Source organism: Gossypium raimondii, chromosome 6, assembly GCF_025698545.1.
Source record: "Gossypium raimondii isolate GPD5lz chromosome 6, ASM2569854v1, whole genome shotgun sequence".
In the NCBI taxonomy this organism is placed as follows: domain Eukaryota; kingdom Viridiplantae; phylum Streptophyta; class Magnoliopsida; order Malvales; family Malvaceae; genus Gossypium; species Gossypium raimondii.
The window spans coordinates 22182344-22254432 of NC_068570.1; the positions used below are offsets into that span (position 1 = coordinate 22182344).

The following is a 72089-nucleotide window of genomic DNA, read 5'->3' on the forward strand; positions in this document are numbered from 1 at the left end:
AGCTATACATTGAGGACAATGTATTTTCTAAAGTGTGGGGTGGTAACATAGAAAACTTATTTTCGATTTGTTTTAAATTTTTCTTTGATTTTTGTTGTATGCTTGAGCTTGTAGAAATACAAGTGATTGGTTAAGAGTATGTACATAGGTTGATTGTATTCATGGTAAATTTGGCATGAGGATAGGTAATCTTAATTTTTTTATAATTAGACTATTAATTTCTATATATTACACTGTAAATAGGTATCAAGCAATCGAATGTATCGAATGATATAGTGAATACAAGGAAAACGAGCATGCTGGTATGAATGATAAATTGTTGAATCTGTGATTGTTTGATTGACTAGAGTTGTGAATATTGAGATACCTAGGGATGACTTATGACATTGTTTGGTATACACCCAGAGCCAAAAAGCTAACCTTGTTATTTATCTTTAGTACCTATTTTGAGCCAGAAAAAAATTCTTGATGAACCTTCATACAAAACCCGAGCCAAAAATATTAATTTGTACTTACCCTTTTTCTTTGGTCCTGAACTGCATGACTATAGACATCTGGCCATACGTATTGAGGGTTAAGTTGATACACTATGGCGGATTTTGTAAAAATAAAGTGAAATAGGAATGATTAGTGTGATATAGTGATTATAGTTTAGCCAATATGTGCAACAAAAGAAAAAATTCAAAAAGAAAATCAAAACAAGTAGAAAAAGTACTTGAAAAGTAAAAGTATTTGTGAGTGAGATGTGTTGAAAAAATAAAAAAAATGTGACAAATTCACAAAAATAGAAAAGCTCATTCATTAGTACACAAAAATTCATGAGCTAACCGTAATTGTTATATTATGATGTGACTTTCTATGTGGAGAAATAAAGAAGGTGACAGAAGGAGAAATAAGGTGGTGAGCGGGAAAAGGTTATTTTTTTGAAAGAAAGATCGAAAAAGGTCCACTCGATTAATAGAATCATTTATCACCAATGCATGGATATTCTCGGGATAATCCATCACAAAGGTCTGATTACAAGAATCTTTAATGGCATCTTTACAAATAAAATTTGCTACCTTATTACAATTGTGACTAGTCCAACAAATAGAAACAGAACCAAACATATCCATGGAATTAAAAATTTCCTTGATGCGAGTACCCATGATGATGATGTCCGAATCACATTTATTAACTCTATTAGCTAGATAGGTGCAGTCGGTCTCCAATAATGCTTTTGAAATGTTCATAGTCCTTGCCAGCTTCACACTTTCCACAAAAGCATATATTTCCGCCCATTGCCTAATCAACTCTTCATTTTTGAAACCCCCGCCTCCTCCTATTACAAAGCCATCTCCATCCCTAATTACCATCCTATAACCAGTCCTATTTTGAGCAACAACAACGTTAAAGTTAACTTTAACGAAACCTCTAGGGGGCTTTTTCCATTTCTGACAAGCAGGGGCACTCGAAATTAGCGAGTTGTTCACCAAATTATGAATGCGAAACTCGTTGCTAAAAGTTTTGGCTCTTTCCAAAACCACCCTAGCGTCGTCCTCTTTGCCCCAGAAGATGAAGTTATTGCAGTTGTTCCAGCTGTTCCAAAGGGTAGTGAAGAAGTCAGCAACAACTTTTTTATCCAGCACATGCAACACATCCTCGAGCCAGTTTATGCAGCAAGCATACTCTTTTATCAGTAACTTGTTATCCAATCCACCAGTCGTAAGGATGGACCTGGCATTCGGGCACTCCTTAAGAGTATAGATCAACGTTTCATCACTCGTACCTCATCTTGGACAGACTTTTTGGAAGCCATGGCGGATAGAAGGGATTTTGTCGTTGGTGGGGAAGATCTTATGTCCAACACGCCATGCAAAGAAATGTATTTTCGGGAGCATTTTTAGGTTCCATATAACTTTCCAGTAAGCTCTGTGAGGGCCAAAACCAATTTATCGAAGGAGGAGTCAAGAGTACGGCATTTTTGAAGTGAAATAGACATAAGGGTTTTGAAACCAGACCATCCTGTCATTTGACCCATTTCTATTGAGTGGCAAATTGCAAATTTGATCCCCCATATAACTTTCATAAAGCTCCTTCACCCTCTCTTTATTCCAACTTTGTTGGTCAACGCTCCATAAGTCACTCACCTTACTTTCATGCACATTGGGAATAGTAGGGTTTAACGTGTCGCCATTTAGACCTTCAAGACCCCAGTTGTCCCTTCTAATATTGATATTCTGCCCATTTCCCACTTGCCACTCGAAGCCGTATTTAAGAGTTTTGGTAGTAGCACTTATACTGGACCAGATGTATGATGGTTTATCCACAGCTTTTGGATGAAACAAATCACCATTTGGAAAATACTTGGAGCTCATGACTTGATAGCACAGCGTGTCCCTATGGTTAAGAAGCCTCCAAACTTGCCGACCTAGGAGAGCTATGTTGAAAAGATGGAGGTCATGGAAACCGAGCCTGTAATACCCCTTACCCGAGACCATTTCCGGAGTCGAGCATGAGGCATTACTTGACTTAACTTAAAAGTTCGGGGCATAAAAATTTACTTTTAAAAGTTATTTCACTGTTCATAATAAGGCTGTCCACCTGCGCAGCAGTCACTAAATCAATTATAACTCGAGCTACAAAACTCAAAATTTAGATCTGTAAATTTTCTCTAAAACTAGACTCATATATACTTTTACCATAAAATTTTTAAAATTTTTGGTTTAGCCGATTAGTACAGTTTATTAGTTAAATTCTCCCTTGTTTCACTGATTGACTGTTCTGACCTCTCGTCACTAAAATTCAATTATCTCATTGTACAGACTTCATATGGTATTCTCACTTGTTTCTAAAGAAAATAGACTCAATAAGGAATCTATACATATAAATTACAACTCATAAATATTTTTTTAAAATTTTAATGATTTTTCAAAATTAGAACAGGGGATTCTAAAAACCACTTTGACCTTGTCTAACTAAAATAAAAATATCTCAGAATACATAATTCCTTTGTCTACATCGTTATTTTTATATGAAAATAGACTCAATAAGATTTAATTCTATATCTCATCCACCCTCTAATTCATTTTCTACTATCCTTGGCGATTTTTCAAAATCACATCACTACTGCTGTCTGAAAACTGATTCACAACCAATTTTTACTTTTTCATGATTTCTATGCATAATTTATCACCTAGACATTTATGACAACAAACACCTTCATACTTAGCCATTTTAATAATTATTCATCATCAAATATTTACATATCATCTTTTGATCATATCTTAAGAATATACAATCGAAATGACCAAGTCCCTATACATGCCAAAGCTCAAAACATTTATCGTCTTAAAATACCGAGTTGTGGTGGTTGATAGTGTGAACACTCTCCGACGTCTTCAAGATCCCAACTATGCTTGATAATACTATATGAAAGAAAAAGAAATAAAAGAAGTAAGCATAAAGCTTAGTAAGTTTACAAGTAAATAAATAACAACATTTATCATAAACAATTATATTCATAAATTTTCATTAAGCATTAAGATCTTTACTTTCTTTTTTACTTACTCTCTTGCTCGTTTACTTTCTTGCTTGCTTAACTTACTCCTTCATTGCTGAAATTTCTCTTCTCAACTGATAACTGAGATACTCTTAATCTTATTAACTCACCTGAACTTGTCTACTAGGCTTTTACCTGAACTTTCATGTAACATCGTCTATTTATTAGCCCGTTGAATCACTTGGAATACTAAGGATACTCGGTCTCCTGTCTGAATATAACATACGAAAGCTATGTCCCAGACATAGTCTTACATGAGATGTTTCTTGTACTGCCAATGCCATATCCCAGATATGGCCTTACATGAGAGTTCTCATATAGGTGTCCATGCCATGTCCCAGACATGGTCTTACGGGGGACCTCTCATCTTGGTGCCAACGCCGTGTCCCAGACATGGTCTTACATGGGACCTCTCATCTCGGTGCCAACGCCGTGTCCCAGACATGGTCTTACATGGGACCTCTCATCTCGGTGCCAATGCCATGTCCCAGACATGGTCTTACATGGGACCTCTCGTAATCTCAATGATGCCAATGCCATGTCCCAGACATGGTCTTACATGGAAGCTCTCATAATCTCAATGATGCCAATGCCATGTCCCAGACATATTCTTACATGGGATCTCTTTACCCAAATTTCATGACATTTGTATCCAATACATTCCTAATGTTTCAACGGGGCCTTTTAATATTGATTCTCTGTCATCTCAGACTTGAGTTAACATTAGATATTTTCATAAAATAAATACATAATTGCTGAAAAATAATAGCATTAATAATAATTATCAAAATATTGCACTTATTTACTGTAAACTTACCTCAGTACAAAAATGTGATCAAATCTAACACTTTAGTCCTCAATCTTTTTCTTTCCCCAATCTAGCTCCGGATTTCGTTCTTCGTGATCTATAATTGCAAATTTAGCTTATTTAATACCCACATTCATGAAAACAGTCCTCAACTCTAACTTTGACAAAATTATGATTTTGCCCCTAAACTTTTACATATTTATACTTTTGTTCCAAAGCTCAGAAATTAAACTTCATCCCTTATTCTTATGTTTTATGACATGCTGAACATTTTTCCCTTCTATGGCAACATCAAATTCCCACTCTAACACTTACTTATGAACATTAGGTATTTTTACCGATTATGTCGTTTTACTCGTTTTCACTTAAAATCACTTAGCAAAAGTTGTTTAACATAATTTAAAGCTTCATATTCTACCATAAAACATCAAAATAAACACATTTCACCTATGGGTATTTTTCCAAATATGAACCCTAGGTTAAATTATTGCTAGAATAAGCTAAATTAAGTTACCGGGACTCCAAAAACGTAAAGAACATTAAAAACGAGACTAGAACAGACTTACAATCGAGCTTGGAAGCTTGAAAAACCCTAGCCATGGTTTCCCCTTGTGAAATTCGGCCATGGGGTTGAAGATGGACAAAAATTGGCTTTTAATTTTGTATTCAATCCATTTTAATAACTAAATGACCAAAATGCCCTTAATGAAAAACTTTGGAAACATGCCTAACCATGTCCATTTTTGTCTACCAACTTAGCCAATGGTCTAATTCCATATAAGGACCTCCAATTTAAAATTGCATAACAATTGGACACCTCTAACATGTAGAACTCCACTTTTGCACTTTTTACAATTTAGTCCTTTTGACTAAATTGAGTGCCCAAACGTCGAAATTTTCGAACGAAATTTTCATGAAATAATATTTTGAAATCGTAGACCGTAAAAATGTAATAAAATAATTTTTTTCCTCATCAGATTTGTGGTCTCGAAACCACTGTTCCGACTAGGCCCAAAATCAGGATCTTACAGAGCCCTCCCATTCTTTTGGGGTGGCAACCTCTTTCCCATGTGATCATCGACCAAACCCTCTCCTTTTCCTTGCTCATCCACCACATCTGGCTACTCTTGTATTGCAAATCTTCCAAAACGCACCTAGGAGCAAGAAAAACCGAAAGGTCATAAGTAGGAAGTGATTGTAAAACTGTTTGGATGAAAATCTCTTTACCACCATATGAGAGGAACCTTTTGACCAACTTTTGACCCTGCATGAGAATCGGTTAGTAATGTCTTTAAAATCTAGAGACTTATTTTACCTATAGGAATAGGGAGACCAAGATAGTTATAAAGTTTATCAACAACTCTCATCATACGAATATTACCATACATTTGGCACTGGTCATTAGGGGTATTCAGACTAAATAAGATCATCAATTTATCCTGATTAATTTGTTGACCCGATACTTTTTCAAAATCCCTAATGATATTTAAAAAACAATCGACCTCGCTTGTTTTATTTCTTACAAAGAGCAATGCGTCATTGACAAAAAATAAGTGATTAATACGAGGACCATATTGGCTCTCCCTAATACCCCTAATAATATTATTTCTTTGGGCTTGTAAGAGCATTCTAGATAGAGCTTCCATGCAAAATAAAAAAAGGTAAGGGGATAAGAGGTCTCCTTGTCTAAGACCCCTCTCCGGAATAATAACGTCTGAAAGACTCATACTGCATTTAACGACATATCTTACCGACTAGACACATCGCATGATTTTATCAACCCAAGCATTTTCAAAACCAAACTTCTTCATAACTTTCTCGAGAAAATTCCATATAACACCTCAATAGAGGTTTAGTGTGTAAGATAATAGCTCGGCTATGGAAACCAGTGCAGTTTGTTGGGACAATAAACATGAGGTAGTCCACCGAGATAATAAACATGAGGATTATGAAAGGTAAGAACATAGCTCGGCTATGGCAACCAATAGAGTCCGTCAGGACATTAAACCTGGAACCGAACAAGTAAGACCATAGCTCGACTATGATAGCTAGTGGAATCTATCAAGACAATAAACACGGGGTAGTTAGCCAGGAAAATAAACACTAGTGGTCAATCCGGAAAATAATTGTGGGAAATTTTACAAACAAGGGAAATGGGTTAGAAGGAAAATGAAAGTATGGACATACAATAGTTAGCCAACGTGTCAAAAGAATCTGCCGATGAATGGGAAACATAGTGGAAGTGGGAAAGGACTACTAAAATAGTAGTCGTGAAAGCCAGTAAGGTATATGGGTGGTCACTCAGCAAGAAATAGTCATGGGAGATAACGCACCAATAGTGTAGGTGTACAACTGAACGAAAGATAGTTTAATCAAAGATCATAGATAATGATCTGCCTTTAAGAATCTAGCAAAGGGTGCTCAAAGAAACCTTGTAAGCTAGGGATATAACATATAGTACGTTGGTTAGTCAACAAGGAAAAGAGGGGTTAGTTAAAACTCATTGATAGACAAGGTTACAAAGAAGGATCTACCGAATGACAAATATGTTTGTCAAGACTATTCCTCTTCAAGGGAAAAAACTGTTGAGAAAGTACCAAACAAATGGCTGGTTCGATAAGGAACCAGCATGTAAGAGAAATCATGAACCGAAATGGTCATTCAGATGATAGTCTACTGAGTACAGTAGGCCAAAGATGTTTATACAAAAATGGGTATGTTACGTTTAAAAGTAAGGTAACACGAACAAGGCAGGTTACAATGATGTAATCTGATCAGTACTTAACCAAAGAAGGACATATTCTGCCAAAGAGATGTATGTCCTTGTTACATGGGTAATCGTTATATAACCCAGCGGATGAAATGTCAACAAGTCCTTCAGGACTAAGGTAAGAAAGAGGACTCTACCAAGGGTTAACTAGATGTGGAATGTTCATCAAGATGGATATAAGTAGAGGGGACATCAAGAGGGTAGGATGGATGACTACCTTATCAGTATATGGTGGAAATGAGAATCCACACTGGGATAGGGATGAAAGAAAAAAAACCCAAGTAAATGAAGGGCAGAGTCCACAAAATTTTAGGATTCATCCGAGAAACCAATGAATTAGTAAAAAGAAGGTGATAGAATGGCTTAGGGAAAGATCGCTTAATGATATATCCATCAATGGATAAATTTGAAATAAATTAGAAACTGTCGGGTCAGATTGAGAGAAATTTCCTCAAATGAGCAAGGAGTTAATTGCATTTAGCTTTTTTTTTAAACCACTGCAATATGGGTTCTATTTTAGCATAACTTAAATACTGATATCACTAGAAAGAACATAAGTTTTCCCCCTACTTATTGATTAAATTGTTCCCATTTAGTTACCCTTAGCATACATTTTAGCATTTTCAATTTAATAAATTTCATTTTATAACTCAGTCAATCCTAGCCTATTTTATCCTTAATTTTGCTATCTTATTCCATTAATGTCGCTGCATGAGTTAATTCCAGATTGCATCCAAAATTGTCAACGCAACTGACAGATGTCTGCATGTAACTGCATGGGTTAATTCTAGATTGTGTTCGAAATTATTGTCGCACCTAATAGCTGTCCGGATAAGAACCAGAATTACGTGAGCTGTCCAGTCTGGTATAACCAACCTGTACGAACAAGAACAGAATAATTTTAGGGAAAGGACACCTATACTGTGGGGGAGGACATAAAAGGTGGACACGAGAAGAAAAATAGGCCTTCTTGAGTGGTTTTTGTCCATCATCATCTTTATCATCCGAACTTGAAGCTTGCGGCCATGGCAGCTTAAACCTCTCACAGGTGAGCCAACGTGAAAACTAGATGCAAACTAGCTCCTAACGAGGAGACCTAAGTGTGCGACTAGAGGGAATAGAGAGATTGAGTCGAGTTGTCTAGGGATAATATTCTCCATTCGAGTCTTTCTTATTTCTTTCTAAATGCTGGTGATTACTCTTTAATTTCTGGTTGTATGGAAGTACTAATGAATTCTTGGTGAAATGTTATCTTATTTAATCTTGCTTTTATTATTTAACCTTGGGGTTTGAATTTTTTTTTGCACAAAAGTGTTATTGCAGTCACTAACACTGGAAAGTGCGGTGACATTTTGAGCCAACAAGCATTACAACAGAAGTTGAGTTAAGATTAGAGGAATTTAGTCCACTTGTTCTTAATAGTGCCATTCTGCCATCATCAGAAGATGAGGTAAATATGCATAGTTAATTCTGAGATTAAATGGAGGAGTAACACTGAGTAAGATATACATTGAATTTTATTGCATCGACAATCACACTTTTATACCTTGTAAGGTCTTAGTATTCTGCTGAAGATTCATGTTAGAGATCCCAGTTTATCATCATATTTTATTTTTGGATAACACTGAACTAGAGAAGATTAGGAGAAATGCTTATGAAAATTTTGTAGTTTACAAGTAAAAGACCAAACGATGGCATGACAAGATTATTTTACAGCAACAATTTATCGCGGGTCAACAAGTTTTATTATTCAATTCTCGACTCAAATATCACCCAGGTAAATTGCGTTCCCGTTAGTCTGGACCTTTTGAAGTTATCGCCATATTTCCTCATGGTGCAATCACAATTCGAGATTTACGTGATGGACACCAGTTCAAAGTAAATGGACAGAGGCTGAAACACAATTTTGGCAACAATGATCAAAAGCAAGCAGAGACCACTAAATTGGTCGAAAATTTTTAATTTTTTTTCATCAGTACTCTATGATTTTAGTTTATTTTATTATATTTATGTTTTTGCTAAAAAAATTCCTTCTTTTTTTATAGAAACTTAGGTACCATTGTCGACGCATTAAAATCTTATTGTCAGCGCATTCCATACATCTGAACTACCATTTATAGCTCCTCAAAATTCAGGGAAAGTCAGATTCCACCGTTGGATCAAAACTCACTTAGTCGTTTAATCCTTATAAGCAGGCACAATTTCTATTGGACACAACTCTTCCCGACAACCTTATATCTTGCCAAAACAAACACGCATCTCTATCTTCCTCTTTCACTCATTATAAATTATCCCTCACTGTACCGAATGTAACACATTTAAGCAACCATTTTTATTTCTTTTCTTTTCTAAAAATCCTATCATTTTACCTTTAAAACATTTTCCCTCAACAAAAGATGGCAAAAACAAGAGGCTCGGTTAAGAAAGCCAACAAATATACTGGGGAACATGTATCCTCTACTCCCATAGTCCGTGAATCGGAATCCCCCAGGCCAGTTCAGACAAAGGAGCCAGTAGTCATTTTGAATAAGGCAGCAAAGGAACAATTACACAACAACATATTGAAGCACAACTTTCATCCCGAGTAGGGCATTTCTCTTTCGCCACAACAAGATTTGGGTAAACAAGTCTCCAAAACCATCTCGAAGTTATAGTGTGAAACTTTTTACAACCATCTTGGAAGCTACTCGCCTTCACTAGTACGTGAGTTCTATGCCAATCTCTACGATCATGAGTTAGAATTTAGTATTTTTCGAGAAGGTTTAATACCATGGGACGCTGCAAACATCAACGAGCTATACAACACCAAAGTCTATGTCGACAAACACTCTGAGTCCACTTGTTCTTAATAGTGCCATTCTGCTATGCATAGTTAATTCTGAGATTAAATGGAGGAGTAACACTGAGTAAGATATACATTGAATTTTATTGCATCGACAATCACACTTTTATACCTTGTGAGCTCTTAGTATTCTGCTGAAGATTCATGTTAGGGATCCCATTTTATCATCATATTTCTTTTAATGTTATTGCATCGACAACTATCCTTACAATTCATCTCATTTATATCCAGTTATTGTACCGACATTAATAGACAAAAGACACCCATCCTCGTGGGATCGATATCCTACAGATTCAAATCTGTTTACTATACTGGCATCGATAGTGTATGTTTACACATTATTACTGTGACGTTAAACAGCCGATCAAGTTTTTGGCGCCGTTGCTGGGGATGGAGTTTGTATGATGTTTATTTTTGTTTTTGTGTGTTTTTGCACTTTACTTTCCTTATATAATATTTAGTATTCACTATCTGTTTCTTTTTTTTTTTGTTATTTCTTTAACTTCATTTTAGGTGTTTTATGACCCGAAGAAATTCAAACTTACTTGTCGCTTTTGATCCAAAAATTGAAAGGACTATTCAGAATAGACTTTAAGAACAAAGAAATATGGCTCTTCCAGGGAACAATGCAACCATACCCCCAATGTAGCAACAAAATGTTAATAACCCATTGTTGCCGCAAGATGCTCGCATACAAAATAGTACTATACGAGATTTTGTAGTACCCGTCTTGGATTATTTGCAACCAGGAGTTGTTAGGCCAGCAATCCAAGCTGGGAAAAATGTTTCACACCATCCATTATGCTAGCAAAACTCTTACAGAGGCTCAAGTCAATTATACAACCACAGAGAAAGAATTGCTAGCTGTAGTCTTTGCTTTCAACAAGTTTCGTTCCTATTTTGTCGACGCAAAGGTTACTGTATTCACTGATCATTTAGCGTTGAGATATCTCTTTGCAAAAAAGGATGCCAAACCAAGACTTATATGCTAGATATTACTGTTGCAAGAATTTGACATCGAAATAAAAGACCATAAGGGTTCAGAAAATCAAGTTGTAGACCATCTATCTCGATTGGAAGTTGGCAGCAAAGATGCATTCCTAGGTGAGAAGTTATTTGCTATAGATGCAACCCCTTGATATGTAGATTTTGTTAATTATCTAGTTTGTGGAAAACTCATTAGGTGTCACAGGCCATAAAAAAGATTTCTTCGTGATGTAATGAAGTATCATTGGAATGAACCGTATTTATTCAAGGTATGCAATGACAACATTATTCAACGTTGTGTTTCGAAAGATGAGATGCTTTCTATCCTGAAGCATTGTCATGATGCTCCTTCTGGAGGTCATTTCGGTGGTATGAGAACTGTTGCTAAAGTTCTCCAATCAGGATTCTACTGGCCGGCATTTTTTAAAGGCACCCATACTTTTGTGAATCAATATGATAGGTGTCAGCGCACCGGTTCTATATCCCGACGCAATGAAATGTTACAACAACTAATTATGGAAGTTGAATTATTCGATGTTTGGGGTATCAATTTTGTGGGACCGTTTTCGAGTTCATTTTGAAATCTGTATGTATTAGTAGTTGTAGACTATGTCTCAAAAATGGTGGAAGCTGTTGCAGTCCCAAAGGATGATGCAAAGACAGTGCTAAAATTTTTTCACAAGTATATACTCACCCGATTCAGCACACCAAAGTCATTGATTAGTGATCAGGGTATACACTTTCATTGCAACCAGGTGGCAACCGCATTGAAGAGATATGGAGTTAGTCATAGAATGACTACTACTTATCATCTGTAAACCAATGGACAAGCTGAAGTATCGAATTGACAAATTAATAACATTCTTGAGAAGGTTGTAAACCCTTTAAGGAAATATTGGTCTTTTCGATTGGATGACGCTTTATGTCCATTGCGGACAACATACAAAAATCCTTTAGGGATGTCGCCATATCAATTGGTTTTTGGGAAAGCATGTCACTTGTCAGTTGAACTGGAACACAAAGCAATGTGGGCAATTAGCAAGTTAACATGGATTATGAAGCGACTGGAAGGAAAATATTGTTGGATAACACTGAACTAGAGAAGATTAAGAGAAATGCTTATGAAAATTTTGTAGTTTACAAGTAAGAGACCAAACGATGGCATGACAAGATTATTTTACAGCAACAATTTATCGCGGGTCAACAAGTTTTATTATTCAATTCTCGACTCAAATATCACCCAGGTAAATTGCGTTCCCGTTAGTCTGGACCTTTTGAAGTTATCGCCATATTTCCTCATGGTGCAGTCACAATTCGAGATTTACGTGATGGACACCAGTTCAAAGTAAATGGACAGAGGCTGAAACACTATTTTGGCAACAATGATCAAAAGCAAGCAGAGACCACTAAATTGGTCGAAAATTTTTAATTTTTTTTCATCAGTACTCTATGATTTTAGTTTATTTTATTATATTTATGTTTTTGCTAAAAAAAATTCCTTTTTTTTTTTGCAGAATACTTAGGTACCATTGTTGACGCATTAAAATCTTATTGTCAGCGCATTCCATACATCTGAACTACCATTTATAGCTCCTCAAAATTCAGGGAAAGTCAGATTCCACCGTTGGATCAAAACTCACTTAGTCGTTTAATCCTTATAAGCGGGCACAATTTCTATTGGGCACAACTCTTCCCGTCAACCTTATATCTCGCCAGAAAAAACACGCATCTCCATCTTCCTCTTTCACTCACTATAAATTATTCCTCACTGTACCGACTGTAACACATTTAAGCAACCATTTTTATTTCTTTCCTTTTCTAAAAATCCTATCACTTTACCTTTAAAACATTTTCCCTCAACAAAAGAAGGCAAAAACAAGAGGCTCGGTTAAGAAAGCCAGCAAATATACTGGGGAACATGTATCCTCTACTCCCATAGTCCGTGAATCGGAATCCCCCAGGCCAGTTCAGACAAAGGAGCCAGTAGTCATTTTGAATAAGGCAGCAAAGGAACAATTACACAACAACATATTGAAGCACAACTTTCATCCCGAGTAGGGCATTTCTCTTTCGCCACAACAAGATTTGGGTAAACAAGTCTCCAAAACCATCTCGAAGTTATAGTGTGAAACTTTTTGCAACCATCTTGGAAGCTACTCGCCTTCACTAGTACGTGAGTTCTATGCCAATCTCTATGATCATGAGTTAGAATTTAGTTTTTTTCGAGAAGGTTTAATACCATGGGATGCTGCAAACATCAACGAGCTATACAACACCAAAGTCGATGTCGACAAACACACTGAGTTCATGGATGACATCAAAGATGAAAAACGAGACCTGTTGGTGATAAAATTGTGTGTTGACGGAGTAGTTTGGATGAGTTCCCATCAAAAGAACTATACAATAAATCGTCGTTTCCTGACGTTGTAAGGTAAAATTTGGTTTCACTTTATCAAATGTAGACTAAAGCTCTCCACTCACAGTACAATAGTAACCCTAGACAGAATGTGTCTGATACATTTTATTGTCAAGGGTTCAAAAATTGATATAGGTGCAATACTACTCCACGAAATAACTGATTACGCCGCAAGACTGACTGGGATCTTAGTTTTCCCATCACTGGCGATGTTATTGTGCTAACAAAGAGGAATCGTGCCTCGTGCTGGTGAAAAAATCATGGAAAATAAGGTCTCAATCAATGAAGCCCCTGTAGAAAGAATGACTTGAGGTAAGGACACGCTGATACTGAAGGTGGTGGAGACCAGCAAGACAAGAAAGGGTAAAGCCAAATCTGACAGCAAAAGAACTAACATGAATGTAGAGACATCTTTATGGTGCAAACTGAAGGATGGCGAAAAAATGGTAAATTACATATCCTAGATTTTGTTTTACGCTCATACCAAAGGTTAGAACAATTCTATTGTAGCCACATTAGGTCAACTGAGCCCATCCCCACTACCAGAATTCCCTGTGTTTCCACCAATCATTCACAATTATGACCTCTCTTTCTCATATGACGACTTAGAAGACCGAGATAGATCGGTGGCATCCCTACCTATTGTGCAGGTCTCTGATAATGAGAAAGAAGAGGAATCTAAGGACATCAAAGAATGCTTGCGAAAGATTGATAGCTTGTTTGAGGATGGTATTTTTGTTGATCAAGAAGACACTGTTGTTGAAAAGGAAGTTGATGCTGTAAAAGAAAAAGTTGTTGCAGAAGAGGAAGTTGTTACTAAAGAAGAGGAAGTTGCTAAAAATGAAAATGGAAAAGAAGATTTTGTTGAGAAGGTTGTCATCGTGCTCGAGTCTGTGGGTGCAAATATTGATAATTTGGAGCGAATTGGAATGAGACTGGCAAAAGTTGTTGAAGTTGCTAGTAAGGAAAAATGTATTTCTTGGGAAATACTGGTCTACACTGGACCATTCCAAGTGGCCTCTCCTACACAAAGGACAATCAATGATGCTAGGGCTAAGACATGAACTAAGGAGCAATCCGACAATAACGCAAAGACCAAAGAATAGAAAATAAAGCACTCTAAGGATTAAAAACGAAAGAATGAGGAAGAGAAAGAAACATCAGCCAACCACATCAACGGCTGCGGATAACTGAGTTAGCTTGTTTTAGGCTTTAGTTATAGTATTCATGCATTGCATGTAGCTGTAGGTTTTATTTTGATAAGTATACATTGTCATTGCATTTTCATTGTCATTACCTTTTAGTGTTAGTGCATTGGGGACAATGCAAACTTTAAGTTTGGGGGAATGCATATGGGGCTTGGAAATGCACCCATATTTCAAAATTTTTATTTTTGGAAATGAAGCATGCAAGGTTTAATTATAGTTAATGAAAATTGTTAAAAATATTTTTTTGTTTAATTGTTGAATCATGTAAATTAGCAATGAATGAGTTGGATAAATTTGATTAAAGATTGTAGCTTCAATTCTTTGATGAATGGATTAGGTTGCATTAGTAATGGATGATTGCTATCATTCTTTAAATCTTAACTTTGTACAGCTGCTTATATGTATATATAGTTGTAAAGTAGAGGCACTCCAAAGTAGGTATAGTATGGAATGTTAAAAAGGGAACACTCCAATACAAGCGCTAGAAAAATCAATCTGGCCAAAGGCTGTTGCTGCATGAGTGTGTGTCGGCGCAATTACGTATTCCCTGGGGTTTGTTGCACCCCATCATTACTTCTCAGGAACAAGGGTACAATAATGCAACGATATCCCTTATTCTGAAAAAAAACTTAAGGTTTGAAGCATGATGCTAGCATTGATGAAGTTGTAACTTTATTCATTCATGCTTATGAATTGTCGACGCAATATTATTTCATCTGAATGTGATTCATCCATTGGGAATTTAGAGGGTTCAAGTTGCTAGAATGATCATTTTCCTCAGTAAATTTTTTTTGTAGCCTTGCTAGTTTCTATTTTACTTAAGGACAAGTCAAAACTCAAGCTTGGGGTGTGATAGCACTAGAAAGAACATAGGTTTTCCCCTATTTATTGGTTAAATTGTTCCCATTTAATTATCCTTAGCATACATTTTAGCATTTTAAGTTTAGTAAATTGCATTGTATAACTCAGTCAATCCTAGCTTATTTTACCCTTAATTTTGCTATTTTATTGCATTAATGTCGCTGCATGAGTTAATTCCAGACTGCATCTAAAATTATCACCGCACCTGGCAGATGTCCACTTGTCACTGCATAGGTTAATTCCAAATTGCGTTCAGAATTGTCATCGCACTTGACAACTGTCCAGATAAGAACCAGAATTACATGAGCTATCCATCGGTATAACCAACTGCATTTAACAAGGATGAAATAATTTTAGGAAATGACACTGTCTTGTGGGGATGACATAAAAGGTGGACATGAGAAGAAAAAGGGGACTTCTTGAGTGGTTTTTCTCCATTATCATCATCTTCATCATCCGAATTTGAAGCTTGCGACCATGGCAACTTAAACCTCTCACAGGTGAGCCAATGTGAAAACCAAATGCAGACTAGCTCCTGACGAGGAGACCTAAGTGCACGACAAGATGGAATAGAGAGATTCAGTCGATTTGTTTAGGGATAGTATTCTCCATTAGAATCTTTCTTATTTCTTTCTAAATGCTGGTGATTACTCTTTAATTTCTAGTTGTATGGAAGTACTCATGAATTCTTGGTAAAATGTTATCTTATTTAACCTTGCTTTTATTTTTTAACCTTGGGGTTTGAATTTTTTTACACGGAAGTGTTATTGCAGTCACTGACACTGGAAAGTGCAGTGGCAGTTTGAGCCAACAAGCAGTACAACGGAAGTTGAGTGAGGATTAGAGGAATTTAGTCCACTTGTTCTTAATAGTGCCATTCTGCCATCATCGAAAGGTGAGGTCAATATGCATAGCTAATTATGAGATTAAATGGAGGAGTAACGCTGAGTGAGATATACATTGAATTTTATTTCATTGACAATCACCTATACTTTTATACCTTGTGAGTACTTCGTATTCTGCTGAAGTTTCATGTTGGGGATCCCAGTTTATCATCAACATATTTTATTTTGTTGTTTTTAAATCTATTACACCAACAATTATTCTCACAATTCATCTCATTTATATCCAGATATTGTACCGACATTAATATACAAAAGACACCCATCCATGTGGGATCGATATCCAACAGGCTCACATCTGCCTACTATACTTGCATCGACAGTGTACACTTGCACATTATTACTGTGACATTAAACAGCCGATCAGAGACTTATTAAGTTCATTCAAACTTACAAGGGTTTTGACCTATGGTAGCAAGATCCGCTGGATAAGGAACTCGAGGAAGGACCAAGCAAGACCGTATTGGATCAAGGATCACTGTCTGTAAAGAGTTATGCACAAAGGAAGGGGGTACCTTTATAGAGTTCGCCAAGGGGTCGAATGTATTGTATTTAAATAGTTCCCCTAGAGTTCGGAGTTGAGACAATGAACTTTTATTTTAATTTAATGTCATTGTTGTAAAAGTTTTTAAATAAATAGGTAATATATTCTGATTTTAAAATAGTGAGATCTAAATGTGTAACACAACCCGATTCAGATGTGACGTTCCATACCTGGATTCGACGATCAGGTCGGGTAGGTGTGTTACAAATTTAGTGGTATCACAACCTGGTTTAGATGTGATGATCCGTACCCAGGTTCAACGATCAGATCAGGTAGGGGTGTTACACAACAATTCGATCCAACTATGTTGTCTCACATTCAACGCTTTTTTGGATAGGAGGTATGTAACACCCTTAACTTGAATCCTTCGCTAAAACAGGGTTACAGATTATTATTGAAGTTTACAATTTAAACAAACAAAAAATTCAAAAATTTCATAAAATATAGCATTCATGTTAGAAACCAATCAGAATCATGCATATTGTCCCTAATACGAGCCCTTGAGGCCCAAACTACACCTTAGAAACAAATCGGGCCTAAATCAGAAATTTAGAGAATTTTTCGGAAACTTATAAAATTTTCAAAACTATAGCGACACACGGCCAAGCCACACGCTTATGTGCCAGGTCGTGTGAGCATACTGACTTGCATTCTTTAAATGATACAGGGGATACACGACCGTGTCACCTAGCCGTGTGTTACACACGGTTGAGGTACACGCCCATGTCTCTGCCCGTGTGGATGAAAATAGGTCATTTTCCAAGCCACATTTCTCACCCAATTTGGTACCAACCTAAACACACAATTTTCATATAACCAAGTCATAAATAGGCATCCAAAACCAGCTAAAATAAAGCTTAAAACATGTAATATCATCACACACAACCAATATGCCCTTAGGCACCTTAAATGACAACTTATAATATGAATTTTCATGTATTCAATATATTCAAACGTATAACTCACTTATATGCATATTTGCATCCAAATTTTATCAAGTAAATTTACATCATTTCTTACCCAATTACTTACCTTTCAAAACATATCATTTGGTGCCAAAATGTATTTCACATACCAAGATATTTAACTTATATGCCCTACATATCAAGACACCAATTCATGATCAATTCTTCATATTCCAAAACACATATATGAAATGCACATTAGGCTACCTTTTTACCACTCTTCATTCAATCATAAACCAAACAAGTGGCTAATCTCAACAAAACACATATAAGCCAACATTGGCCATATTAACCTATACATGCCATTATAACCGAAATTAAACAACCGAATGTACCAAAAGAGCCGATGGATAGTGTGATATAGCTGCGACAAGCTTCCAACCTGAACGAGCTTCCAAATCACTAAAAACAAAAAAAATAACACAGGGTAAGCATTTAAGCTTAGTAAGTTCGTATAACATAGAATTTAACTTACCATTTAGTCACATTTAAGGTAAGCATACAAATAATATCCAAACTCAATTTGGCCAAAAGCCTAAACACATATCCTCATCAACCATGTTAGTCATGTAATTCATATAAATATCAAAAAACATGAATGAGCTCAACAATAATCAAACTTCCATGTACATATAATTTCCACATCATGTATCTATATATCATGTACAAATCATTTTCATATATCTCATGTAAATACCTGTAATAGTTCGTATTGAACTCATGTAACCTCATAACAGAACAGTGCCCATTGAACCATTTAGAATACTGTTGGATACACGGGTAGTACACACGAGGTGTACTGAACTGTAATTCGTCAATTCATGTACATGTATCCTCATACAAGTTGTAAACGGTAAGCTCCTCCGAGCTGAATAACGGTAAGCTCATACAACTTGAGTATCGGTAAGCTCAGAAGAATTGAAATTGGTAACCCTAATGACAAGTCATTTGTATTCTACGAATTCCTAAGGTTCAAGCGAGGCTCGGTCATCGTCGTACGTTGCCGGATATGTGATTGATATTCATATATGATCATAATGCAAATAACATACATCTAATTCAATCAAAGCATATAATTTCACAATTTAATTACACGAACTTACCTCAACGAGTGTACGTAGATACAAAGGCGACTAATCCGATATTTTTCCTTTGACCCGGTCTAACTCCGTACAAGGTCCAACCGGATCTATACGAATGAATTTAAATCAACTCAATATAATTCATATTCAATTCAGTCCAACACATTTTCTTACAAAATTACCATTTTACCCCTATACTTTTAATTCTTTGCAATGTAGTCCTTAGGCTCGAAAAATGAAATTCATTCAACTTTATCCTAACCCAAGCCTAGCCGAATTATAAACATATTTATAGCAGCCCATATATTTCACAAATTCACAATTTTACCACACAATTTATCACTTTTTTCAATTTAATCCCTAATTGATAATTTCCTCAAAAATTCCTTTACAAAAGTTGTTTATCTAACAACAACCATTTATTTTCTACAATTAAATTTCAAAACCCTAACATGTTCATCAATGGAAAAACACAAATACTTCAAAATTTTCACAAATTAGTCCCCGGGCTAGCTTGATTAAGCTACAACAATCCAGGAAACATAAAAATTATCAAAAACGGGACAAAACACATAACTAATTGATGGAAACAAGCTTGCAAAACCCTAAAGAGAAAAAATGGCCTCTTTTTCTTACCAAGCCATGACCTTCCACTAACACATTTACGATTATTTACCATATAAAGACCTCTGCTTTAAATTTCTATAGCGATTTAATACATTTTCATTGAATACTATCATGCTGTAGACCATAAAATAATAAAAAAATAAATTTTCTGACTTCAGATTTGTGATCCCAAAACCACTATTCTGATTTCATTGAAAATGGGCTGTTACAAGGTATATGAAACTTTTGTTATTCATATAAATATGATATTTCTCACCATACAAATAATGTATCTAGATCTTTGAAGCAGACACCACAACAGCTAGCTCTAAATCGTGCGTAAGGTAATTATGTTCATGCGTTTTCAACTGTCAGGATGCATTCGTAAATACTTTACCATCCTACATTAAGACACAGCCTAAGCCATTCAATAAAGCATCACTGAATATCACTAATTCTTTTCCTGATTCGGGTAAGGCCAAGGTTCGGATCGAACCATAGTGTCTTTTGTTCTACTTCTATTGACTCTAATTGTGCCTCAAATTCCTGACCATCAGCCTCTCGTAGAAGCAACAACAGGTCTTACATTTTTATTTCTATTCAAATCAGTTCAGTTCGGTTAGTTTTTCTTATAATGATCTAAAGATCCACAAACCAAATATGACTCATCTTTCAATCCACATATCACAGAACGATTCCATCCACAATGGCTACTTTCAAGTATATTTACATTTCTGAAGCTAATCGTAATGATTATTGAAGTCATCAGTGGTCTCACATTACTTTGTTCCATTCTATCATTGTCAGACAACCCTGATGGCACTGAAAATAACTACTCAATTCTTTCATTTTCTTCGATAGAGAAACATAAAACACTCTAGATGTATTTCACTTATTGAAGTCGTGAATTTTCATTTCATTTTGTTTTTTGTGGTTGTAAACTTCTTCCATTTTCTAAGCACAATCAAACAAAACTATGAACTCTCAAATGTCCATTGCACCAATCAACATCTTGGTCTTGTCATTTAATCCATCTTCAAAATGACTACACATTTCTTCCTCTGTAGATATAATTTCACAAGTATATTTACTGAGCTGAACAAGCTCACACCCATTATCTATAACTAATTTATTTCTCTATTTTAACTCAAGGAATTCATTTTTCCTCTAGTCAAGGTATCGTTTGCTGACGTAGTTATTTCGAAACTCAGTTTTGGAATTTTCTAATTAACTCATTCTTTCAGTAAAACCATAACTAGAGTTGACCACCAATTAAAAGCCTCCACTTTTAACAATGACACTACACATCTCAAAAAATCTTCGAGAGGACACAATATTTCATCCAAAACTCTCTGTGTGTTTTCTAACCAATAATTGGCTCTAGTCGGATCATCACTCACTTTACCGCAAAATTCTTTGGCTCCCCACTTTCGAACTTTATCAATAGAAAGTCTATGAATATTTTTTCGTATAGGGCTTTGAGGACGAGAAGGTGGAGACCGTTGAGCCACGAAATTGGATCTCATACACACATTAAACATATCATTCATCATATTAAGAAAGGTACTGTGAGCCTCTTCTCTAGGCTCTTGAAATTCGGGCACATTATGAACAACCCCTAGATCAGTGGTTGGAATATAACCTTTTTCTTCGTCGCAATGTACTCGATTGGATTCAGTTGACATCTCTAATATATAAGGGAACAAGTCAAATTGATTGGGAGGCATCACACTATCATAGGTTATAAAGTGGCATGTATTTCTAGACTCAATACATGCTACATTTAGTCCTAGAATCGAAAAAATCGTAACTCTGATACCACTAAATGTAACACCCCTAACCCATCTCTAATGTTGGATTAAGGTTATGGGATATTACGATAGTTAACAAGACCGATAATATAGTAACATAATTTAAAAATTAATTAAAACATCATAAATTAATAAATAATCATCATTTCTAGCATACATTTAAAAACGAGACCTAAATCGAGCATTTGGAACCCTAAAATCAATTTAGAAATGAATATGGGCTAATCTAAAATAAAACAAAAAAATATGGCAAAAACTAAAAATAAGAGTCACACAACCGTGTGGCTCAAAGATATGGTTGTGTGGAAAAACCGTATAATAACTTGTGTCCGTGTAACTTAGGGTCACACAGCTGTGTCACCAGGTCGTGTAACTCTCTAAGACCATGTGGATGAACCTATACCAAAAATTAATAAGATACATGGCCATGTGAAGTGACTGTGTGCACCTAAAATAACTTAAAAAATAAGCCATTTCAACAACCATTTCTTAGGTCTCAAGCCAAACAATTTCCCACCATTTTTACCTATTCAAAAAACATTTAAACATACCAAAAACATTCAACCTAAGTCCCTAACCAATATGCTCTCATTGGCACCACAATTCAAATGTTAAAAAATAGATCATTCAAGCATAAACCATTAGTTAACCATACCTTCCATTCTATGAACTCAATACCCAATTAAACACATAACACCATTGCCAACATTGCTAACATAACATCATCCAAACTTCACCAAGTTACCTAAAGCAAAATGACCATTTCATCACCAAAGCACAAGACAAGCATACAAATCAAATATTCCTTACTTATTCAACTATCAAATTTATCGTCATAATATCATGTTCACATTCATAAACTAAGTTCACAAAATGACTAAAACTTATACACATTTCATTACCTAAATAGCATGAATAACACCGAATAGATTTACACCATTACATTCATCAACACAATTATTAAAACTTACAATTTTTTTTATTGGTTCATATACCAAAAGGCTCAAAACATAACTATAGCACCCCATACCTGGCTTGGACTCCAAGTCGAATATCAAGATGCCACACCACTGTCTGACATCGCTTTCATTGTAATTATCATAATTGAAATACATGCAGTTTCATTTTAATTTAATTACTCTAGCATTTATGAGAATATCAAGTCATGCAAACTTAGTTTAGCATTTTATCATACTAACATACGACAAACAAACATAAAATGAACATATCTCAAGTCTTGGGACCACCTAGCAAATTTCCCAAAAATGTTACTTAGGTATCAATACTGCCTTTATGGTATCGATATTTCCTTTAAGTGGTATCGATACCACCTGGAAAATCAATACCAAACTAGCATTTTGTTTTTCGCCAAATTTCAAAACATCAAACAATGTCGATACCTTTCGCAAGGTATCGATAATTACACATTGAGTATCAATACTCAGGCTAAGGTATCGATACTTGGGCCAATGTGTCATTCTATACAGAGTTATCGATATCGGAGATTCTCTCGGCATTAATTCAATAGCAAGCTCAACCTCTCTAATTGGTGGTAACCTTGGTAACAGTTCTGGAAACATATCTGTATACTAACATACTACTGGAACCAGTTTTAGCTTCAATTCTAAAACTCTGGAATCAAATATATAAGTGAGATACGCTTCATAGCCTTTTCTAACATATTTCTGCGCTGACATAGCCGAATAACATTAGATGCACTATCCAGTCTATCTGATTCAATTTGAAGTTTTTCACCGTTTTGACATTTTAACATAATATGCTTTCATCTACAGTTCACAACAGCATCATGCAGAGTTAATCTGTCCATACCCAGAATCACATCGAATTCATCAAAGGGTAGTAACATCAAATTCGTCGAAAAGTTACAACCTTGAATCATCAAAGGATAGTTTTTACAGGCTTTATCAACTAACACATACTGACCTAAAGGGTTCGCTACTTTAACCGCAAACTTAGTAGACTCTTAAGGTATTTTCTTATCTGACACTAAAGTCATGCATACATATAAATGCATTGACCCCGGGTCAATCAAAGAATTAATATTATTATCAAAGATAGAAAATGTACCGGTGATAACATCAGGCGCTGAAGCTTTCTCTCGAGCACAGATCGAGTAAGCTCTTGCTGGCGCTCGTGCCCCAGATCTCACAGCAGAGACTTTCATCCCACTATGGCTATTACCCATATTTCCAGTGTTTCGAGGTGGTCTACCTCTCGCAGCTGTATTACTCGGTCGATTAGTCTAAGCTTTTTCTTTGTCAAACCTTTCAGGGCAATCTCCAAGATAATGTTCATACGAACAACATGAAAAACATGATCCTCCTTTCAATCTGCATTCACCGAAGCGTCGTCTATTACATTGTTCATTCGGGATTGTTGTTCTTGACACTGTCCATGCACACTACAAACGTAGCCTGAGGTTTCAAGCTCGTATGTTGTTTACCTTTATCTTTCCCGGAATAACCCATTGAGGCTGATGAACGACCATGATATTCTTTCGACTTCTTTGACGGCGATGAGTATGACTTTCCCATAGGTCAATTTCTCGAGTCACTAGCCTCAGAATCGACTTTTCTTTTTGCTTTGCTAAGTTCCTTAGCTTTATACGCTCTGTCAACCAGAACTACAAATTCTTTCAACTCAAGGATCCCGACTAATAGCTTGATGTCTTCGTTTAACCCATCTTCAAACCGAGTGCACATAGCAACCTCTGTCGGCATACATTCTTGGGCATACTTGCTGAGTCAAACAAATTCTCTCTTATATTCAGCTACTATCATACGGCCTTGTTTTAGCTTCAGGAATTCTTTACACTTCTTGTCTAGAAGTCTCTAACTCACATATTTCTTTTAGAATTCAGTCTGAAAGAATTCCCAGTTTACCTGATCTCTCGGTACAACCGCAACTAAAGTGTTCCACTAATAAGTCGAATCTTTCAACAATGATACAACACATTTCAAGCATTTTGTTGGTGTACACGATAATTCATCAAAAACTCTAATGGTGTTTTCTAACAAGAATTCAGCTCTTTCAGGATCATTTTCGACTATACCTAGGAACTCTTCAGCCCCATACTTACGAATTTCATCGACTGAAGGCTTGCTTGCTCGTACTGGTTCCAAATGTTGAGGAACTACTAAACCAGTTGAGGTACAGGTGGGGGTAGAGGTTGTTGAGCCATTGGGTTCATTCGCACGAACTCAGAAAACAATTCAAACATCATCTAGAAGAAGGCTTCCTTAGCCTCTCCTCCTTGGCCCTCAAATACGGGTCTACTACCACTAGACGTTGCTCTGTGAACAGAGGCTTGCACATTGTTTTCAACTTCATCAGAATCAGCTTGGTCGAATAACATTTTATCTATATAAAAACATAGTTCAATTTGAGACAAGAGTTATTATACTATTGCAGGTTATATAATGGCATGTATTTCTAGACTCATACATGCTACATTCAGTCTGAGAACCAACTAAATCGTACTCTGATATACCACTAAATATAACACCCTTAACCTTTATTTGTTGCCAAAATAGGGTTACAAAAAATTATCGTACTAACAGAACATTACAATATATACTTCATACATTAATATAAACACAACATCAATCATTCATCTACATACACATCATCCCTAAATCGATCCCTCAAGGCTGTAGAAATACATTAGAAACAATTCAGGACTAAATTAGAAACATTTAGAAAGTTTAAGAAAAAGTTTAAAAATTTTGAATGTAGGGGTCACACGGTCGTGTGCCTCACACACGCCCGTGTCTCAAGCCGTGTAAAAATTGAAATAGGGACATACAGCTGTGTCCTAGTCCGTGTCCTCACCTGTGTAACTCTCTGAGTTGGGTCACACGGCCGTGTCATACGCCCGTGTGCCAAGCCGTATGTTAGGCCGTGTAACTGCTTGACTTGAATGCAATAAAACCTACAACGGACACACGACTGTGTCGTTGGGCCGTGTGTCACACACGGCTGAATCACACACCCGTGTCTCAGACCGTGGGGACATGAATTTGCCCAAAAACAAGCCTTTTCCTACACCAACTCATGCATTCACCTAAAGACCTTTAGTGCACGTTATCAAAGCATCAAAACCTTACCAAAAAATATATAAATGACCAATTCAGTAGTCCATGATCATGATCAATCAACCAATTTTCCATACAAGGCACCACAAATGCATTCATTCACAACATACTTAAACATGCATATATTTGATCACATTTCTGTCATTAAACATAATTCAACTTCTAACAAATCATGCCATAAATATGACCATAAACTCTTCATCACAAACATACTATTTGAGCCATACATTCATGCATTACAAGTGCCCAAAATGACATAATTTGGCAAGCATCAAGAGATACCAAAACCAAAAGAACTTATACATGCCAAAATCATCAACTAACATTCAACTAGATACCAATACAAGTCCACCTATACATGCCATTATAACCTTGGCCAAACCATCAAAAACTATTGATATTTATGTTGAATAGTGTGATAGATCTCTAACGATCTTCCAAACTGATAGAGCTTCCGATTATCTATAAAATATAGTAAAGAAAACTACGTAAGCACATAATGCTTAGTAAGTTCGTAAAAGATGAAACATAACTTACCATTTCATTTAAATAACATAAGTATAAGCATAATGTAATCTAACCATAAGATTGGCACAAGCCTAAGCATCGCCATCAATACACAAGTTAGTGCATTTAAACGTAATTCACTTGAATTAAACATAAGGTAAGTCATTTCCACATAAACATACATCCTTGGATCCATTCTTCATTTTCATGAAAATAAGCATCCTTCCATTTGAAAGCCTACCATTTCAATCTGTTTCATTACCCATTGAACCATTTAGAATATCTTTGGATACTCGAAAAAGCTCACACTAAGTGTGCTTAAACATATAGCCGTAACCTTTCTTTTACATCATTGCTCACACGAGCTGTGAAATGGGCCTACTCACACAAGATGTGGGTCAGAATGTAAGCTGCACGATACTGCTAACACGAGCTGTTGGTCAGAATGTAAGCTACACGATACTACTCACATGAGCTATGGAGTATCCACAACAAATGCAGGACCTCATCCATCGGTAGGACATTCAAGACCAGCACCCGAAACATGAAATCTGTAATAACATGTCATTTGTATCCTACAAACTCCTAAGGTTCAAACGGGACTCGATAGCCCTCATAGCATTGTCCTGGATGTACATTATATATTCATAATAACACATAATTGAATAGCATCAATATAATAATTCGTTCATACGAACTTACCTCGATGATTAGAGCGTAAAAATGAAGTCGATTAATCTAAGGCTTTATCTTTTCTTCGATCTAAATTCGTACGTGGTCTATCTTTATGTAAATAGAAAAATTCAATCCATTTAATACTTCTATCATTCAATTCAGTCCATATTTCATTTTTGAAAAATTACTACTTTTCCCCTAACATTTTAACTTTTCACAATTTATTCCTTAAGCTCATAAATTGAAATTTAAACATTTTAAACCTCTTCTCATGCTAGTATAATTCTCTAGGGACCTAAAAAATCTATACAAACCATCATTTCAAAAATTTACCATGAAATTTTATAATTTTTACAAATAAGTCCCTAAACACAATCTTCATCAAAATTCATTTTACAAAACTTGTTTATTTATCAATAAGGACTCATAATCTACCATTAAACATCAATAACCACACAAGAGTATTCATGGAACAACCCGAAATCTTTAAAGATTTTGCAGATTGATCCCTAGGATAGCTAGGTTAAGCTACAACGACTTCAAAAACATAAAAATCATTAAAAACGAGATTGGAAAACATACCATGCAAGCAAGAAGAAGTGACCAAATACCCTAGCTATCTTTAATGGTAAAATTTCGGTTGGTTTAACAAATGAAGAAGATGATACCATTTTCTTTTCTTCTTTTTTTAACATTAATTTACCTAATTACCATTTTAACCTTTAAAAACTTTAAATATTTCAATAAAACCATGTCCATAAATATCCACTATCACCTTAATTGTTCTAATTACCATCCAAGTCCTTTAGTTTAAAGTTTCATAGCCATTTGACCCCTTTAACTAATAGAACTCTACTTTTATACTTTTTACAATTTAGTCCTTTTCACTTAATTAAGCATGGAAACATCAAAATTTTTTCACGAAATTTTAATAAAAGCCTTCTAACATCCCATAAACATTAAAATAATAATTTACTCTTCAGATTTGTGATTCTAAAGCCACTATTCCAATTTCACTAAAAACGGGTTGTTACGTTAGGTAACAGATGCGAACTAGATGACTCAGCTTGCTTCCCAAAGGCTTGGGCGAGCTTAGTTCTCATGTCTAGGCTCATGGCCTATTCCACCATCTTAATTCGTTCAGTTAGGTTAGCAATTTCTTTTATTTTATGCGAGACTAACTAAACTTTAAACTAATAACACAATCCCCGAAAGAATCGCTTACAACTTTCCTTTTCTATCGACACTAATTCCGAAGCGTATTTGTCAAGCCGTAAAAATTCACGCTCATAATTTACTACTAATGTGTCGCCTTGTCTCAACATAATAAACTACTACTTCTGATCTTCCAGATATATTTCACTGATAGACTTTTTCTAAAATTTTGAATGAAAGGAAGCCTGATTAATTCAACCAATGACACGTGTCAGGTAACTGTCAACCACCATTGATATGCCTTATTTTTTAGAAGGGATACAATGTATGTGACGCACTAGTGTGAAGTTCACTACTAATGTAGCATCCGATCCGTCGATTCTAACCAAGCCCCGACTAACGAGGGATCAACTCCTTTCAACCCTTTAAATTCAGTGGCACCATACTTTCGTAATTCTTGTATCATAGCTAGCTAGGTTGCGGGTACTAAAGATTCTCTTGCCACTCGCTGAAAGGCTTCCGCTATAATGCAAAATAAATTTTTATCTTCCCTACCTTCACGTCGAGTTCCAACAACCCTATCTTGATGAGCACCGGCTAGATTAATACCTGGTGCCTTTATCCCGATTCTATTTACACTCTCAGTAGAGCAAACGGTACAATAAACATCATCACCAACATCATTTCTCACTATTATAAATAGAGGAATTTTATAATCAACATCCAAATCCCGAATCAGGCTCAACTTAACTTTGACATGTACCTCTAAACTCAATTTTGAGCTCGATTTAGCTTGAGAATTAGCAAAACCTATAGCTTTAATACCACTAAATGTAATGCCACAATACCCTATTCGATCATCAGACCTAAGGTACAAAGTTTCACATTCGTTGCCGGAGCAACTACGATCAAACTACATTCGACTTATACCATTAAATAATAAATTTCAAGTAATACATGCATACGATACAATATACATTCATTTTCGGGTCTTATACGAGCTTACAAAATCTCTATTGCTAACTTGAGGTCGAATTAGAACCAAATTATAAAGATTTCAAAATATCAGGTTGAAGTTGCGACTTCGGGGGTTCCTCGTTGCGACACAACATACTAACTTTGTCTCATCGTGACGTTAAGGGATCAATGTCGTGACGTGACCCCTATTTTACAAAAAAATCCAATTTGGTACCTATTCAATCGATCAACACAATTCAAACATACTCAATACCAAATCTCAAAACCATTGGTGCCATTTCCAACATACATTTTCAATATATCTCATCATATATATATATATATATATATATATATACATTACTTAAACATACCTTTTAACTTAGGCATTTATGCAATTCACCATCCATTTACCAAGTTGGCATATATATACATTCACATATAAGTCTCAAATATGGAAACCTTTCATACAATTCATTAAGGTGCCAAATTCAAATATACAAACCAATTATTTGACCATTTCCATGTTACCATTTCAAGCTTCAAATATAAACATGACCACCTATTATGCCAACACTTGTTCAACCTATGTACATGTCATATAACAAAAAAAAAGATATTTTACAAACATTGATGAATCGGGGATCTCTAGCTAGATGCTTGATCTACCATAATTTTTTGTGGAAAGTTTAGCTCTTCTCAACAATTAATGAACTTGTATTCGAGTAATTTGAGGTCTTTTTCTTCATTTCATACACTTAGTTTTGAATTTGAATTCAATAAAATAAGCTTTTTAGTGTGTTTTATGACCTATTAGGTCAATCTGGGCCTAAGAAAGAACAAATGTGTTGATTAAGTGTGCAAGATAATATAGTAGGCCGATGAGTCGGTGGACTACCCCGGATGTCGTAACATTCACAGGGAATGTCGCGACACCCAACTTAGAAACTAAAGGGGGAACATTTAGCCATCGATGTCGTGACAACAACCACTCAATGTCATGACAACAAACTTTGAACCAATAGGGCGAACATTCAATGTTTAATGTCGCGACAACAGCCATAGGATGTCACGACACCGATCTGATGACGCCCATTTATCAGTCAAGGGTGTTTTTCATCCGCACAATGATAATTAACATGTCTAGCAGCTTGTAGTTGACCTAATTTGATTATCTAACCTAAATACTATAAATATTATTGCTCAGAACTCAATAAGGGGAGTTAGACCTTAGTTTCTTAGTTTAATTTTATGTTTTTTTTCTTAGGGTTTAGATTTAGTTATTAATTTTTGTTTAGTTGTAAGTATTCATTCGATTTCAATTTTAGTTTTAATTTTACTTTTTATACTTTTTTTCTGTTAATCTTTACTTTCCCAATTTCATCAATCGAAAAATCATTCAAGGGTTTAAATATCCAAGAACATGACAACATCTGAAAATTGTAATAATCTCTTCTCTACTCTTTATTTTATATTTTCTGAATGTTCAATAAACTGTTAGGGAATCTTGCATTTAGAATGAGGCATAACTAAAACCTTAGGAATGGATGATGAACTGAAGTGAGATTGGTTAACTTAGGAATTAGGGTTTTGCATTTATTTATGTGGATTAAATTAAGCGGAATAAACCTTATAATTGACGACTCTAAGGAGTTATTTAGGTAGATGAGGCTGAAAAGATAATCTACTGGGAATCAACTTAATCTAACCCGGTTTAATTTATCCGATAGAAAGATAAGTAGACTAAGTCAATCAATTAATCTAGTTATAGGCTGAAAGTTATTAATTAAGCTGAAAGTTATTAATTAGGTTAATCATTAGCTAATTAATTAAAATCCTAGACTCTGGTTAATCATGAACATGGAAGTGATTCACCTCTTTGCTGTTTAATTGATTATTGATTTTGGTATTTCGTTTTTTTATTTTATGATTCAATCCACTTCTTTTGATTCTATAGTACTTTGATTTGATGCTAATAATATTTAGACATGTATAGTGTGTAATTCAATATTAATAATTTAGTTTAAACAGACCTCCTTGGGTACGACCATCAGAATACTTCCTAAGTATTTCGTTGTAATTAAACTATATTACAATTTGATTTATACACTTGCAAATACCACAAATATCATATTTATTGAATTGCAAAATTCTAAGCCTCGATGCAACAAGCTGGGGCGCAATCAATGCTAGATTCACTACTCAAGATCTCGAGATGTACGTATACCTACGCACAAGAAACAAACCATACACTGAACGATAAAGCTCAGTGGTATTTTAATGATTCAAGTTAATATAATAGAGGTTATGATCAATTGCACACATTCTATTTGATTTTTTTAATGTCAACCAATTTATACACATCTCATGCAAAATATCATCCAATGCATCAACATATACATATGTCATAAATATACCAAATGTATTATATGAATCACCTACACATTACTTCAAATAGCCAAACTAAATGAACATATTATACTAACATCTCAATGCCATTGATATTTGCATATCTATTCAGTTTACAACATTTTATCATATCATATTTCATTTCCAAATCAAATCAATTCATTCGTTATCTTCCCATATCGTCCATCATGCTCATTTAACCGGTTCGCATGGTCTTTCACATGCTATCGATAACCATGTATCGTATAAACGTACCCATAGTACAATTTCATAACATTTATTAAATTTTGAGCAACATTCAACCAATTCACAATTTAACTCCCCTATTAACATGACTCAGACTCTAACGGATACACATATCCCAACCACCACACCAATTTGGCACCCACTGTCTCATCGGAACGTCCAAAGTAAATAGATTGTGTCCAACACTCATCGATTTAACCAAAGTAAAAGTTGTGCCCAGCACTCATTGGAATGTCCGAAGAAAAATGTGTCTAGATCTCATTGATATATATATCAACATATAGTTGAAGTAACCCATACTCAATCTATCCCATGACATGCCAACTATATCCAACTTCGCCCGAACAATTATAGGATAACCAATTATTCAATTCATCATATAGTTCAATTCACAATCCATCATTTTCAATTCATCAATTATTTCACCATTTCATCATATAACATAACATGTTGCAACTCAATTCAATATCAATATCATATATCCATCACGTTATGTTATTTTCTATTTTATTCAATTTAGTCCTCTATCTCGACAATAAATCTCAATCTTAACAATTCAATTCAAATCATCATTATTAACTCACCTCAATGTCAAATTATACAAATATCACAAATATGAAACAATTAAATTTATCTTGAATCATAGAAATAAAAACCAAAAGTTCGTGTCACTCGTCGTTGGCTCTCGCTTTTCCTTTCCCTCGACAGCCCTACGTCATCTTTAGCTGTGAATATTAATTCAACAATGACACAATATTAAATTCCATATTAAATCACATTCAAATTCAAAGTCATACATATTTTGTAATTTATTCAATTTAGTCTCTAAACTCAACACAAGCATAACTTTCAATCTAAAGCTTCTAATTAAAATTCGATTTCACTTTTTCTTATTAAGGACCTTCTACTTTCTATTCCTACTAAAATTTCATAAAAAATTTTCATTTTATTCAATTTGGTCCCTAATGTACAAAACTAACAATTAAGCTTTACAAGTTAGTCCTTTTTCATAAATCAAGCTTCATTTCTAATAATTTCACACCTAATTCTTCAAGAAATCAATAATGGTAACTTTCTAAAACTTTCACAGCTTTACAAATTGGTACATGGGTTAGCTAAATCAAGCTCTCATGACCTCAAATCTATAAAAATTACAAGAAAATGGCTTGAATTCACCTACCAATTTGTGGGTGAAAGGTTTGAAAAGCTTGGAGAATTTTCTTTTAATTTCAACAATGGTGGACGGCCTAATGGATGAAGATGATGGATTTCTCATCATTTTATACTATCTAAATATATATAGTATGATTAGATTAATTAATTTTTATTAATTAACTTAACTAAGGTTTATTTTAATTTAATCACTTATTAACCAACTTAATGATTTCTATCAATACCGCCCACTATCTAATGTTTATTATTGGTTTATTAATTATTTTATCCCTTTAAATAATTACTATTTAGGTCCCCAAACTTTTCCTAATTCAAAATCTATAGTGATTAAAATTTCCCATTTTAGTCCCAGATCTTAATTAACACAATTTCAGCTAAATTGTCTAACCAAATTTCAATTCATTTATACGCTAACTTTGTAAATATCTCTATTTAATATTTATTGACTCAGTTTACAGAAACAGGGTTCCAAAACTGTATTTTTTAACACCACTGAAAATTAGGTCATTAAATTAGGTATATATCAAGCTGCAGCCATATCGTTAAATCTCAATTCGACTCTAGTGCCACCACAAGTTAGAGAAGTGATATTTCAATCCTTATATAGTTCTTAAATGTATTGGTATTCTTGCTTACAAGTTGGAGCTTCCCGATTCGGCCAATATACATTCGGTTTTCCATGTTTCATTACTTCTCAAGTGTATTGGTACTCCAAATCAACGAGTTAAACCTTTGCACTTGGCCAATTATACTTTGAATCTTACTTTACAACCTATGGAATTGTTGGAAAAAAAAGGGTGATCAATCATTCGAAACATTTCGTTGAACAATGGCTTGTTAGTTGGGAAGGGTTTCCTCAAATGCACCTACTTAGGAAGGCAAGGATCAATTACTCAAGAGCTTGCTCGATTGTAACCTTGTGAACAAGGTTCTTTCCAATGGGAGAGTATTGTTATTAGCAAAAAGGACACTGTGTTAATGGATCAGTAGGATACAACATATACTCAGACTGAGCGATTGGGCCAAAGAAATCCAAAGAGAAGCGCATGTACAAAGAGGCCTCCCAACAAATATGTTGACTTTGTAATGGAATCCACATCAATATTGACTTAATATTTTTGTTGTATGTGTTTTGCGAATAGGATAAAAGAGAGTAAATTATTGTACTAAAAAACCACACTAGGTACAATTCCCTAGAAAGATTAAAGGGGTCACAAACAGTCTCACTTAAAGCCTAACCTCCTAGATAGAATCTCCCTACAATGTAATTTTATAGCACAATATATCACTACAATTGTACCTTACAAATATTGAAACATAGGTAAAACAATAAAGAAAACCAAAAATTTAACGAGGTTCGGCAAATTACGCTTACATCCTCAGACACTACCAAATATATTTCACTACAAAAGATACAAGTGAAAAATTACAAATAGGAAAAGAGAAAATTTTCCTTACGAAGAAAATGAAAAATTTTGGGATGATTTAAAGGTGGAGAAATCACCTCTATTTATAATAGCACAACACTCCACAACCTTGTAAATTTTAGATGTGAGATTCTGCTATTTCAACAGTATGAGAAGAGTGAATATAGGTTGCAGGAAAGGGAAGGAACAGGGCATGTGTATTTTGTTGCAAACTGTCTTTTTTCTCATATCCTTCTGTAATTTTCTATCTTCTTAAGTTTTCTTTCAATTTTCCAGTGAGGGAACATATCTAGCAATAAAACTTTAGTTACTCTTGGTTTTCTTCTTAATTTAGTGTCTATTTAGTTGGTAATTGTTACAGTATAGCCTTTTCTTGGATAAATCAATGACTTTATAGTATTTTCTACACATAATATATCATTTGCTATTTAAATTTGATAATTTTTTAATGTTTTTATATTTCTTTTTCTAATGTGGTACTTATATTTGATAAAAGTTATACATTTTGGCACCAAAAGGTAATGATATTAAATTTTCAATGTTTAATTCAAGTTTTAGGTTGATTTGATGAAAGTTAATTGCTAATATTATTAGATTTACATTTTCATGATTTTTTAATAGAATAATTTTTTGTGTTAATTGTGAATTTTTTTATTTGTTAAAAAGAGTCTTATGGTGTGATTTTTCTAGGTTGATTTGATGGAGGCTAATTATAAATTTTCATCAAATCAAACTTAAAATCCAATTAAACACTAAAAATTAACATGTTTGTCTTTAAGTACTAAAATATATAAATTTTGTCAAATACATGTATCATATTGGACAAAAAATAAATGTACCACATTATAAAATAAGTGCCACATTAACTTGAGTGCCAAATGATGTATTAAAGCCTATTTCTTACCACTTATAAAAATGAATATGTTAAATACGAAAATTTCTAGAAAAAAACTTCTTAAAATGTGTTTACTATAAGTTCAAAAGAGTTTTATAAGAGATTCGATATTATCTAGTTATGAGTAATTTGCACGAGATTTAATAATTTTGTAAGAATTTTAGTACATTATATTGTAAGAAATTCAAGAATTGCTGAAAATATTACAATATTATAACAATTTTAGTAACTTTTAGTAACTAAAGACTTAAAAGTGTTTATTTTCACTAATATGATAATGTCACTTTTAGAACTGTGGTTTAGGATATTCATAAATGGTAGAAGAAAATGTGAAAGTATGTGTCAAGTTAAATTAATCAATTTAATTTATATACAACTAAAAAAAACTAATAATGCTAAATTGTAGCAAATTTAACATTTATCATTTAAAAATTATATGAAATTTATTGTTTTCATTTATAATTCAACATCAAGAATCCATTTGTAAAATCATAAAAAAAAAAATTGTGCCATGAAGGTATTAGCAATAAGCCATTAAGGATAGAAAGCTTTCATTAGAGTGGGTGAGCATGCCATGGTCATAAAGAGAAATCATGAATCTCACATTGATTGCGTACTAAAGTTTATCTTAAAATATAAGTGTTTATATCACCTTTAATTTATGAGGCATCTTTTTAAACAAAAACTAAATCAAAAAGTCCATATATCAAACTATCATATTTTTTGTATAAAATTTGAGCAGTCCATGATAATTTTTTGAAACGGCTTCATTTGAAGATAAAAGAAAAAACATACATACACTAAAAACAGACAACAAATGATGTGAGAACAATTGGAATCATCCAAGTTGTTAAGGTAAATAAAGCATGAAGAAGAGAAAATTAGGGTACATGCATGGAGGGATCAAGTGCCCAAAAAAATAGGCTACACTATAGCCAAAAGACATCCCTTGTTTCTAGTTTTGTTTCTCAATCTTATTCCATGAAAAATGTTATATATGAGACACTAAAAAAAAACATAATTCTACGTTGCTTTCTTGTGTGTTTCATCATCACCTTGTAAAATAAAAATAAAATTCATTTTGTTTCTTTCCATGAATTCCTTTTGTTTCATTCTCTAAAAACCCTAAGGGTTCTAGGAGAAACATAAAAACAATTGCTTCATCTTTCATCAAAACAAGAGGAAAATAAAAAAAGAGAGGAGTAAATATGCTTCTACGAAGCTCATCAACACCAATCCTTTACATCCCTCAAAGCTCACCGGTGGTCGATTCCTGTCATCGAAGCTCACCTAAGCCGATCTCAATGACGGCCTCGCGACATGACAAGATCCAAAGGACGCCCTCAGATAGCAACATGAGGCAGACCGCGGTCCCAAAAAAGCCAAGGCCACCACCACTTATGAATATTCGTTCCATAGGTTCTCAAGATTCACTTAAAGACGAAGGGACCGATAATATCGACTTGTCCATGCTTTCACTTGCCGGTGGTGATGTAGGAAGCAAAAGTGGAACCCAAGGTTTTGGAGATCACGGTGAAGGGAAACAAATGATGGATGATTATTACCAAAATATGATCAAAACTTACCCTGGAGAAACCCTTCTTCTTGCAAACTATGCTAAATTTCTCAAAGAGGTGAAGGGGTTTTTTAAATTATTAATTATGCAATACATACTCGAAGTATGGTCCAGATTTTAAATTTGACTACATAAAATTCAAAACATTCTAATTAAGTCTTTAAAGTATCAATATCAATCAAGTCCTTTAATCAACATAACAAGAAAATTTAAAATACATGGATCATATTTAAAATTTATATGTGTACTTACAGAGCCAATAAAATTCAAGAGGACTTATTTTTTTAATACGTTAGATCAAAATTGTTTGTGTAGTAAACACGAATTTACAATATGATCCACATGTTTCAAATATATTTCACATCATATTTGATCTAACATTCAACATAAGGATTAAAAAAACCTAATTGATACAATATCAATACTTATTTTCTGATACTTAATTCGGTTTGATGGAATAGGTTCGAGGTGATCTGGTGAAAGCTGAGGAGTATTGTGAGAGAGCGGTTTTGGTGAAACCAGATGATGGGGAAGTGTTATCAATGTATGGAGATTTAATATGGACTAACCATAAAGATGAAGCTAGGGCTCAATCTTTCTTCGATCGAGCTGTACAAGCTTCTCCTAACGATTGGTAACCCCTTTTTTTATTCATTTTTTTTAAAGATGCACTTATCCAAACTCAAAAGTTCATATGATATTTAGGATGATTTGGATAAAACTATAAGGGTCAAATATGGATTTGGGCAAAACAATGAAATCGGTTTAAAATTATGGATTAGTAGTGGTGAATCCTTACATTAAGTTTTATGGGTCTAATTAAAATTTTTAAAAATTTTAAGCCACTTAAATAAGAATTTACAAAAATTTTAAGATGTCTAATTAAAATATTTAATAGGCTTAATGAGAATTTTCAAAATTTGGGAGACTAATTAAAATTTTCAAAAATTTTGAATGGATTAATGTAACACCACTATACCTGACCCGACTGTCGGGTCAAGATATAAGAATGTCACATTTGATGCCACAGTAACTGTCGCCACATACTGATAAACCTACCCTTTAACGGAGAATATTTTGTTATCATTATCGTGTTATTCTCCTATTAAAGTTTTCTTGAATCAATTCAAGTAAAACTTTTAGCAACCTTACATTTCATCATTACATATGTACAAAACAGGGCTTCGGTATCGATACTGGCAGTAAGGTATCGGCACCTTGGCTTAAGTATCGATACCTCTGTCCTGGTAACGATACTGATTTAAGCTTCGATGTTTCAGAAAATCAGATAAAATTCATATGTATCAATACCCTGAATGAAGTATCGATACTTTGGCTGAAGTATCGATGCATTGACTGAAGCATCAATACATTTCTCAAGGTATTGGTACTATGTCTCTAGTATTGGTGCCAAAGTATGATTTTTTATTCTAAAATAAGAGAAAATTTACTTTGGGTCAAATTGCAATTTATACCCTAGCCTCTCATATTTATTATAAAATAACCCAATATGTTCAAGATACTGATTTATTCTCAAAGATTTTTATCCAACCACTCATTTGAATCATATGATGTTTCCTTAATGAATCCCATATACATGCTTTTAATACTAAAGTTTATCAAAAGTAATAGAGTTATTGCAGATTTACAAACAAATCCATTAAGGGTCATGTACTTTCAAAATTAGATTACCCTTTTACATACCATATCTATTATCAAAATTTACCAATTTTATCAAGGACTTTCTCATTTTATCTTATATCAATTACTCACTTAATGTCTCAAAATGTTTTTGAAATTCATTTATGTATTAGTAAAATCCTTCATTTGCAATAATTTCCTTGCATTATAAATTCCCTATTATTTCTCCTTTTCCTCCTCTCCAATCCATATCTTTATTGTGCCTATATAAGATTCTTTTGTTTTTAGTATAACATGCTTTCATGTAACATTAATTATAATTACAAGAATCACATGTATACTCTTAGTAAAATTGTTCATTCAAGTAGTAGTCACTAAATTATTTTTATCTTTTTCTAAAGAAATTGAAATTTGGATCAGCTTTTTTTTTTTCCAAAACTAGACTCAACTAAATTTTACCATAAAAATTTCAGAGTATCCACATAAGCCAATTAATACAGTTTATTCCTCAAATTTTCTCTTGTTCTACTGCTTGACAACTTCGCCCTTCTCCACTAAATATTAATTATCTTTTAGTTCGGGATCTGTATTATGTCACTGTTTGTTTCTCTTGAAAATAGACTCATTAAGAAATTAAAAATATAAATTTCATCGCCTAATCATTTTTGTACCATTTATGATGATTTTTCAAAGTTAGAACAGGAGAACCCGAATCTATTCTGACAGTGTCCCACAAAAACTAATATATCTCAAAATATTCAATTTCGTTGCTTACACCGTTCTTCTATAAGAAAATAGGCTCAATAAGGTTTAATTTCATAATTAATTAAATCTCTAAATAAATTTCTATGATTTTTTGTGAATTTTCAAATTAAAACATTGTGGTCTGTCCAAACTGTTTTAATGAAAATATTTTCTTTCCATGGTTCTTTGCACTATCTTTCATTCAATCATACATAATCATCATACTTTTGATTGCTATTCAATTTAATCACTTATGTTTATGTGTGGATTACATATTCATTTCTTAATTTTAGTACTTTTCATAATACAAATCGCATCCTCTCTTACTTACCAATTTAGTGTTTTAAGTCTATATACTTCATCAAATACTTTGTATTTATAGTATTTAGATTAAGATGCATGTTCCATACATATCATTCACAACATATTTAACTCAATCTATTGAAATACAAGTAGGGTTAGTAATAAACTTATCTCCTTTGTTAAGAATTTCTTCATTTCTTCTTCATTTCCATGCCTTTCTCATATTCACCACTTTCATTCCCTTTTCTTCTCATTTTCTTCACTTTCATCTACTATTTTATTGCTTCTAAATTGATTAACATATTCTTTAGAATATGTACTTCATCTTTATCTTTGTTGTCTAAGGAAATTTTCAAGAATTTTGGGAAAAAGGTAGGTTTTCATAGGAAATGACTAAATTGCCTAAGAAGCAAAACTATCCCCCATATATATAGAAATGATGGATAGTTTGTGTAGGAGAATGAAGAATTTTCTTTATTTTTACAAAAATATCTTTAATAAAATATCATTAATTAATATAATAATCTAACTTTTAATGATTTTCATCCGATGGTCATAATTTTTTCTTACTTTTTAATTTTATCTAATGGTCCAAATTTGTCCATAACCAAAGATATTTTCTCATAATTATCTTATTTAAGAAATGACTATTTTACCCTTGTACTTTCTCTACAATTCCATCCTTTTTATGGCATCTTCTTGGTAAAATTTACATTTAGTCATTCTCATTTCTTCATTTGTTTAATTCGGTCCTCTAGACCCTTCCACCCTTAAGATATTTGCACTATTAGCCCTTCAACTTTTCTATATTCATGCTTTAACTCCTCACATTTTAAATATTTACACTTAGACCATAGAACTTTTCATATTTTTATGATTTAGTCTCTGCTCAAATTAATATTTCACAACATACTTTTATTTCAATTTTCTCTTAACATCCTTTATCTCATACTTTCTTTATATCTTATTTCATTAAAATCTATCTCATATTATTTTCAACCAAGAGGATTTTGAAAATGTTACAATTAATGGCAATTTCTTTTTGGGGGCTCTTATAAGGATCCACTTTTGTAGATCAGGATTAGCTCAAATATTCAATGGTAAATTATAATTTTTCTATCTTATTAACTTTTAACTTTATAATTTTATAAGAGACTAAACCACATTTTTACTATTTTGGGTGGATCAAAGTCCTTGCCTACCCCTTAAGGGCGTGGCTAACTAGGGGAACAAGGTCGTTGGCTCCCCTTAGCTAAAAAGTATAGGCATAATAATTTTTTTGGCTCTTCAACTTTACAAAAAAAATTATTTTAGCCTTTCACTTATTTTTCCGCCTCTTTTAGTCTTTAAACTTGCATTATTTGTCAAATCACCCCAAAATGGATGGAAAAGTTAACATTTGTTAACTTTGCTAACTTGGCATACACGTGTATTCCATGTCAACAATTAATTAATTATTGAAAATTTTAAATTATTTAAATAAATATTTTTTATAATTTTCTATCACTTTTAATACTTTTAATTTTTAAATAATTTTTTATTTTTAAAATTTAAAATTAATTAATTAATGACATATCATCCACATGACAATCCACGCTAATATAGTTAATGACATTAACCTTTTCATCTGTTTTGAGGTGATTTAACAAATAATGCAAGTTGAAAAGCTAAAAAGGATGAAAAATTAAATTGAGGGTTAAAATGACCTTTTTTATAAAATTAAAAGGCCAAATAAATCATTATACCAAAAGTCTAATATGTTTTTAACCCTTTTGTAATTTAAGTATTCAATTTAGATAATAATAATATTATTATTATTAAAAATAACCATATAAAATATTTGGATATGGTGGACTTAGCTGGAAAATAATATAAAAATTTTATAAAAATGCAGCCATGTGATAGCATCTTATGCACGGTATCTGTGGGATGCTGAAGAAGAGGAGGAGAAAAAAGGAAAAGGAGAAGAACATCAAATGAACGGTGGTAATAGTTGCACACCCCAACCATCGCCACATGGCCATGGGCCATTTCCTCACCGACCCCCCTGGTTCACTGCTACTGCTTATTAGCCTTTCTTCATCATCTCTCCCATTATGGGGATAAAAAAAAAATCTGTTAATATATATCCATATATATATATATATATATATATATGCTATTCGTTCAACGAAATTTTGAACTGAATTTTGTATTATATTTTATTTTTATAATAAAATATGAAACAATATACAACACCCGGTTGATTAACAGTGGTGATTGAAATAACTTTTATTTATATATCCTCTTATAATCTACTTACATTTCTTTTCTTTTCTCCTTTTCCAAAATTGTATCTGCATTAGTTATTACTATTCTTTTCGAATGGAACGTGATTGTCAGGAAAGTTTAGTATACATTAGAAGATATTTGATTAAAATCTCAACAATGCTACATTATCATGTTTGGTTCTATAAGTATTTTTTAGAAATATAATAATAAGTCCTTATTAAGTAAAAGATAATATTCATGTATATAATTTTATAATTTTATTCTTATCAAATATTTAAATTAAATATTTAATAATTTTTAATTTTTTATTTATAATGTTAATTGAAAGTTAAATTGTTTCAAATTTCTCCTATATATATTCTCTAAATATAATAATGCATTTCATATATATATAACACTTGTTTTGGAATAAATTTAAAAATTATGTATATATAATGTTTGCAAAAATTCATAGAAATAAAAAAATATCAAGTAGTAGGACAAAGGAAGAAAGCAATAACTTCTTTTTTATGTTTATTAATAGATTAATAGCCTAAACTAATAGAAGATAGAGTTACTTTTATTTTAATATTTTTAACTTTCTAATCTATATGGGAAAGTAACTTTCCAACATTTTATTAGAGAATCACATTAACATGCCAATGAAAAGTAACTCTAAAAAGAAAGTTAGATTCTAACAAAAGTAAATTAAATTTGACATACCAAATGCTGAAATCACTTTTCAACTGATTAAATTTCAAAAACAATAACTACTTTCCATCATACCAAACGCTAACATAGGATAAGCTACACCTAATGTCACTCTAAAATACACTTTGTTCTTTCTTTTTAGTTGCTACCGTTAAAATAATTGTTCAAATTAGTTACTTCCATCAAAATAACTCATTTTGCACTAACGAATTACTAACATGACATATTAATTTATTGAGTGACCACGCGTAACACTTTCTTGTTAACTTTTGACTAAAACTTAAAATCTCTTTATAATTAGTCTACAAGTTAAAAACAAATAAAATCATCCAAATTTTGAAAATTAAAATTAGTTTCAAAAAATTTCCATCTACAAGCATAGCAAATCTTTACCTATCAAAATTTGCATGGCACTATCGTCGAATCTAGGAATGAACCATTTTCAACTAATATTTGAGATGAAAAAGAAAAACAAAATATTGTAGAGCTAGAAAGTCCGAACACCAGGCGAATGAAAATACGAACGTCCCGATCTGTCTCCGACACTCCCACCACTCAAATAACACTCTGCGCAAGAATTCCCAGCAGTGGCCGCCACTTCCGTTTCTTCTTCTCCGGCATCCCTACGCGTGTGCCTGAAAGCGCATTCTTTGGTTTGATACGGCATCAACTCATTTCGGTCTATCATATTCGGAGAATTGTCGAGAAAGTTAAGCTTATCCAAATTCCCACACAGACAAAATCGCAGCATTTTAAGCCCTTAATCAATCATTTTGTAACATGTTACACTTTTAAATTAAAAAAATTTAAATTAAATTAAAATTTTTCAGTTTTTTTATACCTAGCTCCCTCCCATGATTTTTTCTTCCTTTTAATGCACTTTTTTTCTAATAGTTAGATTGCTTTTCATTAAAATCATCTTACCATTTATTAACTTAACATTAATTATTTTATGCAAAAAAAATTTAAATAGTATATGAATTTTGAATTGGCGTGAAAAAAATCAAAATCGAGATTTATAAAATAGAAAAGAAACTCATCAAAGTCTAAGTTTCGTTGTCAAAATTAGGTTTAGATAAGTTGTTTAATAGGGTTTTGAATTTTTGGTCACCAAAGTTTTTAGGTGAAGATAAAATAAATGGATATGTTTGTAATTTTTTTGTTTAAGGGTGTAAAACGCCCTCAAATTTTTTCAAAAAAAGTAATTAAACTGCTCCTTTTTTTGCACTCAATTGAGCACTTAAACTTTCAAAATGCATCAAAAAGGCCATAAACCTTTTCAAAAAACGCAATTAAACCCCTACTTTTTTTTGCATTCAATTGGGTACTTGAACTTTCAAAATATATCAAAAAGACCCTCAAACTTTTTTCAAAAAAAATAATTAAGCCCCTACTTTTATTAAAAATTAGAAAAAAAATATAAAAATATTAAAAATATAAAATTTGTAAAATTTTATAAAAATCATAAAATATTATAAAATATATAGAAATATAAAAATTATAAAATTTATAGTCATTAGAAAATTATAAAAATGTAAAGAAATATAAATTTCGTAAAAAAAAGTTATAAAAATTATCGTAACAAAAGAAGCATTTTATATTTTTTTCTATAACTTTTATTGATTTTTATTTTTTTTTATCATTTTCCGCCCGAAATATGGGAGGGTTTGGGTAAAAATATAGGCCCGAAATATGGGCTTGGGCAAAATTTTAGGCCCGTTTAAAAAAGGGGCCGGGCCTCGGGCAAGATTTTTTTGGCCCGGCCCGAAAAATATTAAATATTTTTTTTTATTTTTAAAATATAATAGTTTTTTTATTTTAAGTTTATTTACTTTCATTTCCTTGACTAGTGTTACAAAATAATAATAATAAAACATCAAGTTTGTTTTACTAATCAAATATTAGATTTTGTTACAACAATTAATACAATTAATATAATTAATAATTTGATAAATTTACTAATCAAATGTTAGATTTTATTACAACAATTAATACAATTAATACAATTAATAATTTGATAAATTTACTAATCAAATGTTAGATTTTATTACAACAATTAATACAATTAACAATTAATAATTTGATAATTTTACTAACAATTAATTTTAATAACAATTAGTTTTAATTTTATTAAAAAATAATTTTAATTTTAATTAAAAACGGGCCGGGCCGGGTCAGGCCGGGCTTGGGCCCCATATTTTTTCTTCGGGCCGGGCCTGGGCAAAATCTCAGGCCCATATTTCGGGCCGGGCCCGGCCTAGTAAATGGGCTGAAAATTTTTTGTGAGCCAGGCCCGAACCCGGCCCGGCCCGGCCCATGGACAGGTCTAGTTGCAACACGTGATGACTTTGATTGAAAAAACTAGGGATCGTTAATTTTTTTCTAATTTTTATAAAATTTTATAAAATTTTTTTTTAATGATTTTTATAAAAAATTCTAATTTTCAATAAATTTTAAATTTTATATTTTCATTAAAATTTAATAATTTTCTAAAATTTATTATTTTTATTTTATAAAAAATTCTAATTTTTAATAAAAGTAGGGGCTTAATTGGTTTTTGAAAATATTGAAGATTTTTTTATATATTTTAAAAGTTCAAGTACCCAAATGAGTAAAAAACAAGGGATTAATTGCTTTTTTTAATAAGTTTGAGAGCCTTTTTCTTTTATGCATTTTGAAAGTTCAAGTACTCAATTGAGTGCAAAAAAAAAGAAGATGGACTTAATTGTTTTTTTTTGAAAAATTTGAGGACTTTTACACCTTAAGCTTAATTTTTTAAAAAAAAGCTTAAGTAAATAATATTAACTTTATTTGGACTTTTTAGTTACAAAGTACCACATAACAAAATGATTGGATAAAAAAATTAGTAAAATAGATAATAGAGTATAATTTAGATACCACTTTGGATAACAAAATATAGTTTTGCCACTTGTAATAAAAAAATAGTGAACAACTTGAGAAAAAGATATAGTTAAGTATCATTTTATCATTTTATATGGTTTAAGTCATTTTAAGCTATCCATAATGTGCTTAACTCGTTCAAGATATTGCAACAAGTATAGTGCCCAACTAAACTAAAATTCAACCAAGAATTTCTTAACTAATTCAATGGCGCTAAACTCATTTAAATATTAATATATAAGTTTCAATTATAAAAAAATTCAATGCATTTTTATTATTTTTGGAACAATATAGTATAGTTATGTTATGACCGAATAATGCTAGTATTGAAATTAAATAATTTGATTCTGAATTTCAATACCATACATTATGTCGGATTAGATTTTGAATATTATTATTTGAAATCAAAACTATCCATTGAATATCAAATCAGTTAAATACTTGAATTTCGTAAATAAAATATTAAAATAAATTTAAAAAAACAAAACAAATAATGAGTTCGAATATTCAAATAAGATAATACTTGAATTTAATAAATACAAATTAAAAAAAATATGTTGAATTCGAATATTCGAATCCACATTTATTAATTGCACAACTAAAGCTTTTTTTGAATATCCTGTGGTAGTATACCAATGTTCTTTCTGAAACTGCTACAAATGGTAATCAGAATATTTGACTCCAAAATATTTCCCAAATTCGTAAAAAATCAACTCAGATATCCATGAATATTCAAATTCGTACTATCAATTGCCATCCGCTAGGTATAACCTAAAAGTCACTTGCGGCACAATCTAGAGACTGAAAAATAATCTACAAGCTATTTCATGGAATGAACGGAAAGCATTTACACACAGTAGCAAACTTCAAAGAAATTTAAAAAGGACTTTTAATTCACAATACCAAGTTATTCAGCAGCCAAGGAGAAACCCTAATCATGGATTTATCTAAACAACAACAAAAGAAAAACTCCTAAAACTTTCCAAAATATATTCAATAAAGCCCATCCTTAAACCACATACATTAGGACAACTCGGTAAAAGATAGACACAGAGTCCTGCAAGCAACGACCGAAACAACCAAAGCTGCCAAATATCAGAGAAGACATCATAAGCTAATGTAGAAGTTTTTCATACCTTGATCATCGAGTAATTCAGTCTTAGACGTCCTTATTTAGGCAAAATGAGGTCAACAGCTTTGTATATGAACATCATGGTGCAATAGGCTCCTGTACAAAGTCCAGCTGTCCTTGCTCTCCGATCACTGGCCGTTGATCAATGTCAGGCTGACTTTCTCCTGAATCAACTGTAGGAACCGCCTCCTGCTGTTGAATTGGAGATAACTCTTCATTTGTCACATTGGATAAGGTTGTATTCTCCTCAGTTGTTGCTTTGGATGAAGCTACTTTCCCCTCAGAAGTTGCTTTGGATGCAGCTACCTTTTTCTGATTCAATGCCTTAGATGCTTTTTCCTCATTTGTTGCACCGGCCAAACTAGTCTTCTGAGAAGGCAGTTTGGGAAGGGATTTACGCTGTGGCTTCTTTGCATGAACCGGAGAAATTAATTTGGCAGAGATGCTCTGAGATGCTTTCTCATCCAGACTTCGCCGACCTGATTGGTGACTGCTATTGCTAATAGCATCAGACTCTAAAGGAACTGAGCCTTTTTTTCGACCAAGCTTTGGAGATTTAGCTCTTGTAGTTGGTATCTGCATCCAGTCAATAGCAAAAAAAAAAAAAAAATTATAGTCGTGCCATGGTTAATAAATTTGTGAACTCAATTGTAGATGTGCGAAATATAGTATGAAATTATAAAACAATGCATGTCTCACTCTAAAGGAGACACAAATATGGTCTGTGCATTGAGGAATAGACCAAGGCAACTTAAAACAATTGAATTCAAAGTTTCCCTTCAAGAGGTTTAAACAAAGAAGATAAATACTAGTCCAGAAGAAAAATCGCTTGCTGTCGGTAAAATTTAAGTTTGACTTCCCACCAAAATAAATGGCATCAACAACTGAAACCGTCATTCCAAAACAAGGATATTATTTGGCTACAATGTTTAAAGCAAAATAGCTTTGACATTACATGGCACTGTTAAAAGGCATGGACCACATGGTGACTACTAGAAGGTACTTGAAGGAAAAATGCTGTAAATGACATGGCTGAATCTAACAGGGATTGACCAATTTCAGCACACCCAATGGAAATCTAGGTTCGCATCTTACAGCATAGTACATGAGTCAGAAAGACGAGAAAATTATCCATTAAAATTTCAATCTCACATGAACCCCAAGTTGTGGCCTATTGGCCACGTGTTCACCTTCCTCACAAATAACATGGGTTCAAATCATCGTTGTACCAAAAAACAAAAAAACAGTTCAATCTCACATCTGGAATGCATCAAATGTATGCTTTCAGGTTCATTCAGAAGGGCTTTTACTAATTATGACAACATCGATTTCATTGTTAATCAGTTCAAGTCGTTATAAGTTAAGCTACAGCTGATGCCAAACTCAATCATCTGACAGCATCTTACAGGGAAGAAAATGGCTCCGGTGGGATGATGTGCAAATGCCTGAATAATATAATGATAAAACCTTCAAAAGTAACCTTCACGCCTATAGGTATTGTTCAGCATTTCAGTCCTCTCATCCTCCGATCTCAAAAGAGAGGAGAAAGATATGATGGTAATAAGCATGCTGTTAAGAGTTAAAATTGAATTGAACTTCATTTGCCTATGCAAATTTCAATATTCAAAGGATTCTCAAGCTTTTTATACGTCAGAACATTCAACTAACCTTCTTTAATTCCACCTTAGGAGGTGCAGGTTCCTGATAGAAGCTTGGCATTGGAGTTGCTTTGAAGTTTAAACTCTTCCTAAACTTCTTAATCTCAGCTTCTTGAGTTTCCTGGCAGAAAAATGACGTGTCACTATGATAGGAAAGAAACAATTGAAGGCCTTAAGTCATCACATTCAAAAAATAAGACCTTGGATTTTGCTTGCAAATTGCTCTGTTCTACTTCCTTTGCATGAATTTTTTCCTCAAGTTTAGTGTAGAACTGTGCAACACAATGGAGATAAAAGTTAAATAAAAGAGCTGCCAGAATAGACAATGTAAAATCTTCAGAATATAAAATAAAACACCAACCTCTCTCCTTTTCTCAGCCCGTTCATCACACTTGAAACTGAAACCATAATTTGGAAGAGTACCAACCCTAAGAGGTTTGGCATCGGCTGCCATGGGGCTTCTATGAAGCAATTAAGGAAAACAGATATATATCAGTTAAAAACAGAAACTTCTGGACAAGAGTGAGAAGGAAGCTCAAATAGCAAACAATTTCAACCCATAGTCCCAGACAGGAGATAATAATGAAAAGTCCAAACTGCAAAGGATACAACAATTCTGTGTCTACTTCAGTTTTATGAATAGGTCCTTTCTTCAAAGGCTTCAGCTTGGGTTTCTCCCTGTAATAAACAATAGAACAGCTAAGATATGGAAGGAGAAAGTATCCCACATCATCTCGAACATAAAGTAATTTCAAGGGAAAATGAATAGATGAAATGTGAACATAAGAGTTTCCCCTCTAAGTTGGTTAATAACATCAATAACATGGGCAGAAGGCAGCATGATGAAAGAGAAGAAATTCAAACATAAGCATAAGTAGTACATACATAGTGCCTTCAGTGAAGGCTGCACCAGATTTCTCAGAATGCTGTCAGAAGCAGAGAGGGAAAACAATTATCAGAAAGGCGGTAATAGTTACAAAATTTAAATAACAACAACAACAACAACAATAATAATAATAATAATAATAATAATAACAATACTATCAACTCCAACCTTGGATGCATTGCCATGTTTTTCATTAAATGATCTACTACTTTGAAGAGGTTGTTTTGGACGTGAATTTTTAGCTAGAGAACCACCCTTTGAAGCTGTCAAAGTCGCCTCTGCACTTTTTCCATCTTTACTTTTCTTCACTAAAGCTGAAGAAACATTTCTAGGACCTGAGGGCTTCTCATTCTTGGTCTTCCCTTGAACCTTCTGAGATTTGGATTGCTTCACATTATCTTTAACTTCCCCTTCCTATGAAGACAGACACACTCATAAAAAATGAAAATCAGACTAATGGTAATTAATAAAAAGGATATATATTTGATGCACTAACCGTGTATAACTTTGTGAATAAGCCAGATGATACCACATCACCACAAAATTTTAAAATAAATCTACTTAACTTCATTTTCAATAAAGTGTCATCATCGAGCTTATTGGTAGTTGACACATTTTCAATGCGTCAAATACGAACACTAAATAAAAACACCCAAACAGAATGTAAGGCCTACTACCTTAGAATCAATCAATCCATTGCTATCCACGAAGCCACTCATTCCTTCTCTATCTTCCTTAGTTATTCCATTATCATCCATTTCATTCTGCAAACAAGTCTCCAAAGTTTTCTCAACATTCCCATTCACATTATCTGAAAAACCATCGTCGTCCTCAGACACCTGAAGTTTCCTATTAACACCATTTTGAAGGGCAACCTCAAGCCCCTCAACAAGCAAGACATCTTCCGAATCCATCATACACTGTAAAACGAACAAAACAAACAAGTATAAGCGCAATTAGAAAACAATGAAAGGGAATTAACACTTTAACAAATTTAAATTCCTCAAACCTTCACAACAAGAATAAACTATATATACTAATTTCCAATGGTCTCCTTCTATCCACGTTCATCTCTTACAACCTCAAAAAGAGATCAATTTTGGATTTCCAGAAATACTAATCGCATCTATAATATTCATTGTTGCTACTAGAAGCACTAAATTAGATCTTATACTTGCACACCACAAATCAACAAAAATCTAACAGTAAACATCAGAAGTAGCTCAGTAGAAAAAGGCGGAACCAAATTAGTGAAAAAAATTAAGTAACAATAGAATATTTAAGTAGAGCAAATCTGCAATTAGAACAGAGATCTTCAACATCAACTAAACAGCTTAATGCATTTTCTCTTCACATTGATCTACTCTTTCCTAAAATCAAACATGAAATTCTCACTCTTTCTCAGGAAACAAACAAACAATAAACACTAACCAAATTAGTGAAAAGAAACGAGTAAGACTAGAAGATTTAAGTAGAGCACATCTGCAACGAGAACAGAGATCTTCAACATCAACTAAACAGCTTAACGCATTTCTCTTCACATTGATCTACTATTACCTAAAATCAAACATGAAATTCCCACTCTTTCTCAGGAAACAAACAAACACTAAACACTAACCAAAGTAGTGAAAAAAACGAGTAATAGATTATTTAAGTAGAGCAAATCTGCAATGAGAACAGAGATCTTCAACATCAACTAAGCAGCTTAATGCATTTCTCTTCACATTGATCTACTCTTACCTAAAATCAAACATGAAATTCTCACTCTTTCTCAGGAAACAGACAAGCAACAATTTATTTTCCAAAAAAAAAAAAAGCAGTTTTGAACTAATTTACTTCCTTACCTCGTAAAGCGTGCGACAAATCAAAACTTCATGAATCCGTGAATGAAGAGAATTTAAGTAAAGGAAAATCGAAAGGATCTGAAAGATAATAAATTAAACAGTGTAGATTAAAGCCTCTAGGGTACTCAACGGTAAGGATCATAAAAAAAAAAAAGCAAAATAAATAAAAATAAAATAATTTGGGAATATGATTTTTTTTTTTTTTTTGGTTCTATTTTTCTTTGAAGGCTGTAAGGTATTTTATAGTAGCGGATTTCAAATCCATTTCCAAGGCCACTCTCTTTCACAGAGAAAATGATTTGATGTACTGTCCCAATAAAATACGGTTACTAAAATACGGTTTTCTTAATTAAAATACGGTTTTTGTACGTTACTTTTTTATTTATTTTCCTTTTACCGGAATTTCAGAGAGTTTACATATGGTTAATTAACTAACACTGGTTTCATTCTATCTATTATCGCTACTAAAAACAATTTTTTTACTTTTTTTATTTATTTTCTAACTTTTTCCTAACTTTTCTCGTTGGAGGTTTTATTTTGTTTAAAGTAAAGTGTAACTTAAAATTAATTAACCATATTTTCACCTTAGTTACTCTAAAATTAGATTAAATCACCCATCACTCATTTTAAATACGGATCATATTTATTTTAGTTTTCTTATAAACACATTATTAATCTTCCATTACCATTTAATGGTAGAATAGCTGATTGTATAACAAAACTTATCCTAAGAATGCTTTAGAGCATATTTGAGTTACCTATGAATAATATTAGGAAGACGTTATTAGATGATAAAACTGGAAATTCTTATACAAGGACTAATAGGTCCTAAGGCCTCTGATGGTCTTCTTCTATCAAAAACACATTCATCAAAATATTTTTGAATGACAAAAATAAGAACAACCTATATTTAGAAAGACTATCGTGTAATTTTTCTTTTGTTTTAATTCTCTTATTTCCATTTTTTGTTTTTTAACTAAGCAAAGTATATCTCTACTATTAATAAAGCTTATGATTGAGTAGGTGTCACGAGTTAAGTGGGCACCAACTTAATTAGGAAAATAACGAAAACATCTTTTCGTAATTAAAATATATTATATTATTTTAGGGTTTTTAGTCTTTTATTTAAATAAAATATACTTATGATGGGATTTAAACCCACATCAATTGATTTTGTAAAATTTTAAATTCACCATTCAACCAAAAATTCATTTTAATCAATAATATACATTTTTATTTTAATATGTACAATTTATTACATTCATCAGTTGTATATACCTATACTTACTATTAATAAAACCTATGGTGAGTTGGTGTCATAAGTTAATCTGGTACTAACTCATATCTGAAATGACTAATATACCCTTTTAGTGAATGATTGTTATTATTATTTTGATGATCTTTTGTCTTTTAATACTTTTATATAGTTTTAAATAAAAAACTAAAATTAACGTGTCTAAGAATTGAACTCATGTTTAATAAATTTATAAACAAATTCTTTTATCACTATTCCATTAATAATTTTTTAGTAAACTTTTAAAAACTAATTTTTAATATAAAATGTTTTCTACGAAATTTGTGTATCTATACTATTAATTAAGTCCCTGACTAAGTTGGTATCACGAGTCAGCTGGACACCAACTTGGTTAAAAAAATTATGGAAATGTCCTTCCGTAATTAAAATAAGTTATATTATTTGAAGGTACTTTAATTTTTTTTAACAAAAACCAATAAAAATGCGCTTATAATGGGATTCAAACCTGCACCAATTAAATTGATAAAACCCTAAATTTACCACTAAACTAAAACTTCATTTTCATGTGTTTTATACGCTTTTATTTTAATATGCACATTGTAGTAGGCCCAAATTAGCCCGAGCCCGTGTGAAATAAACAATGGGGCACAACCCAGTTTTCTACAAGCCCAACAAAGCATTAAACCCAATAATCAATACAAGAAACACAAAAACAAAAGAGGAAAACCCTAGCAGATCTCGCCTTAGCGCCAAGCATTACCATGCCAAGGTCCAACGCCTCGATCGCCGACGTTTGGCCTCCACGCCCAAACTCTCCACTTTCACTGCGAATACGGACTTAAAAATCCGAAGGAGAAAAATAGCAAAGAAATAGCATTATATTTGATATATTTTTTTCTTTTTCGGGCTATAAAAGCCTTTGAAAATCTATAAAATAGGGGGGGATTTCAGTGTAGAGTCACAAGAAAAAGAAATACTGATAATACAGAGATTTTTAAGGTGAAATCAGGTTTCTAATTTTTTTTCTTTACTTCATTATTTTTTTTTCAATTTTTTTTTAAAAAAATAAAATAATACAAGAAGAGGAAAAGGGGGAAATCTAACCTCTTTCGTCGAAAACGCCGACCGGTGGCCGTCTCAAATCATAATCGGAGCGCCAAGACAAGCTAAACGCTACAAGAAAGAGAGGTTGAAAGAAACCCTAACAGAGCCACATCTGTTTTTCTTTTAAAAGAATAAAGTGATTTTAGTTTTTTTTTCTTTTCAGTTTTGTTTGATTTAAAGAAAGAGCAAAACGGCGCCGTTATTGGGGGGTCCGAGCGTTGACCCGACCCGCGGGTTGGGTCCGCGCCTCTCTACCCTAAATGGGTAATTTGCGCAATTGGCCCCCATGTCTTGCAATTGTTTTAAATTTACTCTTTTATTTCTTTTAAGTCTTGCCAAATATTTTATTTCTGTTTCAATTCGGTCCACATTACTGCATAGTGCTTGAGAGGTTTGGGTAAATTTCCCTTTGGATCCCTCTCCTTTAGCGCGCGTTTTGATTTGGTCCTTCCTGGTGTTTTCTATCTTTAAATTCGGCCTTTTAATTTCATTTAGTTTTTAATTTAATCCTTAATATTCCATTCTAAGGTTTTTTTTAGTTTATTATTATTATTATTATTATTATTATTATTATTATTATTATTATTATTATTATTATTATTATTACATATATACGCATATGTATGCTAATAGATATATATATTTTTTAAATGTTTTTAATACATATTCACATATTTTTATATATTTTGCTATTATTTCATTTTCTTAATTTCTATATACATATATATGTATGTACATTTGTACTTTTATAATATTTATACATTTTTATATTTTATAATCAAAATTATTGTAAATAGATTTTCCTTTATTTTGTATACATATATACACATATTTTCAAATTTACTTGTATATTGTGCTTGTGTTTAAATATTTTGTAAATACATGTACAAATATATTTTAAATTAAAATATTTGTTTCATATTGTACATTATTTTTTAAACATACCCGTTTTGGGAAATATATTTTGGTTTTGTCAATATATCAAAATCATTTTTTCCTTGATTTAAAAGTTTTTTTGAATAAAAGCAATATTCAAGGTTGGGAATTTTCGAGGAAATTGAGCCCTAACGTATTGGGTTCCGATTTTCTTTACTAATTCTAGATAACCGAGGATATTCTTTATTCAAAATGCATGAGTATAAAAATCATTTTTGGGAACTTAACTTGTCGTGTCCTAACGTATTGGGTGTGACATGTTACTTTCTCAAAATGAAGATTTTCACATAAAATAGAAGTGATATTCAAAGTTCGGGAATTATGAGGAATTGTACCCTAACGTATTGGGACTCGATTTCTTTACATGACTTGAACAATTGATTATCCTTTTTCAAATTTCATCATTTGAGTTGATTTTAAAATCTTTTTAACATTCGACACTAAGGCATTAAATGATCAATTTGGTACTGATTTTGGGCGTTGCGAGGGTGCTAACCCTTCCTCGTGCGTAACTGATTCCCGAACTCGTTTTCTCAAATTCGTAGACCAAAATAATTTTTAAGGTGAGCCGATCACACCTTAATAAAGGATCGGTGGCGACTCCAACTTTATTTTTAAAGTCGACAACTAAATTTTTGTTTTCAAAAAAAACGGTTTCGACAGCTTGGCGACTCCACTGAGGACTAAGAGAGTCGAGCCATGACTTGGTTATATTTTGCCCTTGTGTCGAAAATTAAAAGTTTTTTTTAAATCATGATTTCCTTTCTCATTTCTTTGGTTTTCATCGTGGTTCATTCCTATGGTTGAACCAAGCTGATTGATCTATATTTGCATTTTGCATTACATGGTCCGTTTTACCCCTTTAAGTGGGAGCGAGAAACTAGTCCTTCGTGAGGTCTTCACCTCCGTGCAGGGTAGTGGACCGCTTTCGGGATACATCCGTACCTATGTCTTCGTGAGATTTTCATCTCCGTGCAGCCATAGGGAAATGTATCCCCCTGAACTGAACTCGATCCACATGAGCCTATAATGGGTGAGGGTCGAGAAATCTGCTAGTTCGGGTACCCTTACTCTAGAAACTAAGCCTCATATAGTGAGCTTTAGGAACTTACCCTAGGTAGAAGTACTCTAGACCTCAGTAGATACCTGACTAGGAGTTTTTATTATTTCTTGATTGTATTGGATTTAATGTTTATACCTGATACTGACTTGGGTTTATTTTGTTTTGATTGCATGACATCGTAATTACATTACATTTGCATTCTAGAAAAGAGGTGTTGATTCACATTCGATTACTAACTTAGAAAGCTTGTCATGGAATACGGATTTCTTGATAAAGTGGAAAATAATACGGCTGCCTGAATATATTCCAAGAAACACAAGAAGGGTGACAGAAGTGTTCGTGACTTTACTTCATGGCCCGAGGATTCAGGCTGATTATTCAAGAGTTTTCGATAATCTAACTTCCTTAAAGAAACCGATGAGCATTATGAAGATGGGCAGATGATGCATATCAACCAGGATCAAGCAAAAAGAGGTAGAAGAGACGTTCCTTTTAAAGAATTCGCAAGGTTTATCCTAGCATCCGGATAGAGAAGGAGAAGATGTCTTCGACTGGAATATGAGGGCAAAGTCGTATATATATATCTGCTTTATGTAAAGAAATTTGTCTTCTAGTAAAGTTTTTTGAATGTAATTGAATCAAAGTTAACATCTCTTTAGGCATTCATTTCATGTATTTGCATTACATTGCATCATATGCATTAAACACCTCTAAATGATCCTAATTAATTAAAATCATTGCTCAGTTAACCTGGAAACCAACCAACCTACCAAGCACCGTTACGGCACTCGAGCAAGGATAAAAGATATGGATCAGAGATTAGAAAAACTAGAGCAATGTCAAAAGGAGATACAGGACCGACTTCAGCTACAGATGCAGGAGCGGCTAGACAAGATGAAGCAAGAAATGACTAAGAAGATACGGGAATCTCAAGAGGATATCGTGGCAAAGATAACCCGACTGATAACTAAGGGAAGTGACAAGGGAAAGGGCCCCATGGCAGATGCCGATGAGGGAAATGATGATGAACTTTTCTATCCTCCGGGTTTCACCCCTCCACATGAACGAGCTCAAGCTGAATACCCGCGCAAATCTACTGTCACCATCATGCCCCAGCAATTTTGAGCTGGTGTTTCGAGCTTCCAAGCTGGACCGGGATCCAATCCCGAAAATAATCCTGTTAACTCTGCCATTCCTGACTTTGATGAAGTGGCTGAGAAGAAAAAAATAAAGGAAAAGCTACCAAAATAATTAGAAGAAAGATGCAAGTGGCTCGAAGAGAAGTTCAAGGCGATGGAGGTCATTGAGAGTTATCGAGGCATTGATGCGAAAGAGCTGAGTTTAGTGCCAGATCTAGTACTCCCTCATAAGTTTAAAATGCCTGAATTTGAAAAGTACAATGGGACAAGCTGCCCAGCAGCTCACATCACCATGTTCTGCAGGCGAATAGCGGGTTATGTTAACAACGACCAACTCTTGATACATTGTTTCCAAGATGACCTTTATCGGGCAAAGATCCAAATGGTACAATCAGTTGAGTCATGCCACGGTTGGTTCATGGAAGGACTTGGCACAATCGTTCATGAAACAATATAGTCATGTGACTGACATGGTTCCTGACAGAATCACCCTTCAAAACATGGAGAAGAAGCCGAGTGAAAGCTTCAGGCAGTACGTACAAAGATGGAGAGAGGTTGCGGTCCAAGTTCAGCCACCGCTCCTGGAAAAGGAAATGACCATGTTGTTCATTAACACCCTAAAGGCACCGTTCATTACACATATGCTAGGAAGTGCCACAAAAAAGCTTTCCTAACATAATCATGAATGGCGAGATGATTGAGAATGCCATCAGGAGTGGGAAAATTGATGCAGAGGAGAGTAACAAGAGGTCAGTCTCAAGGAGAAGAGAAAATGAAGTGAACAACACGAGTTACTCCAAACCAGTTACTGTAAGTCAACCAGGAAAGGTGGCTATTAACCAACAAGGTTCATTAAGACAAGAATCTGGAGTGAAACCAGGTACCGAGAAGCTCCAGTTCACACCAATTCCGATGTCATATAAGGAGTTGTATCAAAGCTTGTTCGAAGCGCATGTTGTTGCTCCTCATTACTTAAAACCTCCACAACCTCCGTATCCCAAGTGGTATGATGCGAACGCACAGTGTGACTACCATACGGGAATTACAAGGCACTCAATCGAGAATTGCATTACCTTCAAAAAGTTAGTTGAAAAACTCATCAACATGGGTGTTGTTAAGTTGGGTGACTCATCAGGTGCAGAAAATCCGTTGCCCAATCATGATTGAGGATGGAGGGACTGCAATGTATATCGATGCCATATTTGTAGACACATTTAAAAGGATCCTTGTTAGATATTCGCCTTAGAGGTGTTCTAAATAATGGGACTATAGAGGAAACCCCTATATTATTTAGAGTCTATTGGAGTAATGTTCAGAACACATTTGTTGCTTTTAGCCTAGAAGCAATAAGAACTCCTTTGTGAAATAGGCTCATGTCTGAACATTATTATTTTTAATGAATACATTATTGCAATCATCTTTGAGCAAATGTTCTTTCAGTCTTTACGTTTTCTTCATTCTATTAGATTTCTCCTGCCAAATCATTCATTCGTTCATTCATATTATTCATACACTCTTTTTTATATTTTTTGGTACCCACTATGGGTCCCCAAATATCAATGACATGAATGATAGTGCTACAGATTTAGAATCTCCTTTTGAGTAAGACATGTGTTTAGAGGGATCTCACAACTTTGAAGATGACATGGATCGTAGCTTATTTCTGGACTTATTAAGGATGGTAGAGCAAGAAGAAAATTTTACCTCATGAGGAGACAATAGAAACTGTGACCTTGAGGGAACATGCATGACCAAAAAAGCAATACGTTGTTGGGTTACTTCAAGCATTCAAAGATGCCTTCGCATGGTGATACCAGGATGAACTCGGTTTAAGCGCCGTCATTGCAATCTGAACAACAGCACGATATCAGAAATTTGCAGTGTGTTCAAGATTAATATCATGAATGATGCAGTGAAAACTCTACTGGAGTAGTGCCTCTCTCTTTAGTTCATCACGATTTTTTTCTATTGAAGTGACAATTCTTTCTTTTCGAGTTTTGGCTGAGCTAAAGTAAGATGAAGATCCAATCCTGACACGATTAGTTGAGCCTAATTGAAGGAAAAGGCTAAAGGCTATTCAGCATGGTCAGATGTACCAGAAAAGAATGATGTGAGCCCACAACAAGAAGGCCTAACTTAGAGAATTTCACGAGGGAGACTTGGTGTTGAGAAAAATTCTTCCTCTACAAAAAGATCTTAAGGGGAAATGGATGCCGAATTGGGAGGGTCCTTACGTTGAAAAAATGCCTTTTCGGGAGGAGCCCTAATCCTGGCTAAAATGGATGGAAGAAACTTGCCTAATCCAGTAAATTCAGATTTGGTCTTGGGAAGGAACCAAGGTGAAAACCCGCAAAGGGCGCTTTGATTCCAAAAAAAAACATAAAAAACAAAAAAAATAAAAAAAAGAAGAAGAAGGAGGAGAGGCTAAGGTGAAAACCCGCAAAGGGCGCCTTAGACCAAAGGGGATTTGAGTTGAAAACCCAAAAAGGGCGGCTCAAATATTGATCAAAATGGGGCATGAAGTAATCAGAGCAGCTCAAATACTGATCAGAATGGGATATACAGTGGTCTTGCTATACCAGAATCAGCAGGAAAGGGTATGCGACATCTTGGGGCATCGATAGAGTATGGTAGATCTCCTAAACACATGTCAAACCCAGAAAGATCTTCAGCAAGTTTGTACAGAGAAGTTCAAGCTACGATATTTGGGGTACCTAATCCTTATACCATTTTTGTTATTCTTGGAACACTTCATTCATTTCCAAGATACACATTTCTTTGTCATTTATCTTTATTGTCTTTGACAACTTATTCATTTCAAGCTATGCTCAGAACCAACTCTATTCTTATCCATAATCTTTTTTTGCAAGCATGTTGCATTAGAATAATGATTAATGGACTAATAAAACTTTCACAAGGGAAGTTTTGCATATTACTCTAGAAGTCTCTGAATAATATAGGAACCTCAAACAGGACTATTGTTTAGAACGCACCAGGTTGGAAATCTGATAAAGAAGAGTCTAAATTAAAGACTATCCCTTTGAATTTTCTTGTCTAAATTGAATAAAATGGCAAGATGTCATATTGGTGACAAAGCTTCAATGAACAAGCAAGCAATGATCACCGAATAATAAGAGGAAGTTGTTCTTGGAGAAGATTTCTTCATTTGTGCATTAAGCATTTGGTAGGACACCCTGGGAATGGTGTAAGAGACCAAAGAGTTTCATATTCTGTATCATTGAATTGTGATAGCAGAGGATTGAGAAAATGCCAAATCTTTTACTCTTGGGTTACAATGGGAGAAGGATGGTACAAATTTTTGCATCCCAGTGGATTAAACTTTGAAGGTTACAGTGGGGCAATCTGACTAAGTGTTTCTTTGGAGACGCCAGCTGAGCAAGAAGGTGTTATAACACATTAGTGATGAAACCTTAATAAAATTGGAGTAATAATAACCCAAGCGTTAAAATGTCATTTTCATGACATTCTGCATTCATTCAAATGTCATTCATACATGTCTAGTTAGGAGCATTTGATTTATTCTGATCATGACATCCTAATCACTAGGCATAATTAGGTTCATAAAATTCATTATACAGGTCATGTTCCCCAGAGAACAGACCAGTGATGATAACAGATCTTGCCTTCCTGCATCGAAAGTGAAGCAGATCGAAGACACCAACCTCGCCTCCCTCGGAGACAGTGGAGCAGGTTGAAGATAGCAGATCTTGTCCCCTTGACCAGTAGTGGGGCAGATCAAAGATGGCAGATTTTACCTCCCTATGGTTATAGTGGAGTACATTGAAGCCAGTAATTCTACTTCCTGGCGTGATGGAATAGATCAAGATTTTAGATCTTATCTCCTAAGCGAGAGTGGAGCAGATCGAAGATGGCGGATTTTACCTCCCTTAAGTTGCAGTGGAGTACATTGAAGCCAGTAATTCTACTTCCACGGGCATCGTGGAATAGATTGAAGATTTCGAGATCTTGTCCCTTGAGCGATGAGAGGGGCGGATCAAAGATGATGATTTTACCTCCCCGTGGTTATAGTGGAGTACATTGAAGCGATAATTCTACTTCCCTAGGCGGCAGTGGAATAGATCAAGATTTTAGATCTTATCTCCTAAGCGATGAGGGAGCGATCGAAGATGGCGGATTTACCTCCTCGTTGCAATGGAGTACATTGAAGCGATAATTCTACTTCCTGGGCATCGCAGAATAGATTGAAGATTTGAGATCTTGTCCCTTGAGCGATGAGTGGGGCGATCAAAGATGGCGATTTTACCTCCCTGTGGTTATAGTGGAGTACATTGAAGCCAGTAATTCTACTTCCCTGGGCATCAGCGGAATAGATTGAAGATTTCAAATCTTTCCTCCCTAAGCAGTAGTGGAGCAGATCAAAGATGGCGGATTTTACCTCCCCGTGGTTACAGTGGAGTACATTGAAGCCAGTAATTCTATCTCCCTGGGCAGCAGTGGAATAGATTGTAGACTTCAGATTTTGTCTTCATGTACTGGCGTGAAGTAGATTAAAGATAGTAGATCTTGTCTTCCCATACTGGTGGCGAAGTAGATCGAAGAGAGCAAATCTTATCTTCATGTATTGGCGTGAAGTAGATTGAAGAAAATGGATCGTGTCTTCATGTACTGGCGTGAAGTAGATCAAAGATAGTAGGTCCTGTCTTCCTATATTGGTAGCGAAGTGGATCGAATATACATATTTTATCTTCCCATACCGGCGGCGAAGTAGATTCAAGATTACAGATCTTGCCTCCCTAAGCAATAGTGGAGCAGATCGAAGATGGCGGATTTTACCTCCCTGAAGTTGCAGTGGAGTATATTAAAGCCAGTAATTCTATCCCCGGTCGATAGTGGAATCGATCGAAGAAAGCAGATCTTGTCTTCCCATACCGGTGGTGAAGTAGATCAAAGATACAAGTCTTATCTCCCTGAAGTTGCAGTGGAGCAGACAAAAGTATCCAATCCTATCTCCTTGAAGTTGCGAAGGAGTGGATTAAAACCGCAGATCTCATCTCTCTGAAGTTGCAGTAGAGCAGATTACGTCAAGATTTACCCTTAAATTGTAGCAGAACTAGTTGAAGCTATAAGTCTTATCTCCCTAAAGTTGTAGTGGAGCAGACTAAAGATAGCAAATTTTTCTTTTGAGAAGCCACAAAGTACGAATCCTATCTCTCTGACATTGCAGTGGAGTAGATTGAAGCACTAGTTCCTATACCTCTGAAGATGCAGCAGGAAGGAACGTGGCTGCCTAAAAAAGAGAAGCACTGAAGAAATCGAGGCTTAGTAGGGCCGGGCACAATTGGGCCTTGTAGTCTTTGTTCTGTTCTTATTACACGACAATGAGCAAAGAGGGGCAACTGTAGTAGGCCCAAATTAGCCCGGGCCCGTGTGAAATAAACAATGGGGCACAACCCAGTTTTCTACAAGCCCAACAAAGCAGGCCAAACCCAATAATCAATACAACAAAACACAAAAACAAAAGAGGAAAACCCTAGTCGCATCTGCCTTAGCGCCGCAACAGCCCCACGCCGCGTCCAACGCCCGATCGCCGCACGTTTCGGCCTCCACGCGAGCCAAACTCTCCACTTTCACCTGCGAATACGGACTTAAAGAATCCGAAGGAGAAAAAATAGCAAAGAAATAGCATTATATTTGATATATTTTTTTCTTTTTCGGGCTATAAAAGCCTTTGAAAATCTGTAAACAAGGGGGGATTTCAGTGTAGAGTCACAAGAAAAAGAAATACTGATAATACAGAGATTTTTAAGGTGAAATCGGGTTTCTAATTTTTTTTCTTTACTTCGTTATTTTTTTTTGTTTTTTTTTAAAAAAAATAAAATAATACAAGAAGAGGAAAAGGGGGAAATCTAACCTCTTTCGTCGAAAACGCCGACCGGTGGCTGTCTCCGTCGCAATCGGAGCGCCGGCACTGGCTAAACGGCGCGCAAAGAGAGGGTTGAAAGAAACCCTAACAGAGCCACATCTGTTTTTCTTTTAAAAGAATAAAGTGATTTTAGTTTTTTTTTCTTTTCAGTTTTGTTTGATTTAAAGAAAGAGCAAAACGGCGCCGTTCTTGGGGGGGTCCGCGCGTTGACCCGACCCGCGGGTTGGGTCTGCGCCTCTCTACCCTAAATGGGTAATTTGCGCAATTGGCCCCCCATGTCTTGCAATTGTTTTAAATTTACTCTTTTATTTCTTTTAAGTCTTGCCAAATATTTTATTTCTGTTTCAATTCGGTCCACATTACTGCATAATGCTTGAGAGGTTTGGGTAAATTTCCCTTTGGATCCCTCTCCTTTCGCGCGCGTTTTGATTTGGTCCATCCTGGTGTTTTCTATCTTTAAATTCGGCCTTTTAACTTCATTTAGTTTTTAATTTAATCCTTAATCTTCCATTCTAAGGTTTTTTTAATTTTTTATTATTATTATTATTATTATTATTATTATTATTATTATTATTATTATTATTATTATACTTATTATTATACTTACATATATACGCATATGTATGCTAATAGATATATATATTTTTAAATGTTTTTAATACATATTCACATATTTTTATATATTTTGCTATTATTTCATTTTCTTAATTTCTATATACATATATATGTATGTACATTTGTACTTTTATAATATTTATACATTTTTATATTTTATAATCAAAATTATTGTAAATAGATTTTCCTTTATTTTGTATACATATATACACATATTTTCAAATTTACTTGTATATTGTGCTTGTGTTTACATGTTTTGTAAATACATGTACAAATATATTTTAAATTAAAATATTTGTTTCATATTGTACATTATTTTTTTAAACATACCCGTTTTGGGAAATATATTTTGGTTTTGTCAATATATCAAAATCATTTTTTTGTCCCTTGATTTAAAAGTTTTTTTTTTGAATAAAAGCAATATTCAAGGTTGGGAATTTTCGAGGAAATTGAGCCCTAACGTATTGGGTTCCGATTTTCTTTACTAATTCTAGATAACCGAGGATATTCTTTATTCAAAATGCATGAGTATAAAAATCATTTTTGGGAACTTAACTTGTCGTGTCCTAACGTATTGGGTGTGACATGTTACTTTCTCAAAATGAATATTTTCACATAAAATAGAAATGATATTCAAAGTTCGGGAATTATGAGGAATTGTACCCTAACGTATTGGGACTCGATTTCTTTACATGACTTGAACAATTGATTATCCTTTTTCAAATTTCATCATTTGAGTTGATTTTAAAATCTTTTTAACATTCGACACTAAGGCATTAAATGATCAATTTGGTACCGATTTTGGGCGTTGCGAGGGTGCTAACCCTTCCTCGTGCGTAACTGATTCCCGAACTCGTTTTCTCAAATTCGTAGACCAAAATAATTTTTAAGGTGAGCCGATCACACCTTAATAAAGGATCGGTGGCGACTCCAACTTTATTTTTAAAGTCGACAACTAAATTTTTGTTTTAAGAAAAAACGGTTTCGACACACATTTTATTAACTTAAATTTACCATAAGTTTCATTATTTATTGGATATTATTTTAAACACACATTTGTGTTTTAAATATATGATTTATACGTCCATATGAGCGTGATAGGATTGCTAGTTATAAATAATGTTTGTTCTTCTTTCTCTTAAAGAAGTAACGATATCAATGCGTTACTTAGTTATTAATTGATTACTCAGCTTTTTCTAAAAGTTGTGATCCATTTTGCTTTTTTTGAAAGCCATGGTGGTATTATTTAGTTGTAACTTTAATGTCTATTTTTTCTTAGTAGGTACTTTAGTTTCCGTTTTCGAGAAATTATGAAGGAGGTGAGGTCATTTGGAGATTGTTTCTATGCATAACAAATGTGGAAGGAATTTTTTTGGGACCTCTAGCATTGTCACAAATGTTTATTGGAATTAACTATCCACAAAATTTGACAATGATAAAATTAAGATACTATTATTAACAATTGATTAAAGTGGTGCATCTCTAATAATTTTTTGGCATTACAAATATAGCAGTCATGACTGGTTATATATCTCCTCCACTGGTTTTTTTTAAGATGGGAAGAGAAGAGAATGCAACAATTTAATTAAAATCTTTTACCTTCCTATAGTGTTTTACTCTTGATGAGTGTATATGATTAGAAACAAAAGATTAGTATGAATGACATTTCCAATTTGATTTTCTTTGATCTTTTGTCTTTTCTTGTTTGTAATTAACTTAAACTTACTTTGCTAGTGTTGTTATTATGGTATGTTACACTCCTCTCAACTTATAAGTTGTGTTATGGTTTTGACCATTGATAGAATCACTATTTTATTTCACCAAAAACAAAATTTTGAAGCTGTGATAATGTTTTTAAAATAATATTAGGCTTTAATTAATATTGACTTGGTAAATATTGACTCAAATCTAAAAATTTAATTCGATTTCATATTTGACCTAATTTGATTTAATGATAAAAATGAATAATTCAAATTTATTCAAACCAAATATATAATAACTCAATCTCAAGTGACAAGAATTAGAAACAATACAAATTCTTAAACGTTCAATTCAAAAAACTCAATCCTAAAAACATATCTCGAATCCAAAACAAGACTAACATAAAATAACTCAAAACCCAATTTTGATCTAAACTTAAATTAATCTAAACTTAGATAAGTGTTAATCTAAATAGGGTTCATGCATGGTGAGTTTAACTTCAAAATAAATATGGATAGAGAATTTCCACTTCATATTTAGCATAAGAATACTCCAACCTAAAACATCAAAACTTCCAATGTCTCAATATTATCATTTCAACTAAAACCTTACTAGCTTCTATTAACTATCTTTTAATCCATTAAAATTTTATTTTCTATTTTAGTATAGTATATTTCAAATACTTTATAGAGTGTGTTTGGATGAAGGATATGTAAAAGAGACTTCATTTATATCAAAATTTTCAAAATTTTAAAATGAATTTGTTTATTTGAGTAAATATATTAGAAAATTCCAAAATTTGTTTGGAATTTCAAAATATGATTTTAATAGCTCGCCTAAAGAGGTAGTTTTTCAAAATTCCTTGTAAATTGAAAAAGTTAAACTTCAAAATCATTTTTATTGAATTTTAATAAACATTTTTAAATTTTATTTTATTCATACTATTTATGGTTTTTTTACATAATGTATCCAATTAAATTTTTTATATTGTTTATTAATATAATAATTTTTATTTTATAATTTTTAATTTATAAAATTCCAATAATTATTTTTTCTAAATCAATTATTTATTCAAACAAATCAATTGCAAATGTTAACATTTAAATTAATGATTCTAAAATATTAGCATTTTAAGAATCTAAAAAATAATTTTTCATCCAAACACTTGAAATTTTATATGATAGTTTTAAAATTAATATCAAACATTATAGCAAAGTCCTTTTGAATTTTCCCCAAAGAAAGGTAAAAATAATAAAATGAAAGTTATTAATACATTGATTTGGAAGAGATATCTTCACCTTAAATCAATTTGTTTGCCCTTTTATTTTAAAATTAGTAAGATTCAATATCCTATTTAGTTAAAATTTACAAAATGTTAAAACTTAGGAATTTTTAAGCATAAATTGTTTGTTGTTGCTTTTAGTTAGATAAATTATTGATAAAAAGAAAATTGATTATGAATTATTGTATTTTATAAGCATAAAAACATTTAAAGAAGTAGATTAAGCTTCAAATTATCTGACAAAATAAGGTAAATTAATAAGAGGAGATCATGATAGTGTAGTAAAAAGACACCAAACCGTCTTGCCTCTAGCTTCTTTTTTTTTTGGCTTTTGAGTGTAAGTTTTTCATGCCTAGTGTGTATGTTTAGTATTGCTTAGTCAAGTTATTTTTATAATTTTCTTTTCCTTTGTTTTTGTTTCTGGTGTCAGTTTTGATGGAAGTAGAGTTTCGAAGACTAACGGTTCTAGACAAGAGGTGGAGTTTGTTCTAGCTCCAAATAAGGCTCAGGTAGATGAAATCAACAATGGTCTTTGTATGGTGGAAAATTTCTTAGGAGAGAGGCTCATTAACTTTTCTACCAGGGAGAGTACTCTTTTATCTCTTTGGAGACTGATTCAAGCAGCACATATCAAGCCTATTGGAGATAATGGGTCCTATATTATTCACTTTTTTCAACCAGTTGATCTGAAGAAGATGCCATCAGGTGGACTGTGGTATTTATTTATTTATTTTGGTTCAACAATTGACCAAATAAGAGAATTCAAAAGACATTTATTTCCATTTTATGGACTTCTGGATTCAGGTGCATGACTTGCTGCCTGGATTTGCATCTAAAGCCTTAGTGAAGAGTCTTGGTAATGTGATAAGGTCCTTTATAGATTATGATTTTTCAGGGTATACATGAATACTTTTATAAGAATTCGAGATCGATTAGATATCTAAAAATCGCTTCTACGGAAAAAGAGAATCAAATGTTAATGAGATAAACATTTTGAGGTTTCCTTTTGTTATGAACGAGCCTAATAGTGTGTTACCTATATGGTATTACTAGGCACAACGAGTTGAATTATAGAGAATTGTTGGAGCTACAGAAACATGATGTGGTTAGGGAGTGGTCGGAAGAGATAAGTGACAAGGCACAACATCAGCTTAAATTCTAGAATAATTGATGGAGACATAATTCTAACAATCAAGGAATGTGGGATTATGAGGTAAAAAATCAAGATTCAAATGATAATTATCCAATGAGTAAATTAAGGATTGTCAACAATGTTATAGCTTATTCCAAATTGCTAAAATTCAAATCAGTTATAAGATGTTCTAAATCTCATGTGGGCCACGAAGGGATAGGCCGTGAAGGATTGTTAGAGGGTGAGCAAGAAAACCTTGATAGGTCTTAAGTGGGTGAAGAATCTAGTGGGGTGAATAAGGAGAATGAGGCCATGAAGATTGGAGAAGTGAAGAAAAAGCCTCGGAATGCACTAATCACTTAAAAGATGCTACGAATATTGTAATAAATGAAGTTAATTGGTTAGGGTGGATCAAGTGATTGTTCATCAAGTTCTTTTATCGATTGGTACCCATCGAGAACTATGATTTGCATAGCCTGGAACTATCGTGGCTTGGGTAACTCATGTGTAGTTTAACATTTAAGAAGCTAGTTAATTATTATAAACTTGATGTTTTATTTTTTAATAGAAACTTTAGTTTATTCTGGTAGAATAGAGGAATTACATGTGACTCTTGGTTTTGATAGGTTGGGGTGTAGTGGAGGGGTTGTTGTGTTGTGGAAGGCCGAGATTAATATTAATGTGAATGGTTATTCTATTAACCGTATTAATATGATTATGGAGAATGATGTCAATTTCAAGTGGTAACTAGCAAGCTTTTATGGTTACTTGGAATCTCACCGAAAGCGCTTTAGTTGGGATCTTTCAAAGTCTCTTACTATTTTACATAAGTTTCATTGGATGTGTATTGGGGACTTCAATTATATTCTATATGAATCATTGTTTGATGGGTTCCAAGTTGTATCACAGATTGTAATCTGATCAAGATACCCCTAGTTGGTCATGACTTCATACGGGAGCGAGGATGAGGGTCTAGTTTGTTTATTATGGAACAATTGGATTGGGCTTTCATTTCAGATGATTGGGAAAATATCTTTCCATTCTATTAACTATATAATTAGTGGGTGCTTCGTCATATCATAATCCAATTAAATTGGTTGTTTAGTCCATTATCTTGACAAAGAAGGTTCTACGATTTAGATTTAAAAATCGATAGATTATAGAAAAAAGTTTCTTAAATATGGTTGGGAATAGTTGGAGATGTTGCCAATTTCCAAGTATTCTAAAAAAATTCATTACTTTATTTTGCGGCTTGGCGGATAGGGAAATAAGGCTAAGGTAATTTTAGTAGTTGTATTTCTAATTTGAAGAAGTAGATAATGATCTATGAAATAATTCTTGTAATAATAGATTTGTAGTAGATTTAAAAAATAAACTAATCTACTTGTGCAAAAGGTCATCTACTAGAAGCAACGAGCAAAAATATTTTGGATAAAGTATGCGAAACAAAATCCAAATACTTTTATACACATGTTTCTAAACGAAGAAAGGTTAATCAAATTTTTATGTTGGTTAATTTTCAAGGTCGGCATTGTACTGAAGATAATGAGATGCATTCAATTGTCATGGATTATTTTCAAAATCTTTGTGAGGCTTCTAATATGTCCAACTTTGAGATTTTTTCATACATGCCTCATTATGTGATTGAAGTTGACAATGAGAAACTTAAAGCCCCATTTCAGACTGAAGAATTTCAGTAGGTTGTGTTTGATATGAATTCGAAGAAGGCATTAGGGCTGGATGGTATGAATTTGGCTTTCTTTCAACATTATTGGTCTATTATTAGGGAGGACATTGAATCAATGTTGTAACTAGCTCAATAAAGGTGAGTTTCTTGCTAAACTTAATAACACAATCATTATTTTGATTCCAAATAAAAATCATCCTCATAATATGACCAAGCTTTGGCTCATTGCTCTTTGTAATGTGTTGTTTAAGGTTGTGGCCAAAGTTTTGTCAAATAGGCTCAAGTCGTTACTCCCTCATATTATTTCTCTGACGCGGTCAACTTTTGTTTCAGGATGATTAATCACATGTAGAATAAAAATAGAGGTAAGAAAAAGAAGTTGTGAATATCAATATCAATAAATCCTACAATAAAGTTGACATAAAATTTTTAAGGTACATCCTATTGAAGATAGGTTTGTGAGATAAATGGGTGCATTGAGTTATGATATACGTGAAATTGATTAGTTATATGGTTGCTTTTAATGGCGTGGAGTTGGGACCAATTGTTCTAAGTCAAGGGATTCATTAAGAATACCCATTATTGCCATATTTTTTCATCGTTTGCACTAAATTACTCAACTATTTGCTCAAGAGATCCGAGGTTAGAGGTGACTTAGACGACCTATCTAATTATAGAGGTTGCCCGAGTATTTCTCACATTTTATTTGCTGACAACAACTTTCTTTTTTTCGATCTTTAGAAGGAGAATGTAATTTTGTCAAAGAGTTTTTGGCTATATATGAGGAGGTTTCAAGGCAAGTGATAAAGCTTTAGAAATCTAAGATAATTGTAACACCCCACTCGACGTAGTCCTAGTTGGTGGTTTGTGTGGGTGGATTGTTGGACTCAATAGTTTTCTTAGTGAGCGCAGCTGGTAAAGTTGGAGCTGTGGAATAGTTTACCATGCTTGCTTGTAAGAGTTGTGTGGACTATAAATAACAGTGTGGCTGATGTAGTGGGGGGTTCTTCTTTCTTTTTTTCTGCTTTGTTTTTCTTTTTGTACCCCGATAAGAGGGAAAAAATTTTCGGAGAAGAACCAGTAAGTGTTCGAATAATAAGTAAATGTTGTGGAGTGTAGCAAAAGCATTGTAGTGTAACCAACTTATTTGAGATCTTTAGTGAGTATTCAATTTGTGAGTTTTTTGTGAGTCTACTCTGAGTCCTTGTATACTGTTAGTTTCTGAGCTATCATAGTTAAGGGTTATGAATTCAGATAAAACCGTCTCCTTTGAACGTGGTAAATTGTTGCATGTAACCATCTGCATGTGAATGTAAGTGATAAGAAATAAATACGACTTCCTTGGTGTGCAAACTCAGTATACGGATATGATGGTCCACTGGTAGGGCAAGTTAGTTGCTAACCAGATTGGCATATGTGTTGGACTACTGGTAGGGCATGTTAGTTGCTAGCCAGATTGACGTATGTGTTGGGTTACTGGTAGGGCATGTTAATTGCTAACTAGTCTGGAATTGTGGGTGATGTCATCGCTATGGCATGTTAGTTGTTAACCATGGCAAAGAGCCCTGATCTCGTGGGAAAACACGCATATGTATGAAATAGCATGGACTAAGATATCTGTTATGATGTGTAAATATGATATTTGAGGCTAGCACAAAGAAGGGCATGGAAAAGGGTAAGAAAATATGAATACGGATTTGTTGCATGTAATGCATATTATGTATATTTGAAGTGAGGTATGAAACCGTCAAAAGAAAGGTTGATTATGTAGTTGCATTGCATGGTATTAGTGCATGATAAGTATTAAGTATTAATCTTTTTAATGTGTTTTTGATGAAACGTATCTGTTAGTTGTAGTGCTTGGCGTAGTCTATTCGTCAAAGGAGAGTTATACTCAGTAGGCGTATAGATACCAATCAACCAGTATGTTTGAGATGATAGAGTATGTGTTCGTAGCTTTTGTGAAGTATATGTTCTGTTGATGTTAATGGAATTGTTCTCTAGGAAAATAGTTACAAACTATATTCAAAAGATGATAGAGTCCACCTGGGGATGCTATCCGCTAGGGATAGGTATTTATCACTGTTGTATGTAAGAGGGTATAAGCCCAGTTGCCTCTATGTGAAGTCTGTTGACTTATTGCTATGTATATATGTATATATATACATTTAGTTAATCCTATTCATGGAATTTGATTAGAAAGGGTTGAGCATTTTTATTTCTGGAGCTCACTAAGTTCTTTCAAACTTATTTCCTTTCTTTCCCTTTTTCCAGTTGGTACCTCGGTGTAAAGGGCTTGTAGAAAAGGACTCAGCCAGAAAAAGTGACCTCTGTTGTAAGCCTCGTATATGTATATTTTAGGGTGGTGTGAAAAATTAATTTTGTATTTTGAAATGATGTATATGTTTCTTACTATGAATATATTTTACAATCGGTTTGGCACACCCTAAATAGCTTGTTTGGTGAATAGTATTGAAGTACCCTGTTTTGTCAATTATGGTCCAATAGTTTCAATTTTTTATTATAGTGAATTTCCAAATGTTTTCCTACGTTTTACTAAAATTATAAAAATAATAAATCAAGTTTAAGCTTATTTTTTATTGTAACGCCTCAATCTACCAGCTAGGGTTTGGGGTGTTACAATAATGTTCAGTTCTTACACTAGACAACATGATAGACAACTTATTTGCTTAACTTTAAGAATTCAGTCTCCTCTTGATTATAGGAGATATTTGAGATTACCTTTATATTGTTAGTTGAAACAAAAAAGTCAATATTCTATTTTATTCGAGAATGATTGAGTAAAAGGATTTATATTAGGAAAAATATTTTTTTCTAAGCCTGGTAAATGGATTCTCTTGAAATTAACATCTCAGGCCTTGCTTGTCTTTTGCATGGGCGTATTTCTACTTCATTTTAATGTTTGTGATGCCTTGCAGAAATTGATAAATTCATTTTGGTGAAGTTCTAGTAGTGTTTACCATAAGAAGATTCATTAAGCCTTTTAGGATATGCTTTCTATGCCATGAAGGCTTGGGGTTTTAAAACCTTAATAGTTTCAATGTTGATATACTTGGAAAGAAGATTTGGAGACTTATTTCCAGCCTTAATTCTTTTCCGGTGAGAGTTTACAAAGCAAAATATTATCCATATAGTGGTTTATTTGATACAACAAAAGGTATAATCCTTCTTTTATTTGGAAGACTATTATGGCTACAAAACGGTTATTAGTTTAGGGGACTCGATGGCGCTTAGGCACCGAAGCTACTATAAATGGTTTTCATAATCCATGGCTTCTTGATGATCAAAACTTTTACATTGAATCTGTCTCATTACTTAGCATGAAAGAGTTGAAGGTAAAAGATTTATTTTCTTTTAATGGGAAGTCATCGGATTAAGGCTTTCTTGGTGGTCTATTTGTGTCAAATGTTGCTTAACGTGTTTATGCTTTGCCAATTCTACATCATAACCTCCTAACAAATTAATATGGCACCACATCACTAACAACGGGTATATTGTTAAATCTAGATATTATGTCATAACAAATATGTTGAACGGGAGAAATGATCAAATTGTACATGAACTTTAGAGACAGTTGCAGAATAGCAAGTTACAACTAAAAGTAAAGGATTTTATATGGAGGTGCTTAAGGCAATTCGTTCCTTGTAAGTTCCGACTACTTGAAAGAGGTGTCAATTGAATGCTAATTGTAATAGATGTGG

The 72089-nt window shown here is 33.5% G+C and overlaps 2 protein-coding genes across 2 annotated transcripts; one reads left to right on the forward strand and one right to left on the reverse strand.

Moving 5' to 3' along the window:
- Positions 1-35950: 35950 nt before the first annotated feature.
- LOC105772275 (uncharacterized) lies at positions 35951-41274 on the forward strand. Its single transcript, XM_012593577.2, has 3 exons — positions 35951-36536; positions 36940-37112; positions 41061-41274. Exons 1-3 carry the CDS (start codon positions 36111-36113, stop codon positions 41236-41238), a joined length of 777 nt encoding a protein of 258 aa, XP_012449031.1. The 5' UTR covers positions 35951-36110; the 3' UTR covers positions 41239-41274.
- Positions 41275-45893: 4619 nt separating this feature from the next.
- On the reverse strand, positions 45894-50753 carry LOC105773328 (hypothetical protein). Its single transcript, XM_012595107.2, has 9 exons — positions 50549-50753; positions 49382-49624; positions 48873-49118; positions 48704-48744; positions 48428-48496; positions 48180-48279; positions 48019-48090; positions 47829-47939; positions 45894-46736 (listed from the first exon to the last, which is right to left on the reverse strand). Exons 2-9 carry the CDS (start codon positions 49619-49621, stop codon positions 46239-46241), a joined length of 1377 nt encoding a protein of 458 aa, XP_012450561.1. The 5' UTR covers positions 49622-49624; positions 50549-50753; the 3' UTR covers positions 45894-46238.
- Positions 50754-72089: the final 21336 nt, after the last annotated feature.

What these genes read in the sequence shown, in the direction of transcription:
- LOC105772275 (XM_012593577.2), top strand. Translation starts at nt 36,111, where the DNA reads ATGCTTCTACGAAGCTCATCAACACCAATCCTTTACATCCCTCAAAGC. An exon ending in ATGCTAAATTTCTCAAAGAG is followed by an intron (nt 36,537 to 36,939) that starts GTGAAGGGGTTT and finishes TTGATGGAATAG; the next exon opens with GTTCGAGGTGATCTGGTGAA. An exon ending in CAAGCTTCTCCTAACGATTG is followed by an intron (nt 37,113 to 41,060) that starts GTAACCCCTTTT and finishes ATAAAAATGCAG; the next exon opens with CCATGTGATAGCATCTTATG.
- LOC105773328 (XM_012595107.2), bottom strand. Translation starts at nt 49,621, where the DNA reads ATGATGGATTCGGAAGATGTCTTGCTTGTTGAGGGGCTTGAGGTTGCC. An exon ending in GGGCTGAGAAAAGGAGAGAG is followed by an intron (nt 48,091 to 48,179) that starts GTTGGTGTTTTA and finishes TGTGTTGCACAG; the next exon opens with TTCTACACTAAACTTGAGGA. An exon ending in CTAAGGTGGAATTAAAGAAG is followed by an intron (nt 46,737 to 47,828) that starts GTTAGTTGAATG and finishes GACTGGATGCAG; the next exon opens with ATACCAACTACAAGAGCTAA.